This window comes from Gossypium raimondii, chromosome 11, assembly GCF_025698545.1.
Source record: "Gossypium raimondii isolate GPD5lz chromosome 11, ASM2569854v1, whole genome shotgun sequence".
In the NCBI taxonomy this organism is placed as follows: Eukaryota; Viridiplantae; Streptophyta; class Magnoliopsida; order Malvales; family Malvaceae; genus Gossypium; species Gossypium raimondii.
This window is the reverse complement of record NC_068575.1, coordinates 8,002,538-8,074,626: the sequence shown is the minus strand read 5'-3', so window position 1 is coordinate 8,074,626 and position 72,089 is coordinate 8,002,538. Positions and strand designations below refer to the sequence as shown.

The window sequence follows — 72,089 nt, the reverse complement described above, 5'->3', positions numbered from 1 at the left end:
TATATATGAAGGTATACATATTTTAATACGTAATATATAAGTATGTATGTACATATTCGTGAGAAAAACAAGAAGAAAAAAATGTATATAGTTATATATGTATAGATATGTATATAAATAAAAATATATGAGTATGTATGTATCTATTAAATAAGTTACTAGATATATATATATATATGCGTGTATACATATAGATTATAAAATGTATATATATATATATATATATAGGAATCTAAAAGAGTTTATACATATAATGATTTAAAATATATAATATATTAAAAGAATTAAATAAATAGTATGCAAAAACAATTTATAATAAACAATAAATAGGAAACTTAAAACAAATAATAATAAAGGAAACCCTATTTTAAAATGATAAAAAAAAATAAAATAAATGGACTAGGGACGATACTGAAACCAAATCGAATCTGGGGGTTTTAATTGCAAAAACCATAAACAGGTCACTTAGGGATTAAAATGGCGCTCGCACAAAGAAAGAAGGACTAATTGGGCAATATACCCCAGTCCTACAGTGTAATGTTCAGTAGAGAGGACTATATATGGTCAAAGGACACGATTGGGGCGAAATAAAGTTTATGGCCCAAATCGAAAAGAAATAAGAAGTTGGATTGCGCTTCCACGCAAGATGGAGGGACTAAATGCATAAATTACCCATTAAGGCAAAGCATGCGCAGAGTCCCCCCACCAAGGCGCCGTTTCACTTATCCCCATTTAAAACAAAACAAAAAAAACTTTATAACTTCATTTTATTTAAAGAAAAAAAAACTGAACCTATCCTCTCCCTTTCAAGGTTCCCAGACCAAACATGGCCCACGCCGTGGCAGCGGTTCCAAAGGCCAAAGCTCCTTCACGGCGGTGGCGGAGCGCGAAAAGGAGGGCTTTTAACCCCGTTCTCGACCTCCACCTTAAGGCCCGGTCCTCCAGACCAAACAAGCCGAAACAAGGAGAGACCTTTCGTCTCCTTCTCGGTCCGATTCCAACACCGAAGATGGTCTCTGGCGACGGGCTTTCGAGACCGGTAAGTGTTTTGTTTTTTTAGTTTAAAAGAGTAGTAAAAAAAAAGAAACAGAAAATAGAAGAATATATAAAAAAAATTAAGAACAGAGAAAGAAATTTGGAGTCAACCTTTTCAATTTTTCTTTTTTTGATCTGCTTCCTCTCCTCTTTTTACAAGGTTATTTTAGTGGCTTTTATAGCCACGATTACACTGTTAGTCCATGTTACTGCTTGCTATTTTTTCTATGTTTTGCTTTTGCTTCTGTCTTCTCCTTGCCGTTTCTGTGCTGCTTCTTTTGGTCTTTTTTGCAAGTGTCGGGGGTCAACGGAGAGGATTGCTATTTTGGTGCCAATGGAGGCTGGGTAGGCCTCGGGATGAGGCATGGGCGTTGCGCCCGAGGAGGAGCGGCGCAAAGGAGAGGGAACCCTAGGGTTCCCTGGTGCTGTTTCATCCTTTGGGGCCTATTGGGCCGTCGGGCTTTGGGTTTGTTTGGGTTTGATTTGAGCCCGGACAGAAAATGGGCCGTACAACTTGCTTTTACAAGTTTTAGCAATATTATATCAGCATTTTTTTGAAAGCAAATGAGGAAAGCTTATTTTGAATGCTAATTGAACCTGAAAGTAATTACTTGCTTATTTTAATGGCTGACTTTTTCCTTTGTATTATCATGGCCTATGTTCAAAACACATGCTCTTCAAATCCTATACTCGTCCCAATCAAGAACAAATCAAAATTTTCCAGCAGACAAGCTCCAAAAGAACTAAAATAACAAATTCTATTGACTAAAAATCAAGAACAAGGTCCAGAGACTAAAATAACATTTCATCTTCCACAACAGTTTCATCTTCTACTCACTAACAAACTAAAATAACATTTTCCAGCAGACTATCAAAACAATGTCCAGAACAAACCAACAAAATCTTTATCGCCTATAACCTCTTCAAACATGAATTTGTAATGTACAAGTACTTTAACTTACCTACAAGATTGAAATCATAATAAATTTGATATCTATGTAACTGACCATGTGTATCAAAGCTAACCCACCTCAGAGGTTAAAACTGTTCTATCTCGATATTATCTATCTTGTGATATTACTAGCAGAAAATACATAATTATGTTTAATAAATGATCCAAACACAATGTACTTTGATAAGTTCAAAAACCAACAATAGAACTTAATGACTGTAACAAGTTGATAAAAGGTAGTTGTAGGGAATTTTGCAATAATATTATTGCTTTTAAAAAGTTCGATGAAACATTATAAGTTTGACTATAGAATTCAGAACTTTGGACCTACAATTAAACATAAACATATAGATAGCTTGGTTAGAAGGAAAAAAATCATATTACACTGATTGGAAAATCCAACTCATCATTGCTTTTCTGTTTATCAAAGTCTGAAAATATCAAATTTTATTCTTAATTTACAACAAATTAGTTATATACATATAACTCAAATTCATATCTTGCCCAAATTCATAGATTAAAACACAAAAAAATAGAAATTCTTACTCATATCAAACATCCTATTCAATCAATAACAAGAACCTCAAATTCCAAAATGTTTAATATCTTAAAAAATCATATTTACATTCATCCTAATTAACTATTTAGAAAAAATGGAATACATGAAAGACATTGAAGTACCAGTATCAGTATCTTCACACATATATCCAAAGCCAGACTACACAAATTGCATCTAACAGCTTCTAGTTTCTATGATCTGCACTCAGCATGAAATTCAATATTCTTAACATTATAAATTGTTTTGAACATTCGTTATCATCTAACATTTTCATCTTACCTATTTTTGCTACTTTCAGAGGACCAAATTACAACAGAACAAACAAACAAAAGAACTCGAACTGCAGAAATCTTACCTATTTTTGCTACTTTCAGAGGACCAAAAGAACTCAATGATCTTACCTATTTTTGCTACTCAGTTCAGGCACTTAAACAAACAAACATTGGAAGAAATCTCATTCGGTTTTGGAGATCAAAAAAGGACTCGAAAATTACAACAGAACAAACAAAAATCGAAGATTAGCAGAGAAGAGAGAACAACTTCGAACGGCATGCATTTCTTAAGCCTAACCAACAACAGAAAACACATTTCAATCACACATGCAATACAAACAGAATAAAATTGGCTAAAACTAACCTATTAGCAAATCGGGGCACAATGAAGAAGAACCTGAAAAAAGCAAAAGGGGAAACCGATTAGATAAAAACAATAGATCATATTTACCTCGAAAGTATTGGTTTTCATCTACAATAGAAAAGGATATTAATCTATCGGGAAACATAGACTAACCGATGACGCAAATCGGCAGAAACTGTGAGCAAATCGGCCGAAATAGAAAAGAAAATAATCGGGGGAGCAAATCGGCAGAAAAGGCAAGAAAATAATACTGGGAAAAAGCAATGAAACAAGGAAGCAATTCGGATGAAGGTGGGAAACGGAAGAGAAACAGAGGGGATCGATTAGGGGTAAAAGAGGGAGGGTTTAGGGTAGCGTCGTCTAATCTGGGCAGAAGGGGGGGAATAGAAATCGGTGCTTTTCACCGATTAGGGAAGTAAGGGGATACACGCGTATTAGCAATACGCTCAACCAAACGGCGTCTTAGATAGGTATTACATGGGGCCCACCGATTAGGGGTGTATTGGCTTAGCCAGTACACCAAACCAAACAAGCTCTTAATTTTGATTTGGATTTGATGGATTGTTTGGATTTGTTTAAATCCATTCTTTTATTTCATTTTTTTTTCTTATTTATAACTATTTCTTGAGGTTCGCTAATCAATACTAGTTTTAAATTGCTAAAAATCAGGGAAAATATCAATGAATAGTGAATCCATGCGTCTACATGGGAGCTTTTATCAGGACCCACTGTAGCAAAAGCACATCCACGTGGGAGCTTTTTTCAGTACTTCTGCTGAAAAAGCATCCTGCTTAAAGCGTTTTTTACGCTGTTTGCTCAGAAACGTCTACTCGAAATTATTTTATCAGGAGCCACTATAGCCCTAATATGATTTTTAAATTTTTTTTAATTAAATTAGTAACCCTAAACCCTAATTTAATTGATTTTTTCTTAAAAAAATAAATACGAAAACTAATCCAATTCTAAAAAATTTATAATTAATTTAATTGACAAGCCCTAAACCCTAATCTCTTATTTATTTATTTTTTCTCTAAAACCCTAAACTTTAAAACACTAAAACCCTAACCCCTAACCCTAACCCTAAACCAAAAACCCACTACGCAGGAGACGCGGGCAAAAACGCGTCCTTGAGGAAGCGTTTTGCCTACTTAGACATAAAGCGCGTCCTTAAGAGAGTGATTTCTGTCCATGTAGGCAAAACGCTTCCTCAGGGACGCATTTTCCTGCCACGTCCCCTGACATCGCGCTGACGTGGACGCGCTTTCAGTGAAATAGGGTCATTCCGATAAATAAATATTTACCGGGCTCATTTCGGTAAATTTTAAAAAAAAGGCTTTTATATGTAATTTGCCCTGATCTTTAACATTATTATTTTGTTGATACATTTTAAAATTATTTTAATGTTTATATTAGAATAGTATTATATATTTATACAGTTTTATTTTTTAAAATGTATTATAAATTACATAATATATAAAAATAACATAATATAAAGTATAATGAATTTTAAAACGAGTCAGGTCGGATCGGGTTCAAGTCTTTGAATGTTTAAGTCCGAGCTCGATTCATATTTTAAACGGGCCTAATTTTTCTGCTCAAGCTCATTTTTTGAATTTAATATTTTTGTCAAATCTTTTATACAATTCCTAAAATTACTCATAGTCTTTTAAGTTTTTAAATAGGAAGATAACATGTTCCAATGTATTCAAACTCAAGTCTCCTCCTACATTGACAACAATAAAACTCAAATCGATTTTTTATCAAATTTTTAATTGATAATATCGTTTAGGCTTTTTACTTAGATAATACAAAAATAATATTTAAATTTCAAAATAGCATTCCAATACCATTATTTATGAAAATGGTATAGATAGAATAGTGAGGGTTGGAGGAGACAGAGTAACGGCACCACCATTATTTTCCCACCCAATCATACCACCATCATTAACATATGATTTGTGCTAAATATAATATATATATATATATATATATATATATATATATATATATATATATATAAATGGTGGAGGCATATGGATGACGACACAAGTGTCTGGGCTTAAAAAAACCAGGTCAAAATACAAGTCATGTACGGGTGTCTTTTATCAAAATATTACAAAAAAAATAAAAAAAATCAAAATAATATAAACTTTTTTTATTTACCAAAATAATACAAAAAAATAGTTTAAAAAAAAACATACCTGAAGGAGGGCCTGCCACAGGCGGCACCTTTGGTGCCTATGGCAGAGGCATCACCAATTGTTCGTGTTTCAGTCATTTGTTCGTATTTTTTCCGGATTTTATTACTTTTAAAAAAATACTATTTTTAAATTTTTATTTTACATTATTTTAGTACATTATATTTGAAATGTATTAATTTAGTTTGTTTTTAAATAAATTAAAAATCCTTATTTGCCCTTTGTTCATATTTTTCCCAATTTTATTACTTTTAATAAAAATATATTATTTTCGTATTTTATTATTTTACATGATTTTAGTATATCATGTTTGAAATGTATTAATTTACTGTGTTTTTAAATAAATTTTAAAAAACCTAAAAAACCCTTAAAAATACGAACAAAGGGCAAGAATAAGGGTTTTTAATTTTATTTAAAAATACAGTAAATTAATACATTTCAAACATAATGTACTAAAATAATGTAAAATAATAAAATTAGAAAATAGTATATTTTTAAAGTAATAAAATCGAGAAAAAATACAAACAAATGGCAAATAAGGGTTTTTTAAATTTATTTAAAAATATAGTAAATTAATACATTTCAAACTTAATTTACTAAAATAATGTAAAATAATAAAATTAGAAAATAGTATATTTTTTAAAGTAATAAACTCGGGAAAAATACGAACAAAGGGCGAAATAAGGGTTTTTAAATTTATTTAAAAACAGGTAAATTAATACATTTCAAACATAATGTACTAAAATAATATAAAATAATAAAATTATAAAATAGTATAATTTGTTAAAGTAATAAACGTGGGGAAAAATACAAACAAAGGACCGAAATAAGGGTTTTTTAAAATTTATTTAAAAACGCAGTAAATTAATACATTTCAAACATGATGTACTAAAATAATGTAAAATAATAAAATACGAAAATAATATATTTTTATTTAAAGTAATAAAATCCGGAAAAAATACTAACAAATGGCGAAATAAGGATTTTTTAATTTATTTAAAAATACACTAAATTAATACATTTCAAATATAATGTACTAAAATAATTTAAAATAAAAAATATATATTTTAAAAGTAATAAAATCTGAAAAAAATACGAACAAAGGACTAAAACACGAACAATTGGTGCCGCCTCTGCCACAGGCACCAAAGGTGCCGCCTGTGGCAAGCCCTCCTTCAGGTATTTTTTTAACTATTTTTTTTGTATTATTTTGGTAAATAAAAAAATTATATTATTTTAATATTATTTTGTTTTTATTTTTGTAATATTTTGATAAAAGACCCCATGTACGGTCTTTTAAAAAAGATAAATTTATGGGGACTTGGATTGGTGTTAAGTCGCGTCAGGCGGCAGGTAGGGGAGGAGTGGACAATGGCGACACTATTTTTGCACAGTGACCGCCTGTGACAGACATGACCACTCGGTCACGATTGTTTCTCACATGTTTTTTTACCAAAATACTATAAAAACATAAAAAATACTGAAATAGGGTGTCAGAAAAAGAATTTACCAAAATAGGTTACTTTTTTCATTGGAGCCTATTAGATAGGCGCCAATGAATAAAATAATAATATATTTTTTTTGAATAAAATATAATTTTATATTTTTTAAATATTTTTTTAAAAAAATACAGGTCAAAATACGGTCAAAGGGTCGGGTCGGGTCGGGTGGCGCCTATCCAGTAGGCGCCAATGAATGTGCCTCATTGAGAGGCGTCAATGGTGCCTTCTGCCCACCACTGCACCACTGCATGCTACTGCATGTGTTGTCCCTTCATGCATCTTTTTTTTGCCTATAAGTAAATGTAAATGGTCCCAAGATGCCACACGGTAGAGAAAAAAAAAGAGAGAAAGGAGAAGAAGAAGAAGAAAGAAAAAAAAGAGGTAATGTATTTTTTTAATAGATAATTTTGTTTATAATTTAAAAAGTTTATAGTTTGTGAATATTTTAGAATATATTATAGAAGATATTGTGAATTTTTTGTTATTAATTATTAATTATAAATTATCTATATTTAGTGTTTATAGTTTAGATTAGAATTTTGTAGATTATTTTAACTTTTTGTATGAATATTATAATTTTTTATGAATATTGTAATGTTGTATGAATATTGTAATTATTTTATAATTAAATTTGTATTTATAGTTTTGGATTAGTAATTTGTATGAATATTGTAATTTTTGTATGAATATTGTAATTTTTGTATGAATATTGTAATTTTTTGTATGAATATTGTAATATTATAGTTTTGTATGAATATTGCAATTTTTTGTATGAATATTGTAATATTGTAATTTTGTATGAATATTGTAATTTTTTGTATGAATATTGTAATATTATAATTTGTATGAATATTGCAATTTTTTGTATGAATATTGTAATTTTGTAATTTTGTATGAATATTGTAATGTCGGGATATATTGTAATATTGTAATTTTTGTATGAATATTGTAATTATTTTATAATTAATTTGTTAGTAATTTAGGATTATGTTATAAATTTTTGTGTTTGTAATTATTTAAAATTTAATTTATTAGTAATTGTGATTAAGCTATAAGTTGTTGTGTTTAGTTTAGTATTTGGTGAGTTTAACATATAAAGTTTATAAAAAATTAAAAATTATTTCATTAAAAGTTTAATTATAAAAAACTAAAATCATTTCATTAAAAGTTTAATTATAAAAAATTAAAAATCATTTTATTAAAAGTTTAATTATAATGACTTTTTAATCATATAGTTATTGTTAACTCATTTAATTTTTATATAATGTAACTTTTATATAATTAAATTTTATTTGATTTTTATTTATTTAATGATAATTATTGATTTTTGAAACAAATTAACTGAATTCATTTTTTTATTGCGATTTGGAAATGGGTTCTCTAATTAATAATAATAATCACATATCAAGTACTATTAATGAGATGGTAATAAAATTTGTTTTTGATATTCATGTTATTTGTTAAATTAAATTATATTGTATTAACTATTTTGGTAATTTAATAATGTCAGGGTCCGTACCGCGCATTGAGGGGTCATGTTAATAGTGTAGGGTTTCAGCCAGATGAACGCCTAATACCATACTTAGAGTTAGCCGGGTTCGGATCAGCGGCATTGATTCGGACTTTTGATCTGCGATACGACTTGATTTCCGCTTTAGTCGAGCGATGGTGTCCGGAGACCCACACATTTCATTTGTCGTGCGGAGAGTGTACCGTCACTCTAGAGGATGTTGCATTATAGCTCGGGCTTCTCATAGACGGGAATGCGGTCACGGGCGTAAGTTCAATCTCTAGGCCGGCTACCCTTTGTAATGAATTACTTGGACGCTCGCCAAGTCAGGGGAAATTTACCAGTTTGAGATTTTCATGGCTACATGCCAATTTTGAGCATTTGCCAAGTACTGCTAATGAATGGGAGGTGATACAGGTTGTTCGAGCTTACATTATGCACCTTATAGGGGGTGTACTCATGCCGGATGCAAACGGCAGTAAGGTCCACTTGATGTACTTACCCTTATTATCCAATTTGCATAACACTCGTTCATACAGTTGAGGGTCTACAGTTTTAGCCATGCTATATCGTGAACTTTGTCGGACAACAGATCCTTCTGCGGTTGACATAGGCGGATGCCTCATGCTGCTGCAGTCGTGGGCACTTTACCGGATGCCATTCTTGGCATCCATTAGTCATCAATCATATGTATTTCCACTCGTTAATAGGTGATGAATTTTTACTCATTATAATAATTAGTTGACTTTTTTTATAATATATTATTCTAATAATTTGTTTTCGTAGGTGGAGTACTAATTCGGGTATCGGGAGGTCACCGACGGTTCCGATATATCGTCTAATGATTGAGAATCATGCTGGAGAGGGGGTAAGTTTTTCGAATATAAACTTAATTTTATTATTTTATCTCACTCGGTTCCGACGTGTTCCCTCATGGCGGCTATCCATCCCTGTAATTCATTGTACGATGCATCGAAATCTCCGTACAATTGCTTCATTGTCATATGTTTAGCTATCCATGCCTTCCGGTATGATACTCGATACTGGAATCGTGCTTGTATTTCAGCAATCAGTACCGAAACTTTAATGGTCGGCATGTCTTTCACCATTTGCATGATGCATGTACAAATAGTTTTGGAGTCAAGTTTTCGATGATCTTCTGTCATACGTGTTGAAGTACATGTGTGAGGCCCAACAAATTTTCGTATCTCCCACATCTGCGACTTCTGCATAAATGCAGCTCGTATCTGCCAATTGCAGCCTTCTGCCGACTTCCAACACTCTCCAATATATAATGTTGGTTTAGACTCGATGACTTTGTAATCTACTGATATATTCATGCTATACCGCTTAATGGAAAACATGCATTCTTCCTTACTTTCAAATCTCTGGCCCACGCATAACTCATTTGGATCAGAATATACGCCCATTCGGTTAGCATGTGGTATTTCAGGTACTCGAAACTCATTTGCCGTGCGCCGATCGGGTCTATCCGAGACATGTGTGCCCAGGATTATTGTGTATCTGTCTGACGAATCTGTTCCGACTGAATATGCATTAACGTTTCCATCCTCATTCACGCCTTCGTCATCAATATCATCCGGGACCTCGTCTGCGTCGGGATCACTCTCACTATCCACTTCGTAATCAACAGGATCACTACTATAGTATACATCATCACCAACCACATCAGTCTCGGCTGCAGCATTAAGATCAATATTTATCCCATGTATAGTTGATTGACTATCAACATACGATACCGGAACCACCATACACGGCGCTTCAACTCCATCTTCTTCACCTAATAGAGTGGGATCTTCAGTTGCCTCCACACCGGCTAACTCAGCAAATAACTGAATCGGTGCATTTTTGTTACTCTGAGTCCCACAATAAAGAGCGACCATTGTCTCCACGTCTTCATCGTCTACAAGTTCCATTTCGTTAAATTTTATTGGATCTGTTGAAACTGGAAACTTGTAGAAAACTTTTGATATCCTTCTCCCACAACGTCTATAAATTTTTTCACTAATTTTTTCCTTCATATCATCAAATGAGATATTTCTATCAAATCTCATTGCTACTTGTTTGCGACATTCAAATATACATCCCACAGTTGTTGTCAAAATTTCTCCATCGAAATAAACGCATACAAAAAATTGATTCTCCATTTTCAATACTAGATCTGTTAAAAAGAATTTCAAATTTCTTAAAACAGTTTCAAAATGTAAACAAATTACATAAAAATTTTAATGCAAAATTTTTCATTCAGAAGCTAACAAAATTAATAACCTGACAAAATAACTTTCAAATAATAAAATTACTAACAAGACTCTACATTCTATTTAAAAAGAAATAAACCAAAATACCTTATTTTTTCTTCTTTTCCTTCCGTCTTTTCTTCTGCTCCCTTCCTTCTTATTTCTTCCGTTTCTCTAGTAAAATTTATGTCTGTGTTGGGGGTATTTATAGGGAAAAATCAAAGCATTGGCGCCTCCCAGATAGGCACCACCATTGGCGCCTCTGAGATAGGCGCCAATACTATGTATTATACGGGTCTAAATACTGACCCGGGAAAATATAAAATTATATTTTATTCAAAAAAATTATTATTATTTTATTCATTGGCGCCTATCTAATAGGCTCAAATGAAAAAGTAACATATTTTGCTAAATACTTTTTCTGACACTCTATTTCAGTATTTTTTATTTTTTTATAGTATTTTGATAAAAAACCGTTTCTCACCTTTGAAATTTATGTTTCAGCTCCATTTTTTTGTTTCACTTTAAGGCATATATAAGCTTCCCTTCGCACGGATGGATGAGGCTTGTGTTGGAAAAAAAAAAAAAAAGATTTGTAGAAAGGTTGTTGGGAAGAAAGGAAACATGTATTTTCTTAAATATTAAATTTTTTTGATTTTGTAAAAAGGGTGTTTTGAAGAAAGGAAGTAGGTATATTTTTTGTTTTTAGATGCAAATAACAGATGGTTCCATTGTGTTTATTTTTGTTGTGAGAATTTATTTTGTAAAAAGGGTGGTGGGAAGAAAGGATGTTTCTATTTTGTTTTTATATACTAAATGGTATGGCCAAAAATGTGATTTTTAAAAAATTTATTTGTTCGTTTTTAGTTAGTTAATATTAAAAATTCTTTTCTAATTTTGAGGGCTTTTATGTAATCCTAATATGTTTGAGAAAAATTAGTGTTTAATGTTATTTGAATTACTTAGATTGAAATTCAAAAACTAAAAAGTGGTATTGCTATTATGGATGTCGTACTGCATAACAATTGTTGCATTTTTTCCTTAAATCACAATATTCTTAAAACATTATATTTATACTATTCTAATATTAGTATTGAGTTTTATCTTATTTGTAAAATAAAAATTTTAATTTACACTTAATGTATTTATGTATATATTTTCTAAGAAGAAAACTTTAACTTCCTCTAGTAAGTAAAATCGTTGAATAGTCATTCGGTAGAGGGGGTGCTGTCTGCTGAATGGCTATTCTAGCCTCTTTCCCAAATGATATCTTTTTCTTCCTCCTAAAATATACCTTGAAATCAAATAAACATAAAACAAAACCAAATAAAATTGCAAAAATAAAGAGAAAGAAAGTAACGAGAATAATCCTATAATTCCAGCCATTTGAGAACTGTTACAAAGAAAATTGCATGATGGTTGTATTGGTTTTGGGTATTTTTCTTCTTAGTGATCAAAAAGAAAAAGCATGGGTTTTTGGGTTTTGGTACTTGATTTGGGGATTTTAACTTAGGAAAGGAGGAAAGAGAATCACATATTTATTAGAAAATTGTGGCTATTGAAGCGGTGGAAGATGGTGTAATGTGGGTGAAAGCTTCAAAATATTTTCGTAGATCTATAGTATTACGGGTGGATTTAAAGAAAACTAACAAGAGAATCGAAAAGAGGGGTTGATATAGTCCAAATCTGAAATTTTGAGTAAGAAAGGGCGACAGTCGATGGTCGATGCCTGCCCATGATGGTTAGTGCGGTGGTGAACGGTGGTTTCTAGAAAACATGATGAAGGTTCTACAATAAAATGAGGAAGAGTGGGAGAGGTGAGGAGAGGTAAAATAATTTATTAACTTATACAAATTAAATAATTTATAATTTATATATTTTAAAATTTTAAAATTTATAGATATGTTTTTATTTTAAAAAATAATTCATAATAAACGAATAATAAATTAATATCAATAAAATGTTATTTTAATTATTTGTTTGCATATAATATCTTAAATATATTAAAATAATATTTTATTTAATAAATTAAAAAATAATTTAAATTTGTAAATAAATTAATACTTGTAAGAAGGGTAAAATAGACTTTTTCAAATAACCAAACAATGAAATACTAATACAAGGGTATTCTATTCAATCAACCAAATAACGTAATACTCATTGCATCTCTATTTCATTCTTAATCTATTCTATTCCAGCAAACCAAACGTGCCGTTAGTGACTACAATTACTTCCTTAAATCACCAATCTATTTAACTCCTTAACCTTAAAATTTATATAATCTTTTTAAGAAAAGCTTCTTTGGTTTGGAAGACCATTGCTGCATTTTCTCTGGATATATTTCAGTTCATTGTAGAATGCAGCCATGTCTAATAACTCTATCAAAGAAAGCAACGATTTCTTCATTTAACGTTACGCCACTATTGCAATTCAACAATGCCTAGATTGTATAGGAACGAGCGTGCCCATGATGCTGTCTCGACAGAAGTGGATGCTCACCAACACAACAGCAGGCATGATCTTTTGAGGGAGAGACCGGTGTTTAAGGTTTTTGAAAAGTATCGTGAAAAAGTGTTTAGTATTATTACTAAAAAATATTTTTAAAAATAAAATATTTATTTTAGACATGATATTATTAAATGAAAAATATGCATTTAAATAATGTTCAAGTTCATTAATATTATGATATTTTAATAAAAATATAAAAAATTATTTATTATAACTCCTTATTAACAAGTTAATATATAAAATATAAATATTTATAAGTAATTAATATTAATTATTTGTAAATTTTAATTTGAGAAATCCTTAGATTTGAACTTTATTCCAACATTAATGTTACTATTGGTGAAACAATAAAACTTGGTTTACAACCATTAAAAAACAGTATTGTTATAACTACTCGTGGAAGAGAATTAAGACAAGATAGAGTTTACAAAACAGAATCAAAAAGATAAATAAAAAAAATTTTGACATTCTTAACGCAATTTAAATTTCTCAATTTTACATTTGCAAAATCTCACTTAGGGTCTGTTTGATTGCCAGTAAAATATTTTCCGTAAAATGATTTCGGAAAAATGTTTTGCTTTTCTGTAAAATGATTTATTGGAAAATATTTTATGGTGTTTGATTGAATCATGTAAAATATTTTTAGTTGTTTGGTGATTTCCGAAAATATTTTTGAAAAAATTGTTTTTACATATATTGATATGTATTAATAAATTTTATATTTTAAATTATTTTTACATATATTGCAATGATTTATTTATAATAATACTCAATTATTAAGCTACAATATTAATCGTTATAAATTGAAAAAATTAATATCAAATAAATTATTTGTAATTGTGTTAAAAAACAAGTATTGAATAATTAAAAAACAAGTTCTTGGAAAATCGATAATGTAAGTAATTTTCTACGAAAATGAAGGAAGGAATGAAGGAGGCGATAGAGAGGAGAGCACGAGAAAATGTCTTACGGAAATTGAAAGAGTAAGACATTTTCCTAAATGTAACCCATTTTCCTTATTTTGGAGTTCATTTTCAAATGAAAATGTTTTCCGCCAATCAAATATTGGAAAAGTTGGAAATGATTTTTCGAAAAATCAATTCCTTCAATCAAACACACCCTTAGAAAATAATTTTATTTACTAGTTGTTTACGTAACCTATAAACTTAAAGCCAATATATCCTTTACACAAATAAGTACTTATAGCTCTAGCTCAATACCAAGCCTAATTATACAAATCATTCTCTTCAAATACCTCAATGACCATCCAAAATATTTTAATATACTTAAAAACTTAATTTAAAAATTAATTTTATCCATATATTATCTTCAATATTTATCTAATAATAGCTTTCATAGATAAATTATTCAATAAAAACTTTCATACTCATCTAGCCACAATGTTTGATTTAAAATTTAATAACAGAATAATAATTTTATAACAAAATATCATAAATAACTAAAATATAATATTTTAAATATAAATGTCTAAAATATAAACTAAACTAAATAAAAATAACTATTTTCGTAATTTACCCAAAAAAATAGAACATGAAAGATGGGAAACAAGAACATTTCCTTGAATCCTACAATGACATGAAAGGAAAATTAAAAAAAAAAAAAAACTGTCGAATAAATATATTTACATAATCTTTATTATGTCTAAACCTTATTAGAAGATTTAGACTTAGAAGACTGGTCCTTATCAGATGAAGAGGATGCTTTCTTGGGTAACAAAACAGCGTTAATGTTGGGAAGAACTCCGCCACTAGCAATGGTTACTCCTTGAAGAAGCTTTCCCAACTCCTCGTCGTTTCTCACGGCTAACAGCACGTGCCGTGGGTTGATCCTATTCTTTTTGTTATCACGTGCCGCATTCCCCGCCAATTCCAACACCTGCTCAAAAATGTGAAACTATCAGATTTCCGATTACGAAAAAATATACCGAAATGGTAAAATCTCAAAAGCTGACTTTTAGGATCTAAGCATGAATATCTATCACTGAAATATTGATTTTCATTTTTTTTCCAAGAACAGGAAATTGAGATTTCGTTAAAAAAATACGCACAAAATGCACAATTTATCTACATTTTTCCTTTGATTCCGACATTTTCTCATTTATCTAACCAAAATCAAACTGCTGAAAGCAGATCGGGAGGACACGGAAATAAAAGGTTGAGAAAAGAGATCAGACACCTCAGCAGCAAGGTACTCGAGGACGGCGGCTAGATAGACGGGAGCACCGCCGCCATAACGCTGTGCATAACGGCCTTTCTTGAGGTAACGGGCAATCCGACCCACTGGAAACTGGAGTCCTGCCTTTGCCGACTTAGAAACCGCTTTTTTCCTATCTCCCCCTCTCCTACCTCCCGCTGTCGTTGACGTCGACTCCATTACAGCTTAAAAGACGTTAATTTACTTTAAAGAATACAAAAATTGATTCAAATCTGATGAACTTTTTATTTGATCGGCGAAGAGGAGTGTGGAAAACTCTTTCTATTTTCTTTTGGTTGAGATGGTTTTTTTTTTTTTTTTGAATTGTGCGAAGCGAAAGTGATAGTTGATTGCGGGATTTTATAGATGGATGTGGCACGCTGGCAATCCGCGGCGTCTTGGTTTAGGCTAATGAGACGTGGATAGTTGGTTTTGATCCGACGGTTAGGTTCTGTTGAGTTGGAGGCTTTGAGCCTCGTGATGTATTCAGATCTTACGGTCGGGGATTGCCTAGTGTTGTGATTCTTGTGGTTGGCCTTAAATATTAATTTATTAATTAAAATTGACCCTGACATAAAATAAATTTTTAAAATATTTTTATATATGGAAAATATTTAATACATTGTTAATAAAGTTTTTAAACTTCATAAGTAAAGTTAGGGATTGACAAGTTTCTTATAAAAAAGTAAGACACATCAATTTTTAAGGTTACTTATAAAATAAAAAAAGTACACTATTAATGTATTAAATATTAACTCATTTATTTTGAAAATAATGTTAATAACGTATTTTTAAAAATATAATCAATAATCTTTATTTCAACATCATAAATGTCTTACCAAAAAATAAAATTTTAAAAATAATGTTAGATATAAAGTAGAATTTTAAGAACTAATTAGTGTTGCATGTTTTAACTTAAATCATTTTATAATTTTATATATTTTATAATTCAATATTTTTATATAATTTACATAATTTTCATGTATTTTTAATTCAATATCATGTAACAATACTTTTAACCCTGTTTGTAATTTATTTTGCATGAAAAAGCTCATTTTGTAGTTTAACTATCTTATTAAATAACTATAATTGTTTTAATGTTTTTATCATTTTAATTAATTTTGAACATAATTAAGTAAAAATAGATTTTATTTTAAACATTTAATTTTAAATTATTATGAATGTTAAGATAAATAATATTTATTTTTATGATAAACATTAAAAGTATTTTTAATATTAAGATAAATATTGTATTATATTTTTAATGTTTAACTTCAAACTAAAAATTTAAAGGACGAATAAATAATATTATTTAAATCAAATTTTGAATTACAATTTCAAATAAATTAAGTTAAAAATTTCCAGCTTAAAATGAGTAACAAAGAAACAAATGCAAACTTTAAAACATGAAATCCCGAAAATAGTTATTTGAAATTGAACCCGAGCCAAAAAATAATACACAATAATACATGATGGTTTTTACTAAAGTATCCATCCAAGGATATTTGATGAAAATAAATCTTATTATAAACAACGGATCTCAATTGAAAACGATAACCCTTTTGATACAGAGGAAATCAAATTTGTATTAGAGAATTCCAAAAATACTATGACAAAATATCATAATCTCTTAAAGTTGCAAATGATAAAAAAAAACCCTCAAAATTACGTACAAATTTCCTAATGCTGAAATTGATAATAAAGGTATCAAATATCAAACATGTTTTTAATGGTAAAAGATATTACTCAAGACGTCATATTAAGAACCTCATTTTTATATTTACTCAAACCCTATAATGTAATAAATCATTCAATCTCCACCAATATTTTAAATACCAAGATAGAATGTCCTTTTATGGAAAATCTCAAAATAAAAAATCTCAACATGTTAAAATCTTTGTCCATCCATATTGGGCAAATCAACAATTTTATTAGTAATAAATAGAAGCAAATTTCTTTTTAAAAGAATAAATGTATTTTAAAAAATTAATTGAACAATTAGCAAAAAAAGAAGGCCAAAAATAAATAAACCAAATTAAAGAATCAATAATATGTTCTGACATTGCTAACAGGGGCGAAGCCAGAATAAATTTTGGGGGGCGAATGAAATTTTAATTTTTTATAGTCTATATCTTTATAATTTTTAAAGGATTAAATTAAATTTTTATAATTTTAGGGGGAGCTAAAGTACAATTTTACCTTTACTAATTTAAAATTTTTAAAAAAATTCAAGGGCTTAAAAAATTTCTATTTTAGGGGGAGCTAGGGCCTCTGCCAGCTCCCATATATCTGCCTCTGATTGCTAATGCCTTTTGGAATAGAAAAAAACATGAAGTAACATTACCCTATGAAAATGATTTTGACAAAAGAAAAGTTTCAACAAAAGTGGGGCCAATACAGATGAACAAAGAAATGGAAGAATTTTGTAGAAAAGAAATACAAGATCTTCTCAATAAAAAACTAATCAGAAAAAAGCAACTCTACTTGGAGTTGCTTCTCATTAGAGGTGTCCATGGGCCGGGCCGGGCCGGATTCGGGCCGGGCCCAACAAAAACTTTCAGCCCGCTTCCTAGGCCCGGGCCCGGCCCGGCCCGAAATATGGGCCTGAGATTTTGCCCAGGCCCGGCCCGGGAAAAAAATATGGAACCTGAGCCCGGCCCGGCCCGTTTTTTAATTAAAATTAAAATTATATTTTTATTAAAATTAAAACTAATTGTTATTAAAATTAATTGTTATCAAAATTAATTATTATTAAAATTGTATCAAATTATATATTTTTTGTACCAATCAACATTTTGTAAAATCTAACATTTTGTTAGTAAAATTATTAATTGTATTAATTGTTACTAAAATTATCAAATTATATCAAATTATTAATTATTAATTGTTACTAACATTTTGTTAGTAAAATTATTAATTGTTAATTGTATTAATTATTAGTAAAATTATCAAATTACATCAAATTATTAATTGTTAATTGTATTAATTGTTGTAACAAAATCTAAAATTTTGTAACTTAAAATAAAACTAAAACTAGTATATTTTAAAAATAAAAATATATATTTAATATATTTTTGAATTGGCGGGCCCGGCCAAAAAATCTTGCCCGAGGTCTGCCCATTTTCTAAACGGGACTCGTTTTTTGCCCAAGCCCATATTTCGGGCCTATATTTTTACCCAAACCCTCCCATATTTCGGGCGGGCCGTCGGGCCGGGCCGGGCCGCCCGGCCCATGGACAGGTCTACTTCTCATTCTATGTAATAAAAAATGCAGAACTCGGAAGAAGAACGTAAAGATTAGTTATTTATTGCAAAAGCTTTACAATGTCAATATTTTCTTAAATTTTGACATGAAATTAGGATTTTAACAAATCCAAATAAAAGAAGAAGAAATATATAAAACGACATTTACTGTACAATTTGGGCAATACGAATGCAACGTAAATCCCTTTGAATTAAAAAAATGCTCTATCTGAGTTCCAAAAAATTATGAATGACAATTTTTATCCATATTCCTAATTTACAATAGTATACATTGAGGCCTTTTTTGAAATTGACAAAATTTTTTATTAATTACGAAAATAACCCACTTGCAAAATCATGTACGAAAATAACTTGTTTGCTACCGTAAACCTCAGTGCCGCCGTTGCCATTAGGGGCACCACCCCTAATACGTACCCAATCATTGGCCAGTTTAAAATAATAATAATTTCCTTGGGTGTTGTTATTGCCATTGGCGGCACCAATAAAAATACGCATACATGTCATGCTAGAATACATGTATTCTAAGGGGAAAAAAAGAAAAAAAATTTAATAGGTGCTGCCATTGCCATCAGCGGCATCAATGTTTTTATTAAAAAAAAATAAGTCAAATATTTTTTTGGTGCTATTGTTGCCATTGGCAGCACTAGTGTTAATAGGTTAGAAATTTGATTTTTATTTTTTGTTGCCGGCCTTGACAAGGAGGCACCGGTGCCTTTTTGTCAGGAAATTGAATTTTTTTCATTTTTTATCAAAAAATTTTTGGTGTCGTCATTCTTATCGGTAGCATAGGGCATTTTCTAGATTTTTTTTTGGTTCTTGCCTTGTTTTTTCAAAAAAAAATTTTGAATTTTTTGTGTGCCACCAGGCTTTTTGGTGGCACCAGCCCCTACATATATTGGTTTTTGTTGAACATAGTTGTAATTGTTCAATCGTAAAAGAAAAAAAGAGAAAGAGAAAATTTTGGTTTAGTAGAAGAGAACATAAATTGTTTTAAAGATGAATAACCTAATGTTTTTAATGTACGTTCTTTTCAATTAAGCAATTATGGATGGTGACATTGTTTGTGTGTTTCAAGGTCGGAAGAGAGTAGAGATGAGATTCAATAAGACTGAAGCTGGAAAAAATGAGAAGAAAGATAAAAGCAAAAATAGCTCTCCATTGTGGGAGGGCAATGTCAAAATACTCTACAAGTTTTCAATTTTCTCAGATCCATGGAAATGTACGGAGATGGAACTTGGAGTCAGCAAAACTCGATTCGAATCAAAAAAATCGAAAAAAATTTTAAATTTCGCGTTAAATGAATCGAGTTTTTCAAGTCAACTTGAATTTTTTTTCCGAATTTCAAATTTCGAGTTCGAATCGAGTTTGGTTTTTGAATTCAAATAACTCGAATAAACCGAATATCAAACTATAAAAATTTACATTATTACCCCAAACTCCTAAATCTCTTCACTTTCCTCCCAAAACTTTTACTCCCTACCACTTTTCTCCCATAACTTTTGCTTCCTCCCATCCCACTGCCTTCTACCCCAAGCTCATTCCCCTCTCCTTTTTTTTTTTTTTGAATATTTCCCTCCCATTTATCCCCTCCAAATTTTACTTTATCAACCTCCAAAACTTTTTATTTTCCCCCTAAACTTTTACTTTTCACCCTTTACCCCCAAATAAAAAATTAAAATCATCCCAAAAAAATTCATAAACCTAAATAATAATAATTTTATTTATATCTATTATTTATATTATTAAATTAAATTTCACATTTTGTACTATTTATATTATTGAATTGTTTTATCATATCGAGTCTTTTTAAATTTTTGCTAAAATTAAATTATTGATGATGTCATAAAATATTCTGTTAAAATTTTATATTGGTATCAATTTCACACTTTATCTTTAAGATATTTTTATTAAAAATCACATTTTTACATTTAATATATTTTTAATTTCAAAATACATAGTGACAAGAATCGGAAGATAATTGTAGTAACTAAGCGAGCAAAAAGTTAATCCGTATATAAAAGATTAATAAATAAATTATGAGGGAATGAAAGTTGATAACAAATTTGATTACGGTGGGTGACAGTGATTACAAGGACCTAAAATATATATTTTTAATTTAACTCGAACAAATATATTCGATTTGATTCGAATTCCATCTCACTTGACTCGATTTGAGAAAATTTCAAATCGAGTTAGGATGATAAAATATGATTTGTCAACTTAATTAACTCGAAAATTTTTTATTCGATTTGATTCGATTCGATCGAATGCTCACCCCTAGATGGAACTGATAGATGATGATTACCTGGGCACTATGATTGCAATATGGTGTTTGACTGGGAACGAGAACCCCCAACCAATTGAGTTGTTCGCTTAATTTACTAATGTAGAGCCTATTGAAAATGTCACTCCAATAAGTCAACATCGCGAGTTTGACTTTGATCTTAATGTCAAATAGACAAATCAATTAGGCTATGGAGGGACATCGTAACAATCTAAAATCCAAAATATGGTAGCAGTTCGTATAACAAACCTATCTTAGGTTGGTGATGTGCACTAATACAGATGGTGAGGTAGGATTCGATAATGATGGGGATTCTATCACGATGTTAAATAATATAATACCCTCAATATGAATGTAGTCCCGATGATATCGATGATGAAGGCGATGAGGGTGAAGATGCACACCCTCCATCGGTCGGTAACTCGAATCGTGGCGTTGTTATAGAGCATGACCCTGAGACCCACATGTTTAGCATAGATCCAACTGCAGCGCATGCACTCGAGTTCCTCGAGTATGTCGATATAATACTTGCCCACTGTTTGGCGGAGAATTCGGAGTTGGAAGAGTTGTTCATAGGGTAACGGTTCGAGAAAAAGTTGGATTGCAAATTTGCCGTCAAGTGGTACAACATGAAGATATCGGTGGACTACAGAGTTAAAAAGTATACATTGACATTATATGTTGGGGAATGTTGGAGGGCTGACGAAGGGTGCAACTGGTAAGTTTAGGTTGCATTTTTAAAGAGGACTAAACAATGGACAATCTGAAAATTGGGGGGGGCTCATACATGCACTTCTGGACATATAAGGCAAGACCATTACAAACTAGATGCGAAAACAATCTGCAACTACATCATGTTGCCAATGAAAGACATACCTACCATTCATGTGCCAGTCCTGATTGTTGACATGCAAGCTCGATTCCAGTATAGGGGGTCGTACAAAAAGGCATGGTGAGCTAAACAAATGGGCATGGAGTAGTTGTACGGTAATTGTGATGCGTCATACAACGAACTTCATAGATGGATATCCACGATGTAGGAGTACGTGCCAGGTACTATCATCAACTTGCAGATACTACCGTGTTATGGGCATGATGACCAACTACAACCAGGGAGAATAATTTTCCACTGGATGTTTTAGACATTCGATCCATGCGTTCGAGCCTTTCCCTGCTATAAGTTGCTTGTGCAGGTTGATGAAACCTGGTAATACGAGAAATATACGTAGATACCAACGTTAGTACTCAACTCAGGGTGTGAATTCAAACAAATAGGACTGTAACCGAGGCCGCCTCTCGAACCAGGCGTTCCACAGTGCTATATATTGTTGATTTTCCACAACTCAATTATTTCCTTCTTTTCCCCTCTTATTAATCCCGTGGACATAATCAAATCTATGTGGAAAGTTCGGAACATATTGTTTTTACCCAAATTATTACAGAACCCGATCGACATTGTACTACTCCACCATTGAGAAGTTCAGCACCAGCGCCTTGATGCACCACACATTTGCATGTTTCTGAACCCACGGTGGAATGACAACTACAACGTATTGTGTGGAATATAACTTCCACATGAACTGCACAATATTTAACATGATGTTAGTTACACGATTTAAATAACATGATCAAATTAATTAAATAAAATAAATATAACTTAATGAAGAATTTATATTACATTATCGCCGTCGTACGCCTCTATCAGCTGACAATAGACAACAACTGCCCAATACCTGGAGATGTTACCCATTTGAAAACGAAACAAACTTGTTAGCACATATTAAAAAAAAAACAATATTTGTGGTTCAAGTTTACAAAAAAATCTACCTATTTACAGGTGGTTACATATGTGGTTGGTGACTCATTGATGCTAGAAATGACATATTGTATAGAACCCAATGCTGCAGTAATATAAAAAACTGAATATATATTGTGTTTCGTGCCTTGTTGCCTGACAAAGCTCTCGATACAACATCCCCAATACTGCTGAGCTCCAACTGTAAGAACGAGTCTAGTACAAATTAGCCAATAGAGGCAAGTACATAATGTGAACCTTATTATTATTTGTGTCCAAGATAAGTAATCACCTATCAGTTGCAATATAGACACTCGAGCAATGCACGTCAGCTCCTCAGTGGCACTGCTAGATAAGTGCTTGAAATTTTCATTCAACTAGGAAAATTTCAAACTAGTGAATCTGACTTTCCCATCACTAGGGGAGCATCCAAGCAACTGGTAGCATAGGTTTGACGGTTTGACCACTTTGCTTGGATCTGTGACCACGTCACCATTAGCTGAGAGTGCAAGTTGCATTGAGACATTTTCCAGTGTAATGGTGCACTTCCCACATGACAGATGAAAATTGTGGGTTTCCAGGCGCCACCGCTCAACCAAGGTAGATATTAAGTTTGCCCTCAAGTCGAACATTCAAATCAATGCAACTGATCCAAATCCTGATGGCTTCCAAGTACAACATAATCCGTTCGTTTGGACAGTACCTTGGAAAATGGACTCGCAATCTTAATACTCGATACTCATCCTGTCCATATCATCTAACCGATTTTTGTTAAATTAGCTAAGCAAATATAAATTATACCGCAACTCTATAATTATACATATAATCTTCAATAATAAATATGACAATTTTATTGTCTCGTTTATGTAACACCCTAAAAATCTCTTATATATTTATTTTTGTATGATTGTGATACAAATATCTGTCAGCTTTAGTAGTTATGTGTTCTGGGAGTGTTTGGGAGGTCCCAAGTTCAAGCCTTAGCTTGGGCAAAATTTTTATTTTAATTGAATAAATCTCTATCTCTAACCAGTAGGCTTATAAATAAATATTGGTGAAATATGTCAGAATGGGCTGGTCTAGTGGTTAAGTGGAATGCTAATGTTGCAAGAGGTTTGGAGTTCGAGTCCCTGCATGGGTAAAGGGGATAATTTTTGCTCTTTGTTCTGGCAAGAGGTTGTTTTGACTGGGTTTCTAAACAGTAGTGGCATGGTGGGGGAGTGTTGGAGTGATTTTCAGAGGAAAATATGGGATTGGAGTGTAGGAGTGACTTTAGGAGGAGAATATGAGATTGTGGAGTTATCCGGATTTAGCGGAATGATAATTTCGGCTCTCACCTCTCATTCTCCCAATTTCGATCATTTGGCATAGTTTTTTTCATCTTTTCTTTTTGTTTTACCATTTCTCCTCTGTTGCTGCTGACTTTCCATTCATTTTCCCTCCCCTTATTATGCTGAAATCTATCTCTTCCTACTCCATTCTTAGTCGATTTTTTTTTGTTTTGCCTCACGTCTTCTTTCTGCTTCTATATTGAATACCAACTCTGTAGTAACGTCCCTCCTATTTCATTCGTGTATTATCGGAACTAATCAAAGGGTTTTTGATCGTCCATCGACGTTCTGGGCATGTGGAATTCTTGTGATTGTTCGAAGGTTTTGGAGTACTCGTGGTGGAGTTAGCAGTTAAATCGTATCAGGTGTGTAAACACAACTTTAAAAATAGAAATCGGTAAAATACCGAATAATGTGATTACCGACGCGCACGCTCGTGTGGTAGGCCATGTGGTCGAACATGAGCGTGTGATTGTCGAGGCTGGCCATGTGTGATTCATGGGCTGGGCTGAATTGGGCCGTGTAGGCAATACGATCGCGTGGGCCACACACGGATGAACAACACGGGCGCGTAGGAATATTGAGCCAGGCCTTGAGACCCACACGACCAATACCATTTTGGCCCGTGTGGGCCCACTTGGGCATTAAATATGGGTCGTAGGCCCATTTTCACTGTTTGACTACTAAGGTTGCACGGGTCCTTCAAGTTGACTGTGAACCTACTGAAGGGCCGGTAAGTTTACCTTGACCCCCAATTGACTAAAATGATTAAAAAACTGTTACATGCCTATATGAGATAGATATGTATATCTATATGTTGAGCATGTTATATACACAGTACTGTTTATACATAATATCATCACATGTCTGTATGATGCATTGCATTGGGTTGTGGACTGATATTGGCTGGAGGAAATGTACTGAAAGGCTTCTAGCCTAACTCACTAGCAGTACAGGTGCAACTACTGTCTAGTGCAGTATTCAGTACTATTTAGAGTGTAGGGATGGGTGAGTTGATTATATCCCTACATGGAGTGTAGGGTTAGACAAAGATGAAGTGTAGAGGCTAGTTGGGTAGGATTTTATAACTGCATAACTGTCACTATTACTGTACTCTGATGGAATAATGCCCTAATGCTTATTGATACTGATACTGAAAAGGGTTTAGGCCCAAACTGAGATTATCTGTTATTGTTTGTTTGTTTGCATGAAGATTACACACTAAGTTTACGTAAGCTCACCCATTCTGTTTAATCTTTACAGGTAATCCCTAGACATAGACGGATTGGTGCGACGGAGGACTCAGCAGTGGCCACACGACTCCTTTTTGCTATTCGATACTTATTTATGATTTTAAGTTTTATTTTGGGGTATTTTTTTTGTAATAATGCCTCTCTGGACTTTTACCTAAAATTTGGATTTTATATTATTTTCTGTTTATATCTGCTAGAAGTAGGTAAAACTCGGGTTTTCAAAAGAGATGAATGTTTTATCAAAATACCACGTACGCACAAATTATTTTTAAAAAAAGCTTTCGAAAAGTATAGCGTTTTAGAAATAAATCACGATTCGAGAATTAATGAAAGATAATGATAAGTTCTAAACGAAAAATAATTTTAGTAATGATATGATTTTCAAACGCACTTTCATGTGACATCGCCAAATTCAGCCATAACATCCAGGCCGAGTTTGAGGTGTTACATTTAGTGGAATCAGAGCTAGGTTGCAAAACTCGGCTGTAGATTTGGGTTTTAAAACTTGGTTTTTAAAGCACTTATTTTTGAATGATTTGAAACATTTCTATTGAATGTGTGGTATACCGAGTCTCCGGCGCCGACCTTGTAAGTTCTCTAAGGCTTTTATATGTTTTAAATTGAAACTAATTTGATACTGAAACTACTATTGATAGTACGAACCGAGATTACTTTAGATAGACTGTACTGAAAACACTCAAGTTAGTGTATACTGATACTATAGTAAAATCGATAGACACTGCGTTGTACGAAAACAAACGTTACACTTTTGATACTGTTTTCATAAAATATCTGTTCATAAATACTGGAACTCTAAACTGATGCATAAAACTATAAACAAAGATTAACGCGAATAGACAATGAGCACAAAAAGTACTCGCGGACGGGGTACAAGAGGTCGTGGTAGAGGCCGTAGAGGTGCTCGAGCTAGGTCCTCTTCTTCTAGTAACTTGCCTAATTTGGATACAAGTGAGACACCGACTTCACCTGTGACCGAGACTGGGTCTCATGATCGTGCGGCTGGGGACGACGCACTGTCCCAAGCCATGTTAAGGATTCTTGAGAGGGTCGCTGGGCCTGATACATGAGTTAGAGGTCGCGGGTCAGTTACGGAACGACTCTGGTCTAACGGAGCTGAGCTTTTTAGGAGTATTGCTAGAGTTGCCCCTAATGTGGCAGGATACTAGATTGAGGCCACAGAGGATTATGGACGACCTGAACTGCACACCTGAGTAAAATTTAAAGGGTGTTGTATTGCTGCTACGAGATGAGGCTTATCAGTGGTGGCTCACCATTAAGGAGGGCACTTAGCCCGATCGACTGACCTGGGAGCTCTTTAAGACCGTTTTCTAAGGGAAATATGTGGGGGTCAGCTATGTGGATGCCCGTAGGAGAAAGTTTTTGAATCAGTGGCTAAGTATGAGGTCGAGTTTTTACGACTAAACCACTATACGCGTGGTATGGTGGCGACTGAGTACGAGTAATGTGTTCATTTTGAGGATGACTTCAGGGATAATCTGAGGGTTCTGATAGCTCTACAGAGGGAGTGAGATTTTGCTGCACTGGTTGATAAGGCAAAAATCACTGAAGAAGTGAAGCGCACTGAGCGCCAGAATCGTGACAGTGAGAGGTAAGAATAAAAGAGATTATGAGCCTTCGAGTTCCGTTCAGAGGCCTAAAAAAATGGCCAGAGTTGATGAGCCGATCAGGGTTGGGGCTCACAGCTGCTACTGGGTAGCCGTTGTCTACTGACTGTGGTAGGCGCCATCAGGGCGAGTGTTGGAAAAGAACTGGGGCGTGTTTGAGGTGCGATTCTCTAGAGCACCGTATTAGAAAGTTTCCACAGAGGTCCGATTAGATGCAAGCTCTGGGTAATAATACTGCATAACCATCAAGAGTAGTTCATCAGCCACCAAGAGGCCGGGGTTAGGCCAGAAGTGGTAATGGTTTGGGCCGTGATGCTGGACATACTGAGATGAGACAGCCGGCTCTAGTTTATGCTACTTTTTATTGAGAGAATGGAGATACTCCAGACGTCATTACGAGTACGTTCTTTATTTATAATGTACCATATACTGCACTAACAGATATAGGATCCACTCACTCCTCTATAGCTTGTACCGTATCTGAAAACTTGGGTATACTGGTTAAGAGCACTACGAGTGAGGTTACTGTACTAAGTTCGTTGAGGCAGTCAATAGGGGTTAACCAATTATTTAAAGATGTTCCTCTAGAGGTTCAATGAGCTATCTTTTTAGCTAATCTGATGGAACTGCCTTTTAGGGAATTTGATCGATACTGGGAATTCACTAGTTGGTTAAACACTGATTGAGCTTAGATTGTGCCACGAAAAGGGTTGTACTGAGAACTGTGGAAGACAGCGAAGTAGTCGTAATTGGAGAGCGTCGGAACTACTTATCGAATGTGGTTTTTACATTAATTGTCGAAAAGTTAGTTCGTAAGGGATGTGAGGCGTATCTAGCTTACATTAGTGTTTCAGATTCTGGAGACTCTTCGGTTAAGGATATCAGGACGGTTAAAGAGTTTCTGAACGTTTTTCCTGAAAAGCTACCTACGTTACCTCTTAATCATGAAGTAGAGTTTGGGATTGAGCTCCTTCTTGGTACAGTTCCGGTGTCCATCACCCTTAACGAATGGCATCAAAAGAGCTTGTGGATCTTAAGATTCAAGAGCTACTGGCTTGTGGGTTCATCCGCCCTAGTGTGTCTCCGTGGGGATCACTAGTTCTGTTCGTAAAAGAGAAAAATTGATCCATGCGTATGTGTATTGATTGCCGACAACTGAAAAAGTTGACCATAAAGAATAAGTACCCCCTACCGAGGATAGGTGATTTGTTTGATCAGTTCCGAGGTGCTTTAGTTTTCTCCAAGATTGATTTCTGATCGGGGTATCATCAGTTGAGGGTTAAGGAGACTGATGTGCACAAGACAACATTTAGGACTCGGTACGGCCATTACGAGTTCCTAGTGATACCTTTTGGATTGACGAATGCATCAGCAACTTTTATGGATCTAATGAACCAAGTGATCCAACCCTATCTTGATCGGTTTGTGGTGGTATTTATTGACGACATACTTGTGTATTCGAGAACTGAGGATGATCACGATGAACACCTCAGAGTGGTTCTATAGATTGTGCGAGAAAAACAGCAATACGACAAGTTCAGTAAATGTGAGTTCTGGCTACGTAAAGTAACATTTTTGGGACATGTGGTTTCTGCTAAGGGGATTAGAGTCGATCCTCGAAAGATTGAGGCTATCTTGGATTAGAGGCAGCCTAAGACTGTATCTGAGATCTGCAATTTTCTGGGACTGGCAGGGTATTATCGATGACTTGTGGAAGGGTTTTCTCTGACTGCCGCACCATTGACTAAGCTACTACGTAAGGGTGTGTCGTTTAACTAGACTGATGCGCAGCAAAGGAGCTTTGAGAAGCTCAAAACTGTATTGACTGAGGCCCCTGTTCTAATATAATAAGAGTCTAGAAAAGAGTTTACTGTCTACAGCGATGCATCACATGTCGGTTTGGGATGTGTGTTGATGCAAGAGGGTAAGGTGGTAGCGTATACGTCTCGTCAGCTTAATTATCCGACGCATGACTTAGAGTTGGCCGCAGTGGTGTTCGCATTGAAAATCTGGAGGCATTACCTATATGGTAAAAAGTGTATCATCTACACGGATCACAAGATTCTCAAGTATCTATTCACTTAGAATAAGCTAAATGTAACACCCTCTAACGCCAAACCGTCACCGGAATAGGGTTATGAGGCATTACCGGACATCTCGGACAATTTTTAAATAATTCTTAAATAAATACCAAACATATTATAAAATGATTATAAATTCATATAAATATAAATTTTACTAATTGACTACATTTTTTTAGTGTGAATTCAATATAACCCCTTTATAAATATCTAACCTTCCATGCAAATTTTCAACAACCAATCCAAAACCAATTGTACAACCAGAAAAACAATTTAAAACACAAATATACCTAAATCATGGCCAATTCTTTAACATAGTAATTTAAATACTAAATGTTCAAAATATCATTCAAAATTTAACTAATAAATTATTCATTTTCTATTTCATCTTAATGTCAAAGTATATAATATAATTTTTACCATTTTATTTAAACTAATATCAAAATATGGTATACCATTTTCACAACCAACATTACAAGCATATCTATATAACCTATACAACTCCTAGTACATGCCACTCTCAATTAATGGAGGAAACATCACCAAAATTTATCTTTGAGTCGGGATCGATTCGGATCTTTGTCATCGAGACTCTAGACTTCTTTCAACTGCAAGCACGAAATAAAAATGACATTGAGTATTTTATACTCAGTGGTATTACCATAATTCAAATTATAAAAATAATAAAAATATAATGCAAAAATCATATATACAAATTTAAATTCCATATTTCAACAAACACAATTCATCAATTTAATATTATATATCCACAATTTAAAAACTTGGACACGTCATGAACCTTAGGTTCATTTCTCAATCTCATAACACATTTCAATTCACAATTCAACTTTTTCATGTCATTTCAGTCGCTCTATTGATCAACTCATTCAGTTTATCATTTCACTGTTTACCCTATTAACTCGGACTTTGGTGGATACACAAATCTAACCAAACACTCCAGTATGGTACCCAGTGCCTCATCAGATAGTTCGAAGCAATAGTTGACACCCAGTGTCTCATCAGCAAAGCCGAAGAAAGTTGGTACCCAGTACCTCATCGAATCTATCCGAAGAAATATAGTAACACCCAGTGTCTCATCGACTCGAGGTCGAAGTATCCCTGAACTCTTCCAATCCTATGGCATGCCAACTATATCCGACTCAACCCGACTAGTTAATAAGGTATTCAAATTTTTTTTTTATTTCACATTCACTTTCGATTCAATCACAATCACAATTCAATTCAAATTCACTTCCCACTTTCTAATCAATATATAATTCAATACCAATACATATTTCAGATATTCACACATAATCATAATTTAATTCACTTTTATTCAGTTCATATTTTTAATTCATTTTCCAATCAAATTCACATCACTAATTATTTTTCAATCAATATACATTGCAAATACTCACGTATTTTCTTCCTTCAATTCAAATCACTATTATCATTTCAATTGCTTATCTAATTTTACTTACCATGCATTTTAATTAAAATATAACAATTAATAATAAATAGATTTGAATTATAGTAATACAAACCGTAATTCTCCTGTTCTAGTCCTCAATAGCTTTCTCATTTCCTTTCGATGTCGATGCCTCAATTTCTTTGTTAGCTACGAAAATTAAAATAATTTACACTATTAACACAATACTAATTTATATTAAATAATTGAATTCCTATTAAATTTCTACCTTAATTTCAATTTAATCCTAACTAGATTTATCTATTTTCTAATTTAATTCACACTCTATTTCTATTCAAATTTCATCCAAACTCAAATTTAACTACTAAATTTTCAGCGTATTTCATTAATTTTGAATTTTCCTCAATTTAGTCCCTACAACATAAAACTTATAGCTTACTTTACAATCTAATCCCTTTATCAATTCTAATCAACAATTCTATCAAATAAATCCCTAATTCATCTTTTTGTTCAACATGAACTATATTCAAAAACCTTAAAACTTCCAAAACCTCTATGTAATTCCATCAAAACTTTATTCTAAAGTTTTTAAAACATCAAAATTAAGAGAAAAGTACTTGATTGACTTACCTTTTAATGCTTAAAGCTTCAAATTCCTAGTTTTTCCTTTTCTTTTTTCTTTTCTCGTTTTGCTCTTTGTAGCTTTCTTTTTTTCTTCCCCAATTCATTTGCTATTTCATTATGTTTTTTCTTTTCATTTTATGTTTTGTTTATTATTTAATAAATGTAATATTTTAATAATATAATAGAATAGAATAGAATAGAATAATATTTTCTTATATAATAAGTAATTACATAATTTTAATACTAGTGTATTTATATAATCATTATCATGACACGTGTAAATTATTACCATACATTTGTCACCATCTTATTTATTTCACAATATAATAATAATTTAATAATATATTTTTACACATAAAAATCTTAGATTTTATGCTTATGTCGCCTCAAATTTGGCAATTGGCATAATTGCCTATTTAGTCCCTATTATTTTCCTTTAATCTATAATTCAATTTTTATATTTTATTCAACTTAGTCTTTCTTTCCTCTTTATTCTTGATCAGACTAAATTCATCTAATTAAAACCTAATTAAACACACTACTAACCTCATAGGTATTTCTAATAATTATCTACAGGTTAAATTTTCTAATACAGAGGCCCGATAATGTGCTTTTCTGATGCTAGTGAATTTTGGGTCATTACACTAAGTATTAGGCAGCGTAGATGGATTGAGTTGCTTAAGGATTACAACTGTACTATTGAATACCACCCTGGTAAGGCTAATGTGGTGGCCGACGCACTGAGCCGTAGAGCTATGACTGACCTGAGGGCGATGTTTGCTCGCCTCAGTTTATTTGATGATGGTAGTCTGTTGGCCAAACTTCAAGTTAAACTGATGTGGATAGAGAAAATTAAAAGTAAACAAATAGATGATGAGTTGTTGGGTTTTCGTTTCTGACAGGTTGAGAGTGGGAATACCGAGGATTTTGGACTGAATAGCAAAAGGGTGCTCTGTTTCCGTGGAAGAATCTGTGTACTAAAACATACTGAATTGAGGTAGTTTATATTGCGAGAGGCGCATAGTAACTCTTATGCTATGCATCCTGGCGAAAATAAGATGTACTGCGACCTTCGTGAGTTATATTGGTGGCTAGGTCTTAAGTGAGAGGTTACCGAATTTGTGGCTAAGTGTTTGACTTGCCAGCAAGTTAAGGTTGAGCATCAGTTTCCTTCGGGGTTGTTGCAGCCAATTAAGATTTCACTTTGGAAGTGGGAGCAGGTGACTATAGACTTCATTAGTGGGTTACCCCTCACACCTACTAAGAAGGATTCTGTATGGGTCATCTGGATCGATTGACCAAGTCCGCCTACTTCATACCGGTTTGTACCGACTACACTCTGTAGAAAATGGCTAAACTGTATGTGTCTGAGATAGTAAGACTGCATGGGGTACCGGTTTCAATTATATCTAATAGGGATCCTCGCTTCACGTCTCAGTTCTGGAAGAAGCTACATGAAGCTCTGGGTACAAGATTGGACTTCAATACTACGTTCTATTTTTAGACTGACGGTCTGACAGAGAGGGTGATTTAGATACTGGAAGATATATTGAGAGGTTACGTAATTGATTTTCGAGGCAGTTGGGAGGATTACTTATCACTAGCAGAATTTACTTATAACAAAATCTATCAATCTAGCATTCAGATGGCACCTTACGAGGCATTATATGGTTGTAGGTGTCACACACCTTCATGTTAGACTGAGTTGGGCAAATGACATGTTTTTGGCCCAGAACTAGTTTTTGATGCTGAGGATAAAGTTAGGTTGATTCGAGACCGACTGAAAGCGGCATCTGATAGGCAGAAGTCCTACGCCGACATGAAGTGTCGAGAGATTGAGTATTCAATGGGGGACTTTGTTTTTCTCAAAGTCTCACAGTGGAAGAAGGTACTGAGATTTGGTTGCAATGGCAAGTTGAGCCCTAGATTTATTGGACCTTATCGTGTGCTCAAGCGAGTGGGACCAGTTGCTTACCAGTTGGAGTTACCTCCTAAATTGGATCAGATTCACGACATGTTTCACGTCTCTATGTTAAGGTGCTACCGCTCTGATCGCACGTATATTGTTCCTATTGAGGAGATCGAGGTTAGGCCAGATCTGACCTTTGAAGAGGAACCAGTTTAGATATTAGAGCAAGATGTAAAGGTTATAAGAAGAAAATCCATCCCACTAGTTAAAGTTCTCTGGTGTAATCATAGCACCAAGGAGGCCACGTGGGAGCCTGAGGATGCGATGCGTCAATAGTATCTCCATCTGTTCTAATGAGGTAAAATTTCGAGGCCAAAATTTTCTTTTAGGGGGTAGAGTTGTAACGCCCTAAAAATCTCTTATATATTTATTTTTGTATGATTACGATACAAATATTTGTCAGCTTTAGTGTCTGTGTTCTGGGAGTGTTTGGGAGGTCCCAAGTTCAAGCCTTAGCTTGGGCAAAATTTTTGTTTTAATTGAATAAACCTTTATCTCTAACCAGTAGGCTTATAAATAAATATTGGTGAAATATGTCAGAATGGGCCTGCTGGTTTAGTGGTTAAGTGGAGTGCTAATGTTGCAAGAGGTTTGGAGTTCGAGTCCCCGCATAGGTAAAGGAGATAATTTTTACTCTTTGTTTTGGCAAGAGGTTGTTTTGAGTGGGTTTCTGCGTAGTAGTGGCATGGTGGGGGAGTGTTGGAGTGATTTTAGGAGGAAAATATGAGATTGAAGTGTTAGAGTGACTTGAGGAGGAAAATATGGGATTGTGGAGTCATCCCGATTTGGTGAATTGATAATTTCGGCTCTCACCTCTCTTTCTCCCAATTTCGATCATTTGGCATAATTTTTTTCCTCTTTTCTTTTTGCTCTACCATTTCTCCTCTGTTGCTGTCGACTTTTCATTCATTTTCCCTCTCCTTATTGTGCCGAAATCTATCTCTTCCTACTCCATTCTCTGTCGATTTCTTTTGTTTTGCCTTCCGTCTTCTTCTTTTTACTTTTATCTTGAATACCAACTTCGTAGCTTCGTCCCTTCTATAGCGTTAGTGTGTTATCAGAGCTTATTAAGGGGTTGTTGATCGTCCATCGATGTTATAGACGTATGGAATTCATGTGCTTGTTCGAAGGTTCTAGAGTACTCGTGGTAGAGTTAACAGTGAAATTGTATTAGGTGTGTAAACAAAACTTTGAAAATAGAAATCGGTGAAATACCGAATAATGTGATTACCGACGCCACACAAGCGGTCGTAGGCCGTATGGTCGAACATGGGTGTGTGATCAACAAGGCTGGCCATGTGTAATTCATGGGCCGGGTTAAATTGGGCCGTGTAGGCCACACGAGTGCATAGGCCTCACATGGGTAAACCACACGGACGTGTAGAAATATTGGGCTAGACCACACGGCCAAGGCCATTTTGGGCTTATGTGGACCACACCTACGTGTGGGCCCACAAGGGCATGCAACATGAGTAGGGCTGTGCATAATTCGGTTAACCCGATTTTTTTGATTAACAACCGAAGTTCGATTAATTGGTGGTTAATCAAAAAATTGATCGGGTCGGTTAATTTTTTAATTTTTTTGGTTAGCGGTTAAATCAGTTTGAAACCGGTCGGTTAACTGAAAAAAATCGGGTAAACCGAATTTTACAGGGTAGGGCCTAAAATAGGTCAAATTAAACCCGACCCAATTTTTTCTCAAGCTCAACACCGAACTTTTTGGGTAATTTTCGGGAAATTCAGGTAATTTTCGGGTAATTCGGTTAATTCGGTTAATCGGGTAATTCGGGTAATTTTTAACCAAAAATAAAAAAACACATAATTTTCGGTTAATTCGGTTAACCGACCTTATTAACCAAAAAAATTCGGTTCGGTTAATTTTTTTTTTAAAAATTCAGTTCGGTTAACGGTTAAAAATTTTGGAAGGTCGGTTAATTCGGTTATAGCAATTTCGGGTCGATTAACCGAATGAACACCCCTAAACATAAGTCGTGGGCCTATTTTCACTATTTGACTGCTAAGGTTGCACGGGTCGCCCAAGTCGACTGTGAGCCTACTAAAGGGTCGGTAAGTTTACCTAGACCCCCAATTGACTAAAATGATTGAAAGACTGTTATATGCCTATATGAGATAGATATGTATATCTGTATGTTGAGCATACTATATACATTGTACTGTTTATACATGATACCATGAAATGTCTGTATGATGCATTGCATTGGGTTGTGGACTAATATTGGCTGGAGGAAGTGTATTGAAAGGCTTCAAGCCTAACTCACTAGCAGCACAGCTGCAACTACTGTCTAGTGCCGCACTCGGTACTATTTGGAGTGTAAGGATAGGTGGGTTGATTATATCCCCACATGGAGTGTAGAGTTGGACGGAGATAGAGTGTAGAGGCTAGTTGGGTAGGATTTTATAACTGCATAACTGTCATTGTTACTATACTCTGATGGGCTAAGGCCCTAATGCTTATTGATACTGATACTGAAAATGGCTTAGGCACAAACTGAGATTATCTTTTATTGTCTGTTTGTTTGCATGGGGATTACACACTGAGTTTACGTAAACTCACCCCTTCTATTTAATCTGTACAGGTAATCCCTAGACATAGGCGAATCGGTGTGGCAGAAGATTCAGCGGTGGCCACACGACTCCTTTTTGCTATTCGATACTTATTTACGATTTTAAGTTTTATTTTGGGGTATTTTTCTGTAATAATGGCCTCTAAATTTTTACCTAAAATTTAGATTTTATACTATTTTCTGTTTATATCTGCTAAAAGTATGTAAAACTTGGGTTTTCAAAAGAGGTGAATGTTTTATCAAAATATCACGTACACGTAAATTATTTTTAAAAAAAGCTTCTACAAAGTATAACGTTTTAGAAATGAGTCACGATTCGAGAATTAATGAAAGATAATTATAAGTTCTAAACGGAAAATGGTTTTAGCAATGATATGATTTTCAAACGCACTTCCATGTGACATAGCCAGATTCAGTCATAACATCCAGCCCGGGTTTGGGGTGTTACAGTTTATCATCAAAGTAGTGTGACCAATAGCTTCGAGTAGATAACTCATACTGATATTTACATAATTTTTTAAAAAAACTAACAAATACTTAAAAAACTAAATACAGTTAAACATTATATTATAATAATTACTTTAATATAACATACGCAAATTACAATAAAAAAATTAACAAAACTTAAACCTATTAACTTAAGATAAAACCAACTCAACAAACTCAACACTTCAGATATTTATCAAATAAAAACCGTTCAAAATTTGTTTTTGACCTCTAATTCTAGGGTAGCATGTGTGCTGGGTGGGGGACCAACTAAAAGAATGGAGGGCAATTTATAGGGGGAAGTCGTGAGAGGGGAAAAAAGAAGAAAAAAAGTTGGCACGTGTGAGAAAAACCGTGATCGTATGCTTTTTCATGCACGCATTAGCTTTTTTTTCCTTCTTTCCATCCTCTTTTTTTTTTCTTTACTTCCCCTCTCATGACCTTCCCTTTATAAATTGCCCCCCATTTTTTTAGTTGGTCCCTCACCTAGCATACATGTTACCCAAAATTAAAGGTCAAAAACAAATTTTGAACAGATTATTTTTGGCAAATATCTGAAGTGTTGAGTTTGTTGTGTTGGTTTTATATTAAGTTAATAGGTTTAAAGTATGTTAATTTTTTTTATTGTAATTTTTGTATGTTATATTAAAGTAATTATGATAATATAATATTTAACTATATTTAATTTTTTAAGTGTCTATTAATTTTGAAATTTTTTTGCAAACATCAATATGAGTTCTCTACTCCGAGCTGTCGATCACACTACTTTGATGATAAACGAGATAGTAAAATTTTGTCATATTTATTATTGAAGATTATATGTATAATTATAGAGTTGCAGCATAATTTATATTTACTCAGCTAATTTAACAAAAATCGGTTATATGATATGGACAGGATGAATATCGGGTACTGAGATCACGAGTCCATTTTCCAAGGTACTGTCCGAACGAACAGATTATGTATACTTGGAGGCTGGCGAATTTGGATCAAGTGTATTGGTCCGGATGTTTGACTTGAGGGAAAACTTAACATCCGCCTTGGTTGAGCAGCGGCGCCCAAATACTCACACTTTTCATTTACTATGTGGAGAGTGTACCATCACCTTAGAAGATGTCTCGATGCAACTTGTGCTCCCAGCTAATAGTGAAGTGGTCATGGGTTAAAGAAAAGTATTCGAACCTTTGGCCCTATACTACCAGTTACTTGGAGACTCCCCAGGTAACGGGGAAGTCAGATTCACCAATTTGAAATTTTCTTGGTTGAATGAAAATTTCCAACACTTATCGAACAGTGCCACTGAGTTCAAGCTAACGTGCACTGCTCGAGCATATATATTGAAGTTGATAGGGGTACTTATGTCGTACGTAAATAATAATAAGGTCCATATTATGTACTTGCCTCTATTGCCAATTTGTACCAGACTCGTTCTTACAATTAGGGCTCGATAGTATTGACGATGTTGTATCGAGAGCTTTATCAGGCAACAAGACACGAAACACAAGATATATTCGATTGTTTGATCTTGCTGCAGTCTTGGGCTCTGTACAAAATGTCATTTCTAGCATCAGTGGATCACCAACCACATATGTGGCCACTTGTAAATAGGTAAAATAAATTTGTAAACTTAAACCACAAATATTTGTTAATTTTTTTGGAATATGTGCTAACAAGCTGGCTTCGTTTTTAGATGGGTAACGTCTCCTAACCTACAGGACATAATTCTTTTTCTCGATTAACGTGAAACATGACAGTCTCAATTTTCAATTAAGCAATATTTTAACAAAGGATCGTATTTTTAAAAGCTCTTCAAATTTTCCATTCTTGACACTAAGACGTTAATTAATCAACTAGGTACTAGTTTTGGGCGTTACGAGGGTGCTAATCCTTCCTCGTACGTAACCGACTCCCGAACCTGTTTTTCTGAATTTAGCAGACCAAAAACGTTGTTTTAATAAATCTAAACCGTTTATTAAAAACAACCGCTTTACGAGGTGACCCGATCACATCTCATTAAAAAAAGATGGGTGGCAACTCCCATATTCGTTTTTGTTTTCAAAATTAAAGTCAAATCTTTTACAAAAAAATGGTTTCGACACGTATTCTTAGTGACAAACTGATACCAGGAAAAGCATCTGGTAAAGGGCTCAATACTGCAACAATATGAGGCAGCTGCCTATGTCCACAGCAGAAGGCTTTGTCGTCCAATAAAGCTTGCGATACAATATAGCTAGTACTACCCAACCCCAACTATACGAACGGACGTTTTGCAAGTTAGTTAACAGTGGCTAGTACAGCAAGTACACCTTGTTGTTGTTTGTGTCCGGTATGGGTACACCTACAATAATGTGCATAATGTATGTTCGAGTGGCGCACATCACCTCTCGCTCGGTGGAAGTACTCGGTAAATGCTCAAAATTGGCTTTCAGCCATGAAAATCTCAAACCCGTAAATTTCAACTTAACGTCACCGAATGAGACTCCCAATAAGTTATAGCAAAGGGCGACGAGTTCAGAGATCGTACTTACGTCCGTAACCGCACTCCAGTCGATTGGTAACCCAAGTTGCAGTGCAACATTCTCTAAAGTGATGTTGCACTCTCCACATGGCAAATGAAATGTGCAACTCTCAAGTCGTCATCGCTAGACTAAAGCGGATATTAAGTCGTATCGCAAATCAAACATCCGTATCAATGTCGTTGATCTGAATCCGGCTGACTTCAAGTATGGCATAAGGCGATCATCCGATAGATAGTCTACATTATTCACATGACCCCTCAAAGCGTAGTACGAGCTCTGACATTATTAAATTACCAAAATAGTTAATATAACCTTGTTATTTACGTAAATGACATGAAACTTTTTATAAGATAACAAATAACAATTTTATTACCCTTACATTAACCATTCTTGATATGTGATTATCATTATTAATCAAAGAACCTATTTTAATATCTGCAACTTAAAAAAATTGAGTTCAATTAGTTTGTTGAAAAACACATTTCAGTAGGTAAATAATTTCTATTTGGGCTTTTTTATCTCAATAATAGGAGAAGCAATATTAAAATACAAAAATGGGATATCCTAACAATTTGTTCAGGATAACACATTTCAATAATTAATTTATAATATTGTTATGGTGTCCCATTTTTGTATTTAGGGTAGAAGGGAGGTGGGATGGGAGGCGAGCAAAAGTTATGGGGGAAAGAATGAAGGAGTAAAAGTTTTGAGAAGAAAGTGAAGAGGTTTAGGAGTTTGGGGTAATAATATAAATTATTATAGTTTGATATTCTGTTTATTTGATTATTCGAGTTATTTGAATTTAAAAACCAAATCTGATTCGAACTCGAAATTTAAAAAAAAATTCAAGTGGACTCAAATAACTCGATTCGTTTAACCTTGAAATTTGAAATTCTTTTCAATTTTTTCGAGTTGAATCGAGTTTTGTTCACCCCTATATGAGATAGGCACCAGTGGTGTCGCCTATGTGATGAGCATAACCAAACGTAGCCCAAAATCGTACACCACCTATATGACCCTAAACCCATATTTAACATGTACAAATAACCCATTTTGATGCCGCCTACCAATTACCCTCCTTCAATAATATTTTATAATAGACAAGACAACTGACACATGTTAAAAAAGGGTGGTGGTGCCGCCTCTCCATCACCTTGGGTATACTATTTGCATAAATAATTTAGGAGGTATCATATTTTAGATATTTTTATTTTTTTATATTAAATAGGTAAAAAAGTCACATTAATGCCTTTTAAAAAAAAGCATTGATTTAATAATAATGTAAATATATATATTTCATTGATCGAAAAATAAATTGACAAAATTAAACTAATAATAATTAATAAGGTTTTAACAAAAATTGTTTCGGGGGTCAAATAAAATTACTTTTTAAAAATGTATGTTATTTAAATAAATTTAAAAAATTGGGGGGGCAAACACAAAAATATTCTCCCTTTTTTTAATAGGACGCTAAAAGTTGAGGAAAAGTTTATGAAAATTTTAGGGGCCAAACACAGAAATATTCTTTTTTTAATAGGATTCAAAAAGCTAAAGAAAAAAGTGAAAGTTTTGGGGCTATGGTGCATCACTGTGGAAGGAGATTCTCGTAGGATGATCAACAAATTCAAACAGCGGACTGAAGTCAGATCAAGTATGCACTTCCGATGGTAGATCCCTTGCTCAACAATTTATACATTGTAATTTTCATGCAATTAGGAAGTGTAACAAAGCAGTTAATAAATTAGCAAAAGATGGGCTTAGCATGGGAAAAGATCATTTTTTGGTAGAGAAAGTACCTGGATCGATAGCAACAGAGGTTGAAGATGATCGTTGGTGGATTGGCGGGTCTGATTAGCCTCATCTCTTGATGTTCGCACAGCAACCACACATTTTTCTTCTTTGTTCTTTGCTGTTTTTCTGATAGGAGTTAACCTTTTGATTTTTGGATAAGTATGAGTGATTTTCTCCCTTCTCTTGCTGGTTTTATTCTCCTTTTTAATGTTCTGATGTAGATGTGATTTGTCCATGGTGAAGCCAAGCTCTCAGGCGGCCCTGACGGCTGACACGGAAGTAATCATTCGGTCATAAATTCGTATTTTTAATATTGAAAAAAAATTAAAACACAAGTTTTTTTTCAATTAAATTTTTTTTAAACTAATGCAGCTAACTGTCAGATGGCATTAGCTCAATAAAAGGGACCATTCGGTCACGAGTTCATGTTTTTAATACAAGAATAAAAATTTAAACATGAGATTTTATTTTCAGTTAAAAAATTCTTTTTAAAATGTCTTTAGATGTTGCTTGACACATCGAAAGTACCAAATAAAAAATATTTTTTATTTTTTCCTGCATACTAAAACTCGTATTTACCATACAAAATAAAAATATAAATCGATTAATTGGCTACACTCAAAAAATAATTTTTTATTAGAAATTGTTCAGGCGGTACATATATCTTACTGTGTATTTTATCTATTCTCGTAAATATCATTTCTGTTATCTTATTTTGTACATATTAATTTATTTTACATTATTCATGTAAAAACCCAAAAAGTTCAGTCAACCTAAGACATTTTTAAGAAATTAGTTTCAATATACCAGATAAAAATATTATTATATAAAACAACTTAAAATTTTATAGAGAATTGAAAAAGGTAAAACGAAAATTACTTTAATTCTCTTAATAAGTAGTTCTCAATTGTCATCTATCCAACATGAAAAGCATCAACTTCAGTTAAGGACCTCAAAATCTGCAATTGCATTTTCCTCAGCCCAACAGCGAACTCCAAAGCCTCGTTCATGGCAGCTCGAGCACCGGCCAAGGCGTCCTCAAGGTCTTGATTAACCATGTAATACGAACATATTTGGCCAAGTATACGATCATGCCTTTCTTGAAACCTCACAACTCTTTCTTCAGCATGTTCCAATGCCTGGCTAATGATCCTTAGCTTCTCTATCGAAACTTGCTGCCTGTGCCATTTCTTCAAACTCGGTAGGACGAAAATGAACGAAGTGGAAAAGCCGATAACCGCGAAAATTATCCTAACATAGTCCATCAATAAGCTTCTGTTTATTTGGAGAATGGGAAATGAAAGTCCTGTTTATGTAAAGGGTGGAGATTCCTTGCTTCTTTCCATTAACAAGTTCTTGGTTGCTTTTGTGTTACTCTTCCTCCATGGTTTGCTTCATGAAATGGATTAAATCTCTAAACTTTAACCATCCTATACTGGGAAAATGAAAGGAATAAATATGCTAGCTCACTTCTTTTGCGAGATTTTTGCAGATATTCTACCCCGAGAAGTACTAGTATCCGAGAAATGTTTTCTTGATTTCCTTATTCTTGGCTTTCGTGGTTTCCTGTTTGAAGACCGAATTTTGTCTAAACGCTGACGACGGATCTCAGGATTAGCCCAGCCCTTTCCCCAATCGGAGAAACTGGAATAAGCTCTCGGTTTTCTCAGTGAGTAAAGCATATCTGCTTCTGGGTAAACATGGAAACCTTCATCACTCTCAGACTGAAGAAATTCCAGTCCCCTTTTTGTTGGTTCCGGAAATTTTATCTGAACATGGATCTGCACAAGACAGTGCAGTAAAACAATAAACCGGAGTGGTCAGGCGAAATATTCATATCTAAAAGTCCAGTTGAATGTACGGGTCACATCATGTATTTGAAATGCATGTTTTAATACTTCTTGTTCATGGACTAAAATCGGAGAAGCTAAAGTGGCTAAGTTGTCCTAGTATTTTGAAGGGATAAAACCTTAGGTTAATATTTTTCATTCATGGACTAAAATCGGAGAAGCTGGTTGTTAAGTGCATACCTTATCATCCCCCTCTCTGATATATCCTTTAGCTTCCATGATTCGAGCAAGACCTTTCCACCATAGCAGATCAGTGGTTATGAATTTTTGAGACTGCATATGGCCATCATATGACCATCATCAAATAGCATTCGAGAACTCCAGTAGCATGTATACATATGTTAAACCAGTTAGATTCATGAAAGAGAGATCAATCACCTGCTCCCTTATTTTATTAACAAAAGCTCTAAGGTTTGGCTTCACTAGGAATTTTTGCCGTTCAGTATCACTACACAGAGAATCATCATATGAGTAGTCCATGAAACCGCTCTCTGCCTGCAATTCAATACGAGATCATGAACAGAAGATTTCAGAACATAAATATGTTTCACCCTAAAGTGTATAATTTGTTCATTTGTTTCATGAGGTCTTCCAAGAATTTAATAAAATGTAAAACATTAAATAAAAATGAAAACAATCACGCTTACGTAACGAGCAGCAATCATTTGCATCAAAATGTTTGCCTCCTCTTTCAAATCCAGCATCTTAGGAGGTCCATCAACACAAATGTCGCACCTGAGTAAAAAGAATTCCACTTAATGAGTTGGAATAAAGGGGGGAAAGAAAAGAACAAATAAATTCCTAAATCTCAATGAGATCTTATTCTTCTCAAGGGTAGAAAAGCAAGATTATAGAAAGAGACTCAAAAACATCATTTGATTAAACAACCTTATCATTTGGCACAAAAGACGGTTCTCCTTGATCAAACTTAAAGGATTACACACATATTTATAAGCTTATGTTTTATAGGTCTGCCTAGATTGATTGATTTTCCTTTCAAACATATAGTAAGTATTCATACTACAAGAATTATAATACAAAATTCCCAAAAAAACATTACATATACTACCATACAAAACCTTAAAGTAAGCTACATACAAGAGGCACTTCTTATCACCGAAATCCTCCCCAAAGTACTCAACAAGGATTTTGGCTCGACAGCAAGAAGTATTCATTCCATATCTGCAAGTGAATAAGAAGTTGTGATAGAACATCGAGGAAGAGAGGGAGCAAAACAATAACATTTTTTCCACGTAAACCTGAAGAAATCTGATAACATTTTATAAGCTCGTTTTGCCTGATCTTCGCTTCTTTTACTAGGCAGAAGTGTTGGCATTCTTGATAAGTTCACATATAAAACTGCTAGCAGAAAGAGGATAGGTCAAGTTCACATTATAAATGCATCCAAAATAAAGTGTAAAACAGCTGATCAAATGCAAACTTCAGGTAAATGTATTACTTCTCAATTAGAAAATACAGTAGGCCTGTTTTAGCTTTAACAATGACCATGACTTATATTCTAAAATAGCAAATAGGCTTACTGCAATCTGCTAATTTTCCATCCCTTCCGGCTCGACCAGCTTCTTGATAATATGCTTCCAAACTCTGCAATACGGATCAAGCTTTAAGAAGCTCAAGTGACCAAGAAACAGATAACTATATCCCGCCAATTATGAGACTTAAACCTGAAAAATTAATAGGCATACAAGTTGCAAGGGGAAAAAAAAACAGAACCGGTAATGTGCCCACACAGCAAGATCTATCATCTAATGATGCAAGTCAAAAACTGCACAAATACACATAAGCCAGACCTGTGGCCAACCATAATGTATGATTCTTCGGACATTTAATTTGTCAATCCCCATTCCAAAAGCCATTGTGGCAACAACAACCTGCATAAATAACTCTCCTGTTAGATGGCAGGATTAGATCATAAACAGTAGTTCATCTATACAATATCATTTTATCCCATAAACAAAAAAAAATGAAAAAGGATACTTAGGGTCTAAACAGAGAAGAAGATTGCAGAGCAAACAAAAGCAGATTCAGCATTAGCCATGTAAGTAGGAGTCTATATGGAGAGAAGGAAGCTAATCATTGGATAATCAATTATATCTAGGCTATGATCTAAAGGCAATAAATGGTTCTGGCTTTTCAGAACCAGAAAAGTAACCGACTGAATTTTTTAAAGAAATCTAATCTTGGGGGAAAAAACAAAGTAATTTCTGAAAGACCTTACATACAGAATACTATAAAAATACAGACTTTTACAGAACCAATTCATCAACTAGGTGAATCATGACAAATCATACCTGCAGGGAGTCTTCATGAAATTCCTTGTGAACCTGCCTTAAATGTGATTTTGGCAACTGAGAAGAAAAGGGGGGAATTCATAAATAGCTGCTTATCAGGCACATAAAAACTCTTTATCATCAGCATGTAGAACCTAGCATGCAAGCTTTTACCATTGAGAACACTAGACAAATAACCAGAACAATATGCCAGGATGGAGGTCTAATGGAAAGAACATCAGGACGGTTCCTTGGCAAGAACAGTGAGAATAAAAAGAAAGAAAAAACAGTATTTATAATAGAGAAGCATTGACAGACTAACAAGTACCAAGCTGGCAACCACTGTTCAAAAGTGCATAAACAATTAGAGCTTAACGATTGCAAGAAAACAATGTGTGATTTGCTAAGAATGCAGACGAACAAAAGACATCATCAAACCACAGCTCAAAAGATCAAAGAATAGGTGCTTAATAATTAAAAGGAGATGATATGCATCAATGTAGAGCCAGAGTAAATTTTCCTTAAATAGTTACCGCTGCATTATAAGCGGCAGCCTTTACTCCAAATTTGCAGAGATACTTCGCAATGCTCAGTGTTTCCTTTCTTGTGGGAACATATATGATGGTCGGTCCTTGTTCCAATGGCTCTTGCAGAAGCCTCAGTCTTTCTTCTGGTTTATTTGGTGGATCTATTTTCTCTATTGACCCATGTGAATTCCATTCTTCGCAATGAACTTGTCCAGAAAATTCACCATAGGCAACTGAAAAATAAAAGCAATCAAAATATAGTAGAAATACAGTGATGCTGGAATCTTTTCATGTCTATAGCATAAGGCAAATAATAGCATGCATAGAAGCTCAAATTAAAGTATCAGTAGATGATACCATCCCAATCTTCCGCACTCTGAAAGACATCAACCTCATTTTCTAAATACTCAACTGACATTTGCCTTCCCCTTGAAGGAATTGAACCATTTTCCTTTTCTGAACTCTCATCATCACTTTCTTCGATGTCACTGTTTTGAATGTCATTAAACCCACTTCCAGAAAATTTATCTGAATCAGATGGACAATGAGATTCATGAGAAACTAGAGGTTGTTTCATTCCATCATCCTTTTTCTTTCTGGCATAAACATCTATAAGTTGACAGAAATCTGTGCCATATGAAGACACTGATTTTCTACTGTGTTTCACCTGTAGAGAGCAGAAACCAAATTCTGAGGTTCCACTAAAACACAGGATTTCATTATAAGGGATACATAAGAGAAGTTCAATATGTAGATTAAAAAGAAAAATAAAACAAAATAAGAACAACTCAAGACCATTTAATTTTCTTGATAGTTGATACATGAAAAAGAAAACACTCCAAGTGAAGTGTAAATTGAAAGAAGGAAGCCAAAGAAGAAATACCAAATATGATTGAAACCAGCCAAAACAAGTAAAAACTCACTGAGAATCGCAAATTTGGACGGAAGAATGAAGTGACCACAGTCTTTGTCTCCTTTGACATGCACAAAGAATCAAGAATGTCTTGCCGAACCTGAACTGTTGCAGTAGCAGTCAATGCCATAATTGGAATGTCATACTTCAAGAATTTTAAATTTCTGGCACTGAAATTCTCTCGCAAAACAGACAACCGCCTGACAGTGGAAAATATACATACAACTTACAAAGACATAATAAAATGAAATTACAAATTATAAAAAGATGTGCGGCATTAAAAATGAGATATTGCCAAATAAATACAAAGGTAATGAAGAAAAGTAAAATCAAACATCAACATGTTACAAAAACTTAAAACATCTCTCTCTGTGTAAAACACAGCTACTTTAGCCATGATTAGTCATTTGGCTGTCCTTTAAATGCGTTTAAGATATGGCTTAGTAAAACCTATGTTTTACCCTAAGTCACATAATCTCCAAATAAATTACTGATTGAGTCAAGAAGAAACCAAAACAGGCATCCAATACATAAGGAACACATACCGATAGTCAGGCCGAAAATCATGGCCCCACTTAGATATACAATGGGCTTCATCAATTGCAAACAATGTGATTCCACGACTTTCTGCTAGCCTCTGAAGAGGTTTTATCAGTCTGCGCGGAAGTACTTGTACTTTCTCAATAACAAGAAAAAGAAAAGAGAGAATAAACATGTTCTTTGAGAAAAAAACAAGAGGCACTATATGCTCCTACCTCAGAATTGTTTCTGGACAAACATATATAATACTATACATTCCTCTCATTGCTTTCTGCTCCACACTGCTGTCTGGTTGTCCAGATCCAAGAAAACAAGCAGAGACCCCATGTTCTGATAATTTTAAGCATTGATCGTGCATCAAGCTTATCAAAGGAGAAACCACAACTACAACCTTTCCTGTTAATAATGCCGGAATCTGGAAACAGAGAGACTTTCCTGCAGAAGGTAAACAATTAGTACTCCAAGTTATGAGATAGCAAAATGAACAGCGTAAAAACAAGACAAGCAAAAGATTATAAGATTAACCAGATCCTGTTGCAGCAAGAACAAGACAGTCTTCATGAGCAAGCAAAGCAGCCAAGGCTTCCTTCTGGAAACTCTTCAAGGATGAATAACCAAAATGCTTTCTTAATAAACCATTAACCTTCAACTCCCAATTTGTTCCAATATTCAGCTCCTCAGAACAGCAAACTTGGGAAGGTTCTGCCACGTTTTCAAACTGATTATCTATAAGCAGATTTGGTTCCTTGTGTTCTTCCACAGGACTAGGCAACACCTTGGATCCAGACATGACCCCATCAGATACATCATTACCTCTGCTTCGCTTAGGTTTACTTGTGGGTTGAAAATGTTCCCATATCCTAGACTGCCGGATTTCACCGTTAGATTGCGAAGATGTCATAACCCTCTTACCAAGATTCTTTACATCCCTTGAAGAACATTGAAAACTAGTTGTTCCACTGAGAGGATTCCTACCACAACCATTCAAAACATACTCAACCGCATCATCAACTGACGGTCCTACAGCTTTTACAGCTTCTATGGCATTAGAATGCTCAAATCCCATTTCAATAAGTTTTTTAATAACTTGATCAGACGACACGTCGTTTCCTCCCATTTCATAAGAACTGTCAACCAAGGATTAAACACAAGTCATCCTTCGGTCAAACATATTTCAAACAAATACATATAAAGCAAAAGCTAGTTGACTCAGCTGAGTTTGCATCCTTTCTCTTTCCTTTTGTAAAGTTTCTAATAAACTTAATATTATCTGTAATCCATTCAAAAATGAAATGTCACTAGAAACCCATGCCTTTCCCCTGAGCAGGCAGAAGTGATTCAAAGAGACAAACACTATAACTTTTTGAAAAGGAAACAAATGAGAATGCATCCGATATGATTACGCGAGCTTCATCTCAGTACACAAAATCAAACATGAAAGCTTTGGGATTCAAAAGTTAAAGAAAACGGAATTCAATGAAAAATTTAAAATCATAGGCAGAAAAGTGCAGAATTCTGACCTAACTCAGCGGCGCTTAAGATCCGATAAATTTTGGGTTTCAAAAAGAGACGTTCTTTTCCTTTTTTTTTTTTCAATTGAATGGCTGAATTGAAATTTTTATTTGCCCGCAAAGATATATACTTCTAAATTCTATAAAGAAAATCAACAAAATCAACGCGCCAAAATTGAATCTTAGGGCTCCAATGAAAAGTACGAAGTTATAAGACTAAAACGTCGTCGTTGAGTAGAATCTGGTTTAGGCCTATTTCTAGCGTCGATTTGCAAATCCTATCAAACTTGCATATGCGTGGGAAGCATATATTCAAAATATAAATGTATGTTTAAAAATAATATATAATAAATAATTAAATCTATGATTAAAAATTAATTAATTATAACAATATATGAAATATGTAATTAAATCTAAGATTAAAAATTAATTAATTATAACAATATATGAAATATGTATGATATTAAAATAAAATAATTAAAATAAATTAGGAGTAAAAGCGAAATTTAAATATATAAATACATCATATCAACAATATTAAATACACTATATAGTTATTTATTATGGTTTTATCTTCAATTATGAGTTAGTATAAAGTTAACTTGTAACACCAACTCAATGAAAACCATTATTAATATATATATACACTTGATGGAGATAATAAATTGTGTATATTAAAATAAAAATATATAAAATATATTAAAATGAAACTTTAGTTGAGTGATAAATTTAAAATTTTGAAAATCTAATTGGTGTGGGTTCAAATCCTACAATATGATAATTTAATTAATTTTTGTTAAAATAAAAAGACTAAATACCCTTGAATAATAACACCAACTCAGTCAAAGGCTTAATAAATAGTATAGATTTTTTGAACAAATAATAAATAGTATAAATATATACAACTAATGGGGATAATAAACTATGCATATTAAAATAGAAATGTATAAAATACATTAAAATAAAGCTTTGGTTGAGTAATAAATTTAAAATTTTATTAATCTAATTAGCGTAGATTCAAATCTCACCATATGCATATTTTTATTGATTTTGTTAAAATAAAAGATTAAAATACCCTTAAATGGTTTAACTTATTTTAATTATGAAAAGTTATTTCTATAATTTCTCTAATTGAGTGTGATACCAACTCGGTAAAATATACAATAAATAGTATAAAATTTGACAAAAATTACTATGATTAGATTACTTTCGAGGTACTTTATTTTCAACTCACTTCCTTGAACCATGCAACTCGTATAGCTCATTTACAATTGGTTAAATTGGTTGAAACTAAGTGTCTTCTGCTTAAAAGTATCTACCACAAGGATCATAAACCAATGGGTACAGGACTACTTCCAAAGCCATCGATAGGTCTTTCCAAGTCTCATACCATATCAGATCCATCGAAACGACCGGGTCGTTATTTGACCCAGGGTGAAGCCCAACATAGACGTGAGCAAGTTTTATGCTTTGAAAAGGGCATAAGTGTACTCGTCCTCAAATGTTTCTTCTTGACGATGATTGCCCAAACAGTGCGGAAGAACCACCACCGTCTACTACGTCATCACCGATTTCCGATCAGATTCTAGCAAAAATGGTTGATTCGGGGGAACATTTGACTACTGGAGCTACAATAGATAAAGTTTATACTCTGGGTTTGCCAACCGACCAAACAATCATCTCCTATGATGCACCATCGAGATACCCTTCGTCGACAACATTGCGTTTTCACGGGGACAATTACGGGTCCTTCAGTTCAAGTATTGCTTGATGGCGAAAGTACTCATAATTTTATTCAAAGTCGGGTTGCTCATCACTTGGGTTTGACAATTGATCAATCCACTAGTTTTCCGGTTTTGGTGGGAAGTGGCGACCATATTCAAAGTGAAGGTATGGTGCACAATGTGTCTTTAATAATCCAAGGCGCTACATTTGCCACTGATTTTTATGTTCTTCCTCTATATGGGCCTGAAATGGTTTTGGGAGTTGCTTGGCTAGCTAAGTTGGGGCTAGTAATAACAAATTATGCAGCTTCGACTTTCCAATTTGTTCAGGGACCCGCTACAATTTGTTGGGCAAGACTTAGTGCTGACAGTCCCCAACAAATTCAACTCAATTCTCTTAGGTGATGTTGTGCAATTAAGACAATGGCTGAATTTTTTAATTTGGCCGTGCATTTTGAATCATCCACAAACAATGCCAAAATGCTGCTTTGTTTTCGCCATTACTCCATGAATTCTGTGGTGTGTTTACAAAGGTTACGAGTTTACCATCACCTAGATCAACAGATCATGTCATTCATTTGCCTTTTGACGCCACACCAATCAATGTCCGTCCTTATCGATACTTGCATTATCAAAAGCAAGAAATTGAACAAGTTGCAACAATGCTTAATGACGGAATCGTACATCCTAGCACTAGTCCGTGTTCTTCACTAATGTTATTAGTGAAAAAGAAAGACAGTGCTTGGAGGTTTTGTGTGGATTATTGGGCGTTACATTCCATCACTATTCGGGACCGATTTCTCATTCTATTAAAGAAGAACGAAACATATCAAACATGGCAAAGTCAATTCTATTGGAAATGGAGTTTGTAAAGAAATTAATAAGCTTGTTTGAAGCTTTGTATGGAGATCTTGGAATGGTGTTAGGAAGCTAGCACTTGTGAATTGAAACTTGAAAGAAATATTGTCAACCAATGGATCATGGAAGCTTAGGGCTGAGGAGACTCCATGAGCATAATAAGTCCTTTCTACTTAAATCGAGTTCAATCTAGCTGAGTTAAATTTTGCTATTTTCAAAATCTAATGCGGCAAACATATTATCATATATGTAATATTATATCTACTTGTTATTTCCACATGTTATTCACCAAAAATCTAGTTAATGCATTAATGACTATTGTTTGTGTCAAGATTAAAATTTTAAAATTGAAGTATATGGAGTTAGACTAATCCAATTGGAACATATTGACCAAATTTACAATAGTGTGCATAATACAATATTAGTAATTGAATTTAACCAAGCTGGTTTAACTATTGTTTGGGTCAAAACTAAAATTTCAAATTTGAAAAGTATAAGGACTAATAGCATAATTTAACCTATATAGAATGCTCTGCCACTGTTATATCTCCCTATGTTAAATTAGGGATAAATATCAAATTTATAAATGAACTTTGCTCCAATGTGTAATTTGATACATGAACTTTGATTTGACGTAATTATACACGAAATTTGAATTGTGATTCACATGTATATGTGAAACTTTGATTTTAATTCAACTGTGCACATTTAAAAAGTGAATACATACATTTATTTTTATACGGGATTAATATAATCATTTATGTATGCAATATATCAATGTAAAATAGTGCTAATTTGATAATGTTATCAATAAATTGTGAAAATTGAATCAAGATAAAATTTAATGGACAAAATCATACAAAATCAAAAATCATTCATAACATTGCACATTAGGTCAAAGTTCATATATAATTTTGATATTTATCATTTTAAATTATAATTAATATTAATATGGCCACATTTCTATCTTTTCATACTTTTATAATATCTTTAAATAAAATAATTATAAATTATAAATCCAAGGGTTGAACATATGTTTAATAGTATTAAAATACAGCCTCATTATCACTCAACTCATATTAATTGTTGAATGAGTTGGTTTCAACATCATAAAAACAAAATGTCTTTATTTCGTATTCTTAACTTAGCGTATTTATGTATAAAATTCGTTTTACTTACAATTTAGTTTGTTTTATATTTTAATATTGTACACATTTTATGTGTTATTATTAATTGATTTCAAACCATACGTTTTATTATTTATTATATGTTATTTTAAACACGCTTTTATGCTTTAAATTCATGACTTTCACGTACATACATGATAAAATTTTAGTTTTATTTAAATCATAGGGGAAAAGATAACATTTTCTCCTAATGGATGGCATCAAAATATAGTAAATTTGAAAATTTCTGCCATGTTTCAATTTCATTTAGATAAAAATGGTTTAATCAATAATACAATTAGCTACAAAGACAAACAGACCAGATAAAGCCTGAAGGGCGAAAAAGTAAAATTGGTCCAATTTTAAAAAGAAATTCCGTTGCCGGGACTTGAACCCGGGTCTCTCGGGTGAGAGTAGAGTATCCTAACCACCTAGACTACAATGGATTTTGAGATAGGTATAGCAGGTATAGCAACTTCTTATTGATCTTCTTGCTTCTTCTAAGCAAATCCTTTAATTGCCCCATGCTTGAAAGCCTCCATGTTGAACATTCACGACTGCTTACACATCCTAAAGTTTCAGGTTCATCATTCAGTGCACCAAATCTTGTTTCCTTTGAATATGATGAAGAAAAAAAGTGCCATTGAATGCTACTACCTTAAACACTTCAGAGTTGTTCATGGATTGTGTCAGGTTCGAGTCGGATCCTAACAAAATTCTAAATCCGGGTTTAATCTAAAAATGGACTTAAAATTTTACCCAAGTTAGACCTGAATAAAATTGTTAAAATTCGAGCCTGGCTTGGCCCGTCTATATTAATTTTTTTATTTTATTCTTTTTTTATATAAAAAAAATTAAAATATAATTCATCAAAAACACTAAAAGTATTAAATAAACGTTTCCCAACAAATTAAAAATAAATTATAAAAAATCTTTATACTTAAATAACATTAAGATAAGTGTAATTTAATAAAAAATGACTTTACAATAGTAGCAAAATTAATAATAAAATAAGAGTTATATAATATCCAAATAATAATAACATAATAGTGACATGACAGCAAAATAATAGAAATTTTTCTTTTTTCTTTTTGCAAATTCGAGCTGAGCAAAAAAAATAAATTTACTCAAGGTCCGACTCATTTTTTAAATGAATCTTATTTTTTTGCCCAAACCTATTTTTTTGAACCTATATTTTTATTTAAATCCTCCCAATTTTGAAACAAGTGACTTAGCTCAACAATCTAATTATCTTATTTGATGACTTTGAGGTTTCATATGGCCCTTTTTCCAAAGGTAAAACATAATTGATATTATTCATTTCCTGATTTCGAGGTGCTTAAAGTTTTTTTTTTGTTAATTCGATTACTCTTTAATCACTCAAATTAATCCCTGGATGTTTCCTATGTGTACCAGTCTTCGACACTTGATCTAGTTCGTTGAGAAAATTAAATGAATGGTACAAAACTTGGCTTATCAGGTCATAGAAAATCGGCCTGGAGCAAAATTAGTTCTACTCTAATTCTTCTTTGCCATTAACTGTATATGCCAATTATTATAAGGACGATAGAGTCATGCTTTTAGACCCGTCCAGGGCGGCCTCATCTGGCTTAGCTCGAAGGCTCGTTCAAAAAGTAGGAGAATTTGAATAAAAATATAGGTATAAAAATTGACTTGGACAAAAAAAAATCCGTTTAGAAAATGGATCGAGTTTTGGGTAAGTTTTTTTTTAGCTGGATTTGGCCCAAATTTACAAAAAAATTATTGTTTTCTCATTGTTTTGTTGCTATTTCATTATTATATTGCTACTATTTTATTATTATTGTTTGGATATTGTATAATTCTTATTTTGTTGTTAATTTTGCTACTATTTTAGGGACATCTGCTAGTTAAGTTGCATCTATGTTAGTTTTATTTAAGTATAAAGATTTTTTTAAAATTTATTTTCAATTTGTTGGTAAACATTTATTTTAATATTTTTAGTGTTTATGATGTATTATATTTTTAAAAAAATTATATAAAAATAATATAAAAATGTTAATAGGGCCAAGCCAGACTCGAGGCTATCAAATGAGCCTAAAATTTTATCAAGACTTAACCCGAATCCAGCCCGGCTCATTAACAAGTCTAATACTTTTATATGTCTAAAATTTATAATTAGAAAGGCTGAAAAAATTATTATTTCACAGCATACATATTTTTTAAAAGTATTTATATTTATTTCCTACATTAATATAATTGATTTTTATTAATTAAAATATTCAAATGTGTAATTTAAACCATTAAAAACTCTATATAGTTTTATTTATTAATGTATTTTATTTGTTATTTTTTATAAAAGATTTTATTCATTATTCTTAACTGCTGTATAATTTAAATGAATAAAAACTTATTATTTTTATAAATTTCTCTTTCTTTTAAGGCTTAAAATTTCTTAAAACGCCAGCGATAAACCTTCATCCTTAGAACCTAATTTCGCTTTGGCTTTATTGCTTAAAAGGAGATCATGGAGCTTCCCAACTCAAAGATGGTCAGTTATCATGTTATAAGAAACTCATCTTTTATTTTTATTTTTTTCTATTTTTTAGGATGATAAATTAATAATATGAACTGTGTTTTGGTTTTCGTCGAAGATGAAAGATTATAATTCTTTGGTTTATTTGCATGAATGTCTTTTTGCTTAACTTTGTGTTTGTTTGATTTGAAAAAAAAAAAAGGTGAAACATGATGGGAATAATGGGAGGGATCGAATAAGTGAATTACCTGATGATGCTCTTATGGGCATCTTGTCGTTTCTCCCACCCGAAGAAGCCGTACTGAAAACCAGTTTTCTTTCTCATCGATGGAAACAGCTTTGGGAATCATTGCCTGTTTCCGGTTTTAACTTCCATGTTCCATTGCCAGTATGTTGTCGTGGCGGCCATGTCAAAAATTTGAAGGATCTTCGTGATGGGAAGTATATGACGGTTGAGGATATGAAAAGAGAATGCTCTAAGTTTGTAGAATGGGTCAATAATGTTATGATTTCACACCAAGGTTCAACCATTGATGAGCTGAGAGTTCGTTTTTACTTGGACAAAGATTCACAGCGTTATATTGATAAATGGATTGAGATTGCCATGAGAAAGCAGGTGAAAAAGCTGGAATTGGATTTCCCATCATTACTGCATCGTCCTTCGAATGCTTATTACCCTTTTCCAAAAGAATGTTTTCCGGGAATTGAATTCCTTACTAGTCTTTGTTTGGTGAATGTGGGTGTAAGTGATGAGGCTATGGAGTTTGTTCTTTCAAATTGTCCCATGCTTGAAACCCTCCATCTTAAAAACTCGCCACTGCTTATACATCCTAAAGTTTCATGTTCATCACTGAGGTTGAAACACTTAAACATATCTCACTCTGAATCTATTCAAACCATAGAGATTTCTGCACCAAATCTTGTTTCCTTTGAATATCACAAACTACGGAAAGTACCATTTCATATATGGTATGCGCCCAAACTCACTGAGTTAGATTACTCTAATTGGCTCGACTTCAACATTGCATACCTCGTTTCTCAGCTATATAATTATCTTCCTCAGTTAGTGACTCTAAGGTTAAGTTTATTTCTGGTAAGCCAAATTGATATATTTTCTCAATTTATAAAATGGACCTAAAGTTGTTTGCTAATTCGATTACTCATTGATCTCTCTTAGATGGATTTACCAAGGTTTCCCAAATTTACCAGTCTTCGTAACTTGACCTGTATTACAGCCAGTATTGACAATCGTCTCCTTCTTTTAAAATCTCTGATAGAGGCATCACCTTTATTGCACAAGTTTAAACTACTGGTTAGTTCTTTCTGCTTTTTTGCTATTGTTCTGCATTTTGCAGATAACATGCTATAGATGTTATTTGGATTTAGAGAATTCTTGAAGGGTTATATTATCGTACTCATGTGCAGATATTGGATGTTATGCTAATATAAGGGGATTTTTTATATGAACAAATATATACGCGAGTGTTTCTAGGTAGACCCCATGCAGGTCGTATCTTAACACATGTTTCTTGAGTAGGGGTTTGTCTACATGTGATACGAACCCATGCAGGTAAACTATATATCAGCGAGCTATACATGCTGGTCGGATTGTGGATTGGTATGAGAACCGGCAGGTTGGTCTGAATCAGACCTACCACGACCACTGCCACCACTATGGCCACTTCCCCTTGTTCTGACCATAACGACTTACTAAACCTAGACTAACTAGAATGCTAATTTGGGGAATTTTAGAATTTTTACCTTTGAATCTTAATTTCTCTTCTCGATGACACCTCTTTCACAAAGAATTTGAAATTCAAATGGTTGAATGGTTTTAGGGCTACATAGGGGTCAGTTTAAAGGAACCTAAAACCTAACGGTTCATTTCCTAGGCAATCTAATTATTATAGTTATACCCTTCTATTGTGTGGCAAGGCATAATTGGCAAATTTTATACAAGAAGTGTGCCTAACAAGCTTCATTCCGAAGTCCCCATGTCACGCACATATCAGGTCTCAGAAGAGTCACTTTGTAACTCTTCTTCGACCAGATGAGTGATAAATTGTTTTGGTATTCACCTCTACCCGATTCTCAGGCCGATCTGATTCCCATACCAACCCAAAACCATGTATAGCTCGTTGATATATAGTTCGTCTGCATGGGTTCACATCACCATGCACGCGAACCCCTACTCAGGATTCACGTGTTGACCCTATAGTAAGATACGTGTTGCCCTACATGGGGATGGGGGTTTACCTAATAAGAATAGCTTCTATGAGGAGGACACACAGAAACACGCAACAAACTTTGTATGTTTTTAATCACTTTGTAAAATGATTGCTGTACACATGGTTGAATGCTGAAACTTTTGAATCAGATTAAAGACCATAAAGAATTCAAGAGTGGAATAGAGGAGGTGGGGAAGGAGGAGGCGCAGCCGAATAAGTACCTAAAGGAGGTGGAAATAGTTGGATTCTTGGGGCAACCAGTGGAAGTTGAATTTGTTACTTACTTGCTTAAAATCGCCATCAAGCTTGAGAAGATAGTAATTCATGGAAAACTGGAAAGAATGACACAAAACTTGGCCCATCAGCTCATGAAAAACCGCCCTGGAGCTGAATTAGTTCTACTCTAATTCTTTTTTGTCAGTATCTATATTTGTAAGGTTCAATTAAATCTTATCTCAGTTAACATGGGCATTGTAGTCAATAAAGGAGGGCGTGGGTTCAAGTGCGCTGAAGCGCATTATTCTCCTATTTATAGGTTGAGGAGGGACTATGGTTAGTTCTAGACATTGTGCAAAAAATAAAAACATATATGATTAGAACTTATAATAATAATCATTCTTTTATATGTTTTTTAAGTTTTTATTTTCAAGTGTTGAAAAAGTTATCATTGATTATGTGCTTGTTTGTTGTTTGTTGTTTGCTGAAACCCAGAACTGTTGTTTCTTCTAGTTTTTCTTATAGGATAGTGCCAAACAAGTCTGCAAGACGAAAGCTTCATTGATTAATACTTTGGAATTATAAATGTTTTACTAACACACCCAATTGGCTTCTACTTGATTAATTATACTTTCAAAAAATAATATTTGTTAATTATTTTTAGGTAAATTACATCCATGATCACTATTGTTTACCTCAAGTTATATTTTATTCACTTATGTTTGAAATGTTGCGTTTTAGCCACTTACATTATCGTGTTGTAATATTTCAGTCACTGAGCCGTTAATTGTCGCTAACGGTATAACGGTAAGTTGATGTAGTACGTTGAATTATCATTTCAAATAAAAATTTTAGGTTAAATTATACAATTGGTCTTCATATTTTTTCGTTTTAAGCTATTTAATTTTTTCTTTTATGTTCATTTAACTTTTTTTTCATTATTTTCCATTCTCTTCGCTTTTCCGTTTATTTTTCTAATTCTTTATTTCTTCTAACATATCAGAAAGTTGAATTGGCAATGAAGAAAGAAGTATGGTATGAGTTTATAGATTTTTCAATTAAAATGCCATAGAACATGTTTTAAAGAAGTAAGAAATTATAAACTGTTTTTGCTAAATGGTTAAATGCTGTATGGTAATACCTGAGATTTGGATCCGACAAATCGGATCAAAGGGTGTTACAATAACATTGATTATTTGCTTATTGTATGCTTGTTTGCTATTTGTTCAAAACCCATGATTGTTCTTCTGGTTTTCCTTATAGGATGCCCTTAAAATATGGATTTGGATAGTGCCATAGAAATTTGTAACACGAAAGCCTCACTGATCAATGTTTGGGATTACAAAAATTTTATTAACACACAAGTAAACACATTCTACTCTATCGAAATGGAGCCAGAGGGCTAGGACTACTTGGGACTTTCAAGTTCCTAAGCTCTTTACAAACATGATCCAACATTCCCAGAAAGTCTCTTACGATCACGAATATCCTTAGCGGATTTGCTTCATCTACTTTGCTCACATCTCCATGGAAATATTCTGTAATTTCTCTAACATGTAAAAGGACTTTATGTTCATCTTCTTCCAGCTCCTTTAGATTCTTCTCTGCATAATCCAGGAAGGAGTTCATCGAACGAACGAAATTCCCGCTTTTTTCGTCTGTTGATAGCTCTTCTCGAACTAGATGTTGCAGTTTGGCCTTGCCATCCGATAGGTTTGAGACAGAACTTGCAAGAACATCGAGGTCAAGTGTTGCTGTCTTCTTGACATGGTAAAGTTCGGTACTTAAACCCGAAACAAGGTCTAGTCCCATTCTTCTGTAATCTTCTTCTTTTTCTTCAGCTGTTCTGGTTTTGTTTCGCTGGTTGATCTTCCCCATAATGCTATCTGAGACTCTTATTCCTTCCGAACGAACAATCTCTTGGACAACAAAATGGAGCAAAGTAGTCTTCCCATCAGTTCCTTTCACATCAGCAAGCTTAAGGAGGGCATCAAGCTTGAACGCTCTAGCGCCTCCTCGGATTGTCCCAACGTTCATTCGATTGCCAGTTTTGAGTACAGCTTCAAGTAACTTTAAGAAGAGTCTGCTTGATCTGAGTTCCTTGCAGGCTTCCTAGTAGAACAAGGACAAATTTACTAATGCTTTTTTTGCCACAATGTATATTATATGAATTACAGCTTGATGCTTACCTCCAGCATTGAAAAAGAGCTTTTAAGATGAATAACCTCGTCATCGAAAGTTTCTCGGTAAAGCATAGCTTCGGCACGTAAAAAGGCAAACGGAACACTTAAAAGCACTTTAACAAACTTCTCAGCAGACCCCAACTCATTGACATCTCCTTTGTAGCCATAAAGCTTAGTCTCTTCTTCCTTGGTGGGTACCATTTTCACTAATGCTTCTAATTGTTGTAAAAACAATCCATTTCCTGCTTTTTCACCAGAAAATAATAATCATGGGAATTTTGTTCTTAATGATAAGCATTTCAGGCAAATAAAAAAGTAACGGAATTTCAGAGGTATACCTTTCATCAATGCATTGCAAGCTTGCTCAGCTGTTACATTCAGTGCTTTTAAGAGAATGGTAATGTTCTGCAATCTCTTGGGCTCAAGTACATGCTTACTTGGAGAAGGGGTTTTGCTTTTTGTTTCATCATTCTTCATTGGATTTTGAATGTTGTATCCGAAAAGTGACTCCATCATTTCCTCATCCAATCTGTTTGACGTTATATTGGTATATCAGAAACGTATAAATTTTGTATACAAAGAAAAGAATAAGAAATAACTTACTCGAATGAGCTTGACCTCAGCTTGTCCCATACCATAGACCTGTCTGGTGCAGCTCTCACTTTGTCCCAATGAAGTGGCTTCAATTTTGGCAATGGAACACCATCTTTGCCTATTGGTGAGTACTGTGGAAGTTGGGGTGGTGGAGGAGGTGGACTTTTCAGAAAGGGAGGTGGACACGGTGGTGGAGGAATGGCACTAGGTGGACTTGGTGAAACAGTAGAAGGTATTCTAGGTGAAAACGAGGTGTCAGCCAAGTTAGCTTCGTTTTGGTTTAGTCCTAATGAAGAATCTGAATTCCTAGAAGGTGTTTCATTGAGCAATGTTGAAGAACTTGAACTTGAAGTTCTCATTGTTGCTCTAGTTGTTGCTGATGAGGCAAAACTTAAAGGAGCAACACGCGCAACCGGAGGGAGAGGAGGCGGTGGCGGTGGTCGTGGCGGTGGGGGCGTGGAATGCTGCGGCGATGGAGATTTCTTTGATACATCCATGGGAATGTCTGATGTATCATTAAGACTACCAGCTGAAGCATTGGAAAGCCTAGCATTTGGTGAATGGGAATCAACAAAGGAATGAAAAGATTCATCATCAGATGAATGACATTCCATGGGAATTATTTTGTCAGAAACTGAGCTTTTCCCACGATCAGAATCATATCTTCCTGATTCTACATCTTCATGGACTGATGTAATTTCCCTTGTTGAACAGTTTTTGCTATGATTTGGTGATGTTTTCAAACAAGCTTGTTGCTGCTCTAAGCTCACTCCCAAGGAATTAAGATAAAAAAGATCAATGCTCGGATCTAAACTCACCTTGTTTGATGAATTTTGTGAACTCAAACACTTAGATTTCCCTCTGATTCTTCCTGTTTTCATTGATTTCCTTTTGTACTTCCTGATTTTGCCACAAAAACAGATTACCCCAAGAACACAAGCTAAAGAAACAGCACCTGCAGACACAAGGACTGGTACCAGAATCCTTTTAACTCTTCCTTCATCTCCATTTTGTTCATGAACTTTGTAAGGTTGAGGCTTGGAACTTGACCAAGGCGGTGGAGAATGGAAATGGGAAACCTTTGGCACTGCTGGCGCTGGTGCTGGAACTGGAACTGAAACCTCAGCTTCAATGTTTGGTAATGGAGAAGGAGATGGTGAGTAACAACATCCATTAACACCCTTTAATGGAGTTCTTGTTTTGGTACTGCTTTTCAGTCCAAGTAAAGCTCTAAACTTTAGCACAATTGAAGCTATTTTTACTTCATTATCATCCTGTCCTGAAACTTTCTCAATCTTGTTCTCATTGCCCCCACTTCCCTCCATGAAATACAATTGTTGTACCCCATCAACTCTGAACCCCTCTGCTGTATACTCCATTAAAGCATCAGCAATCAAAATGTAAGAGCTTTGCAATATGAGTATGATGAAAATCATGTGAAGAATCTGAAAACCAAAACCCATGATTTTTTTCCCCAACTACACCAATCAAAGCTTTTTTTTTTTCAGCTTATAAATGATAAATCTACTTTCTTTTTGTTTCTTCTTCCCCACTAGAAAAAGAAGAAAATTTATTTTGGTACTGTATAAGTCTTTAATGCTACTCCAAGGAACCCCTGATCCTGGCAGTTGCTGGTGTACTGAACCCCTTCTTTATCTTTATTTCTCACCTTCATAAAATCTCCCATTGTCCTGCAAATCACCTTTTAATGTGTAGAGGTCAATTTAACCCTAAACTTCTATTTTATTACTTTTATTCTGATATGTTTTCTATTAGCAGAAAGCTAGCACATAATTTCTGGCTTTTTGCTCTTTATTGCTCATTCATCTCATCATTTTCTTCAAGGTTTTAACTTTTTAAGACCCTTTAATACCTGAATCCATGGTCTTTGCATTTAAACACTGTTGTTCTCCTTTTATAATACTAAAGTCCACTATAAAAAGGTCCTAAACATGAAACCTTAAAAAATATATATATGTAGGGTCCTATTCTGTTGGACTTGGCTAACCCTTGAAAGCATAAGTTTTCCCCCAACCCCCATTATTAAAAGATGAGAGAGAGAGAGAGAGAAAATGGTCCATTCCTTTCTCATGTGGTAATGTTTTAAATTCTTGAATTATGAAATTAAAAGCCATGCAAGTCCAAAGCTAGCTAGGCTTTTCAATGCTGCATTATGAGGGAGCTAAATCTAATAGACTTGTTTTTCCTTTTTATTTATTAGTCCCTTTCTCAAGCTTTTTTTCAGGGTTTGCCTTTGTAACTATCAAGGTTTAATAATAATAATAAAAGAACCCCATCGTATCAATGGTTTGGTGGTGTTGATGTTGATTTCCAGTAATTGTTTTAGACCTTGTATTGTCACTTCACCCAAGTAAAAGATTTAAAGATAAGTATATGATATTTTCAAATCAGACCTGTTATTGACCAAAAAAAAAATCATACTTGTTAAAGTACTAGACTGCAGTACTGCACATTGATGCCAAATCTTGGATTTTTTACTGAAATAATACGAAAAAGTTAAAAAAAATATCAAAATAGTATCACGTTTTTATTATGTACCGAAATGGTACAAATAATAAAAAAAACACAACAATTTAAAAAAGGGACGAGACAGGACCCTGGTGGAGGGTCTGCCACAGGCGGCACCACTTTACCATTATATTGGTCCCCAATTCATTTCAGCTGAAGGAGAAGAAAGAAAAGAAGAAAAGAAGAAAAAGAAGGAGAGGACGGTGCCGGAAAAGGAGAAGAAAAAGAGAGAAAGAATAGAGAAAGGAGAAAGAAAGAGAAGAAAAAAATAGAAAAAAATAAGGTATTTTTTTAAAAATAATGGATTATCTTGTTATTTTGTATATTTTTTATTGTTTTTTTGTTGTTAGTTTAGTTATTATTGTTAGTTATTAGGAGTAATAAAACCCTAATTATTATTTTAGTTAGTATTATTATTGTTAATTTTAGGGTTTAGTTATTAATAATTATTGTTACTTAGTATTATTGTTAGTAAAAACTAATATTATTATTATGGTTAGTTATTAGGATTAGTAAAACCTTAATTATTATTTTAATTGTTAATTTTACATTATATTATTGTTAGTTATTATTTTAGTAAAACCCTAATTATTATTGTTAGTTAGTATTATTTTAGTAAAAACTATTATTATTATTATTATTATTGTGTTAGTTATTAGGATTAGTGGTTAAATGTTGTTCATGTACAAAATGATAAGCTGAAATAGTATGAGCTTATGAATGAAAAAATTGCATATTGAAACATTAAATTTTTATTTAAGTAATTTATTTACTGTTCGAAATTGTTTTTTGAATTTTTTTTATTTTTTAACAGATTGAATATTGAAGATGGATGATAAGTTTTTTCGTATGCGTTTATTTCGATGGAATCATCTTGACAACAACTGTTGGATGTATATTTGAATGTCGGTAACAAATAGCAATGAGATTTAATAAAAATGTCTCGTTGGATGATATGAAAGGAATGATTAATACAAAAATTGTTAGACGTTGTGGGAGAAGGATATCAAAAATTTTCTACAAGTTTTCAATTTCGACAAATCTGATCAAATTCACCGAAATGGAACTTGTAGACGACGAATACGTGGAGACAATGATCGCTCTTTACTGTGGGAATAGAAGTGACAAAAATGCACCGATTCACTTATTTGCTGAGTTAGCCAGCATGGAGCAAAATGAAGATGTCAATGTATATGGTGAAGAACACGGAGCTCAAGACCCGTGCATGGTGGCTCCAATATCGTACGTTGATATTGAATCAACTATAGGTAGGATCGGTATCGATCTCAATATTACACCCGATATTGATGTGGTTGGTGATGATGGATACGATGGTAGCGATCATTGTGATCAAGAGGTCGATAGTGACAGTGATCACGATGTGGACGATGTACCTGATGATATTGACGATGAAGATATGAATAACGATGAAAATATTAACGTGTCTTCGGTCGGGAACCAGATGCGACGTAATTTGATACACAATAATCCTGGGCCACACATGTCGCTCATAGGCCCCGACACAGCGCATGTAGCTGAGTTCCCGGAGTACCCTAAAATAGTTCCTGCTCACCGTCTGGCCGTAAATTCTGATCATGAGGTGTTATTCGTAGGCCAAAGATTCGAAAGTAAAGAAGAGTGCGTATTTGCTATTAAACGGTATAGCATAAACATATCAGTGAATTATAAAGTCGCAGTGTCTAAATCGAAAATATATATTGGGAAGTGTGAAAAGGCAGTGGTAGGCTGCAATTCTCGGGTACGAGCTGCATTCATTCAAAATTCGCAGATGTAGGAGATACGAAAATTTGTTGGGCCTCATACATGTACATCAACATATATGATAGAAGATCATCGAAAACTTGATTCCAAAACTATTTGTACGTGTATCATGCCAATGGTGAAGGACATACTGACTATTAACGTTTTAGTACTGATTACCGAAATGTAAGTACGATTCCAGTATCGAGTATCATATCGAAAGGCGTTGATAGCTAAACAGAAGGCAATGGAGTAATTATATGAGGATTATGATTCATCGTATAACGAGCTACAATGATGGATAGCTACTATGAGGGAGTACGTACCAAAGACTATGATTGAGTTACAGACAAGACCTTATTACGGCCCGGACGACCAATTACAGCAGGGGAAAAGAATTTTCCATCGGATGTTCTAGACGTTTGATCCATGTGTACAGGCATTTCCCTACTGCAAGCCATTTGTGCAGGTGGATGGGACCTGGCTATATGAAAAATATACACAGATCATATTTTTTACGGTTGCTCAAGACGGTAATAGAAACGTGCTCCCGATAGCATTTGCCATCGTAGATAATGAGAACTTGGAATCTGGGGAATTCTTCCTTACCAACCTGCGGAGATATGTTATTAGCCATGATAATATTTGTATCATTTCCGATAGATGGAAAGGTTTAATTGCAGCAATTAGGCGTTCCGGTGTGCCATGGAGATCCGTTTATTGCATTCGTCGCATTGCAGCTAACTTTCATCGATATTATAATAATGCAGACTGAAAGAGACAAGTAGTGGCAATGGGTAAATGATAACCTTATCTTTTCAATATAAGTTGTAATGTTTTATATTATCGAGTTACTGGAACTTATCTTTTCTTAATACGTATATAGCGTACGAGTTAGAGCCATATATTTTCAGCCAAAGAATGATTCGACTTAAGAGTGACATGGAGGGTCAAACAAACACATCTTTCCGACAGTGGTTGGGTACAATGGAGCCGTGGCAATGGGCTCAAAGTTTTGACAAGGGCTTTCGTTATGGTCAAATGACCACAAACTTAGTGGAGGGGGTCAACATTGTGTTGTTAAAAACACGACATCTTCCGATTGCATTTGTCTTCTCGGCTACATTCTACAGGTTGGCTACCTTGATGCCAAGAATAGGTCAGCAACAAGTCGACTAGATGGAGGCGGGACATGTATTTGTCAAAGATGTCAGGGATGCAATGGTTGCAAACCGTCAGATGGTGAGGTCGATGAATGTAAAAATATATTCACGACATTTGGAAATGTTTTGAGTTATTGAGACCATCGGTCATCAACCCGGTATACCACCTAAGTCCTATGGAGTTGATATTCGGAATAAACGATGAGACTGTAGGAGGTTCGAAACACTTCATTATCTATGTGCGCATGTCGTGGCAGCGTATGCTAAAGTGAACCTTAATATTAAATAATTTGTCGATGATGTGTACACGCTCGAGCGTACATTGCGTGTCTAGGAAAATGAGTTCCCTGTCCTGCTTGACTTGTCTACGTGGGAGGTGCCTCCGATAACTTTCGAGCTTGTCCCAGACAGAGGGCTATGCAGGGATCTAAGAGGTCGTCCGTAATTATCCAGAATACATAATAAAATGGATATTAGGGAGAAATCTGACGGTAAGCGTTGTGGATTATGCAGGTTAGTTGGTCATAATCGGAATAAAAGCTCGTAGCGAAACTATCATGTTGGACAATCGTCACGATCGGGTCGAAATTGAGCTTATGCTGTAAAGTTGTTATGTGTAATGTTGTAATGTTGTTGTAACACCCCTTAACTTAAATTCATCTTATGCTTATGCTTATGCTTAAATTCAGCTTTAATATAATGCAAAAAAGTATAATTATTTATATGGTTTCCAAATTAAGTAATAAAAAGTATAATTGATTTGAAATAATTAAAATTATATCCAAAATGGAGCCATTTAACCTTAAATTCAGCTTTAATATAATGCAAAAAGGGGAGAAAAGTTTCGTACTAAGCATTCCTAAAATTAGAATAATTAAATTTATACCAAAAGTACAAACTTTTTAATATACAAAAAAGTGCAAGAAACCCCTAAAATTGATGGTTCGATGGTGTGGTCCTAGGGGTATACCTCTGCGGAGGTCGACGTTCACGTTGTGGGTGATCGCGACGACCAACATCCTCATTAGGCGCAGGTGGAGGTGTGCTAAACATGGAAGAAAAATCATGTGGCTCCAACGGCATCGATGAATTTGAACCGGAAGGAGTGCCATGATGCTGTGGATACAGGCCAGTAGTGCTGTACTGCGGTGGGTACGATCCAAAGATATCAAACTCGTAATGGTATTCGCCCCCTGACAAGCTCGGGAAATAGTCATTGCTCGCCAAATCTAAATGATAAGAATGTGAATCCCCATGTTAATGTGATTGCTCGGGATCTAGCTCGGGCTCGGAATCTAGCTCGGGCTCGGGCTCTAGTTCAGGATCAGACTCGGGATCAGGATCTGCCGCTGGCTTCACCTCCATGTCAGCCACTGGCTCATATGCCCCAGGTTGCTGCATGTGCGGGGGTACTACAGTCGACTGCCCTCCAAGTAGATATGGCTTTCTCAAACTAGAGTACCATTGTATGTACATTACTGATGGTTACAAATCGGAAGCCATAACCATCTGAGGTATTCGAGCCATCCAATTATTCCACAGCGCAACAAATCTCTGTTGCTTAACCCCTAATTCAACTATGATTTCCCTCTCTTGTTGATGCCGTGAACCACCCCCACATCGCATGGCGAATCCGGGATATATTGAACACAACCAAACTGTCATAGCACTCGATCCCCATGGTACCACTCGACTACATTGAAATTTATAATTGGTGCGTTAGTGCACCACATATGAGAATGAACGTAGGCAGACGAGGGTATAATAGCTGCAATTTTCGGTCTATGATATGGCATCCATATAAACTGCATGATTAATAACATGATTATAATTTAACACGGTGTGAGTAAGATATAGAAAGTAACATGTCACGAATTGTAACAACCCAGTTTTGAACCTAATCGGAATAGTGGTTTCGAGACCACAAATTCGAGTCAGAAAAATATTTTAATATTATTTTTTTAGTCTACAGTATGTTAATTTATATGTGTGAAAATTTCGTGTGAAAATTTTATTGTTGGTGTGCTCGATTTAATTAAAAGGATTTAATCGTGTAAAATGCAAAATTAGCATGCTATATGCAAAGGTACCTATTTGCTATGATTTTTATTATATGGAGTCCTTATGTTGTAATTTAATCATTAGAATTATGCATGGACAAAAATAGACAACCATTAAATAGTTTTCTAATTAAATCATTAAGGTTAAAATTGTAAAATGTATATTAATATGTATTAAATAAATAAATAATGGCCATGCATGTGTTAATCTTTCTTGGCCGATTCTAAGAAGAAAAAAAATAAAGCTTTGGAAGCTTTAAACATTCGGCACCTTTGGGAGCTTAATTCGGGTATGTGTTTTGTTCGGTTTTCGATAATTTTTACGTTTTTGAGATCGTTGCTTTGTGTTCTTCAAAACCCATGTTTTAATTTTGTGAATTGTTGATGATTTTGAAATGTGTCATTGATGAATGCTTGGACTTTGTGATAGTTGATGATGAAAAATGAAAGATATGTGATAGATTAATATGTTTTGTATTGGAATTTTTAGTGAAATTGAGTAAATAGGGCTAAATTGTGAAATTAAATTTTTGGGGACTAAAATGTGAAATAAATGCAATGTGTGGACTTGTATAAGAACCATGAATATTCGCCCTTGTGTGGTATGGGCAAATTTTGTATAAATTGTGTTTTATGCAATAGGGAGTAAATTGCAAAAGGTGTAAATATTAGGGCAAAATAGTAATTTGCCAAATTATGTGTTTTGGATTAAATTGAATGTGTTAATAAATAAATTATCTTATTTTGAATATATTGAGATCGAGAACCAAAGAAATCGGAGTTAGATCGGGAAAAGCCAAATTAGTTGAATAATCGTCGATTTTGATTTTCCATCGTCAGAGGTAAGTCTATTAGCTATTTAATTTTATTAAATCAGCATATGAGTATGTATATCAATGGTATGTGTGTTGAGTTGATTTTAAAAGTATAAAATTGGAATTGAAAGTATGAAATTATATATATATATATGCTAGATTCGAATGACTATGAATATGCAAATATGCATATGAATGACCTTGAAATAAATTTAGGTATGAACATATATGTACAAATTATATTCGAATATACATGTATATACATGTAAAATTTGTTGTATTGAAATTAGGTATGAAATTACAAAGGTATGAGATATATTCGAACATATGTATGTGTGTGTGAATAAGGTGTGAATTTAGTATAAAATAGTTGTATAAGTTGGAGTGAATAAGTATGTATACTTATGAATAAATATTTATATTGAGTATAAGTATGAAATTATATTTATATATATATATATATGTTAAATTCGAATATGTATGAGTATATAGGTATATGTTCTTGTTTGAATATAAGTATAGAGTAATATCATTTGTTAGATTCGAATATGCATATATGTACATGTATAAGGTCCTGTATTGAGATGGTATATGAAATTGTATGGGTATATATGGAATTCAAATGTTAAAGGTACCTAGTATATTATAAGTTAAATTTTATGATATTAGAAGTGGAATCTAAAGTATGAGGTTATATATACATAAATGTGTTTTGGTTGAATTATTGAGTTATTTAAGTTAGATTTGATGATTGGAATTTATATTTATCCATGTGTTTTTAAAGATATAAGTTATGAATATTGAGCTGAATTTTGTGTGGATTTTATATACAAATAAGAGATACAACTTCTGTGAATTGAGATTCTTTTGTTAAAGCTCAGTATCAATCAGATTTATTGCCAGTGAAATTATTCAGACTATATGTCTAGCAGGCTAAGTGCCGGTGAATTGAATCAGGCTATAAGCCTAGCAAGCTAAGTGTCGGTGAACTGAATCAGGCTATAAGCCTAGCAGGCTAAGTGCCGGTGAACTGAATCAGGCTGTAAGCCTAGCAGGCTAAGTGCCGGTGAACTGAATTAGACTTTAAACCTAGTAGATGAATTGCTAGTGAATCTGTTTAAATTAAGTGATTATATGCATTGGGTATAAATATATATATATATATATATGCTTTTGATTATATGTAATGGACAAATATATGAACATTTGTTTCAATGTGTTTGATGAGTGTATAAACGTTTGAATCTTTGTGATTATTGAGTATGTACATATATTGGTTGTCATGAAATTGTTGGATATATATATATATATATGAACGCATTCGGCATATGTGGATTATAATTGTATAAGTGTATTCGCACTTGTAATTGATAAGTATAAAATATGTTATTGGTATATGTATTTGGAAATTTATATATAAATGGATCCGATGAAGTGCCAACGAAAAATACACTAGAAATCAGTATATGCAGTTAATGATTATGTTGGCAACTTGATTATATGCATATAATGTCTATACATATGTCTGTTTATGTGTATTAGTTAAATATACATTCTTTTATATGTATTTTAGATATGCTATAGACTTATTAAGCTATGAAAGCTTACTTTGATTGTTTTTGTCCATTTGATTTATAGATTTTGGAGACGCGTTACGAGCTCGGGGATCATCAGCATAGTCTATCACACTATCGACTTTTTTTGGTATTTTGTTAAAATTTTAAACTCGACCTTATGGCATGTATAGGTTTGAATATGATTTTGGTTAGATTTGGATTGTAAAATATAAATAGCCATGAGAAAATGGTTTAATTTCCATGTTTGTGATCAGTTTGGTTTTTTTTTTAAAAAGAAATGGTTAGTCGACGGATACGGGTTAGGGGTGTTACATTTTATTGGTATCAGAGCTACGTTTAGTCGATTCTAGGACTAACGTAGCGTGTATGAGTCTAGCTATACATGTCATATTTTATATTGAGATAGTGTGAAGACTTCTGATATCTAAAAATGTGTTTTCGTATAGTAATGGATCCCGATCGAGCCGTAGCCGATGATGTTGAGAGTATAGCGTCTGCTCCCGCACAAGGGACAGAGCCGGTAGATTCTCGACCGACCTCGAGTAACCAGGAGGGAGAGGCTAAACAAGCCTTCTACCAAATGATGAATGACTGGTTTACTCAATATGTCCGAACTAATCCAGTTGCACAACAACCTCCACCCCCGACTAATCCATCTTCGGTTCCTGTTATACCTCAAGTAAGTGATCCGATGAGATTACTTAAACCTCTTGTTGATAAAATTCGAAAACACGGGGCTGAAGAGTTCAGAGCTACTGATGATGATGATGCTGAGCGAGCTGAATTCTGGCTTGATAATACTATTCGAGTATTTGATGAGTTATCTTGCACCCCTGACGAGTGCTTGAAATGTGCCATATCCTTGCTACGGGACACTGCATATCACTGGTGGAATACACTAGTATCGGTGGTTCCGAAAGAGCGAGTGACCTGGGAATTCTTTCAGACTGAGTTCCGTAAGAAATATATTAGCCAGTGATTCATTGATCAGAAACGTAAGGAATTTCTTGAATTGAAACAGGGTCGGATGACAGTGACAGAATATGAGCGAAAATTTGTGAGACTCAGTAGATATGCTCGAGAGTGTGTTTCGACTGAAGATATTATGTGTAAAAGATTTGAAGATGGGCTGAATGAAGATATTAAACTGTTAGTGGGCATACTTGAGATAAAGGAGTTCGTAGTACTTGTTGAACGAGCTTGTAAAGCCGATGAGCTCGGGAAAGAGAAGAGAAAAGCTGACTATGAAGCTCGAGATTCCCGTAAAAGATCATTTAGTAAATCATTCCAGTCGGCCTCAAGGAAATCCAGAGAGGATCATAGCCGATCTAAAGCTACTGCAGGGTTTCCTAAACATGATCGAGATCGACCCCCTGTGAGTTTACGAGCTACTTCAGTTGCTAGTGTTGGTAGTGTTCGACAAGATAGATCAAAATGCAAGCATTGTGGGAAATGGAATCCTGGAGATTGCAGATTACATGATCGGTCTTGCTTTAAGTGTGGTTCAAAGGATCATTTCATTTGAGAGTGTCCGATGGTAGCTGATCAAAACACTGTGCAGAATACCAGACCGAGTAATGTGTCAGTACGGGGTAGACCGCCAAGGCATTTGAGTAATGTAAGTGGTAGTCAGAGAGGGACAAAGGACACAGCAATTCGATCTGAGGCTCGTGCACCTGCCAGAGCATATGCCATCCGAGCTCGAGAGGAGGCTTCTTCTCCAGATGTTATTACTGGTACTTTCACTCTTTATGATACTAATGTTATTACGTTAATTGATCCTGGTTTGACTCATTCTTATGTGTGTGAGACCTTAGTCTTCAGTAAGACTCTACCTGTTGAGTCTACTGAGTTTGTAATTAAAGTATCAAACCCCTTGGCCGGTGTGTATTGGTTGACAAAGTATGTAAGAATTGTCCGTTGATGATTCGAGATTTGTGTTTTATGGCTGATTTGATGTTGTTTCCATTTGACGAGTTCGATATAATTTTGGGTATGGACTGGTTGACTTTACACGATGCTGTGGTTAACTGCAAAAGGAAGACTATTGATTTAAGATGCCTGAATGACGAGATTATTCGGATTGAATCTAATGATCTGAATGAGTTATCGGCAGTGATATCCTCTATGTTGGCTCAGAAGTATGTGAGAAAAGGTTGTGAAGCTTATCTTGCATATGTTCTTGATAGTAAGGTGATAGAAAAGAAGATTGAATCAGTACCTGTTGTATGTGAGTATCCAGATGTGTTCCCTGAAGAATTACCGGGTTTACCACCTATTCGAGAAGTAGAGTTTGGTATTGAGTTAGTACGGGACGACTCAATTTCGATAGCTCTGCATCCGCATGGCACCAATCGAATTAAAAGAATTGAAAGCACAGTTGCAAGAGTTGACTGATAAAGGTTTTGCACGATCGAGTTTCTCTCCTTGGGGGGCACCAGTTCTATTTGTGAGAAAGAAAGATGGAACGATGAGAATGTGCATTGATTATCGACAACTCAATAAGGTGACTATAAAGAATAAGTATCCGCTACCACGTATTGATGATTTGTTTGATCAGCTAAAAGGGGCTTCAGTGTTTTCGAAGATAGATTTGAGATCAGGTTATTATCAGTTGCGAGTTAAAGACTCTGATGTGC

The 72,089-nt window shown here is 33.9% G+C and overlaps 4 protein-coding genes across 6 annotated transcripts; 1 reads left to right on the top strand and 3 right to left on the bottom strand.

Annotated features, from left to right (window-relative positions):
• Positions 1-14,668: 14,668 nt before the first annotated feature.
• Positions 14,669-15,688, bottom strand: LOC105801621 (probable histone H2A.5). The gene is made up of 2 exons (XM_012632842.2): positions 15,355-15,688; positions 14,669-15,054 (listed from the first exon to the last, which is right to left on the bottom strand). The coding sequence occupies exons 1-2, from the start codon at positions 15,550-15,552 to the stop codon at positions 14,821-14,823; spliced, it is 432 nt and encodes a 143-aa protein (XP_012488296.1). The 5' UTR covers positions 15,553-15,688; the 3' UTR covers positions 14,669-14,820.
• A 22,444-nt stretch (positions 15,689-38,132) lies between these two features.
• Positions 38,133-48,152, bottom strand: LOC105761041 (ATP-dependent DNA helicase Q-like SIM). Of its 3 annotated transcripts, XR_008191061.1 has the most exons (18): positions 48,071-48,152; positions 47,076-47,677; positions 46,766-46,985; positions 46,556-46,666; positions 46,021-46,210; positions 45,455-45,764; positions 45,104-45,330; positions 44,592-44,648; positions 44,091-44,171; positions 43,821-43,884; positions 43,539-43,641; positions 43,378-43,461; positions 42,927-43,014; positions 42,658-42,774; positions 42,460-42,552; positions 41,309-42,210; positions 40,435-40,697; positions 38,133-38,914 (listed from the first exon to the last, which is right to left on the bottom strand). XR_008191061.1 is itself a non-coding variant. In XM_052624071.1 (15 exons), exons 1-15 carry the CDS (start codon positions 47,665-47,667, stop codon positions 41,896-41,898), a joined length of 2,652 nt encoding a protein of 883 aa, XP_052480031.1. In that variant the 5' UTR covers positions 47,668-48,064; the 3' UTR covers positions 41,284-41,895. The 3 variants fall into 3 exon arrangements, 1 of the variants encoding a protein (XP_052480031.1); XR_008191062.1 differs by lacking the exon at positions 48,071-48,152 and having other exon boundaries at positions 43,539-43,638; positions 47,076-48,064; XM_052624071.1 differs by lacking the exons at positions 38,133-38,914; positions 40,435-40,697; positions 48,071-48,152 and having other exon boundaries at positions 41,284-42,210; positions 47,076-48,064.
• A 6,104-nt stretch (positions 48,153-54,256) lies between these two features.
• Positions 54,257-57,146, top strand: LOC105801622 (F-box/FBD/LRR-repeat protein At5g56420). Its single transcript, XM_012632843.2, has 4 exons — positions 54,257-54,339; positions 54,527-55,417; positions 55,502-55,636; positions 56,702-57,146. Exons 1-4 carry the CDS (start codon positions 54,316-54,318, stop codon positions 56,957-56,959), a joined length of 1,308 nt encoding a protein of 435 aa, XP_012488297.1. The 5' UTR covers positions 54,257-54,315; the 3' UTR covers positions 56,960-57,146.
• A 924-nt stretch (positions 57,147-58,070) lies between these two features.
• On the bottom strand, positions 58,071-61,279 carry LOC105761042 (formin-like protein 11). The gene is made up of 4 exons (XM_012578703.2): positions 59,555-61,279; positions 59,290-59,480; positions 58,958-59,193; positions 58,071-58,880 (listed from the first exon to the last, which is right to left on the bottom strand). The coding sequence occupies exons 1-4, from the start codon at positions 61,006-61,008 to the stop codon at positions 58,149-58,151; spliced, it is 2,613 nt and encodes an 870-aa protein (XP_012434157.1). The 5' UTR covers positions 61,009-61,279; the 3' UTR covers positions 58,071-58,148.
• Between the last annotated feature and the right edge of the window lie 10,810 nt (positions 61,280-72,089).

Excerpts from the sequence above, each read along its gene's own strand:
- LOC105761042 (XM_012578703.2), bottom strand. The coding sequence starts at position 61,008 with ATGGGTTTTGGTTTTCAGATTCTTCACATGATTTTCATCATACTCATA. Across the intron at positions 59,481-59,554 it reads CTGAGGTCAAGCTCATTCGA|ATTGGATGAGGAAATGATGG; the intron begins GTAAGTTATTTC and ends AACGTCAAACAG. Across the intron at positions 58,881-58,957 it reads GCTCTTTTTCAATGCTGGAG|GAAGCCTGCAAGGAACTCAG; the intron begins GTAAGCATCAAG and ends TTGTTCTACTAG.
- LOC105801622 (XM_012632843.2), top strand. The coding sequence starts at position 54,316 with ATGGAGCTTCCCAACTCAAAGATG. Across the intron at positions 55,418-55,501 it reads TAAGGTTAAGTTTATTTCTG|ATGGATTTACCAAGGTTTCC; the intron begins GTAAGCCAAATT and ends GATCTCTCTTAG. Across the intron at positions 55,637-56,701 it reads TGCACAAGTTTAAACTACTG|ATTAAAGACCATAAAGAATT; the intron begins GTTAGTTCTTTC and ends CTTTTGAATCAG.
- LOC105761041 (XM_052624071.1), bottom strand. The coding sequence starts at position 47,667 with ATGGGAGGAAACGACGTGTCGTCTGATCAAGTTATTAAAAAACTTATT. Across the intron at positions 46,667-46,765 it reads TGTCCAGAAACAATTCTGAG|ACTGATAAAACCTCTTCAGA; the intron begins GTAGGAGCATAT and ends ACTTCCGCGCAG. Across the intron at positions 43,642-43,820 it reads TGGAAAATTAGCAGATTGCA|CAGTTTTATATGTGAACTTA; the intron begins GTAAGCCTATTT and ends TCTTTCTGCTAG.
- LOC105801621 (XM_012632842.2), bottom strand. The coding sequence starts at position 15,552 with ATGGAGTCGACGTCAACGACAGCGGGAGGTAGGAGAGGGGGAGATAGG. Across the intron at positions 15,055-15,354 it reads TCGAGTACCTTGCTGCTGAG|GTGTTGGAATTGGCGGGGAA; the intron begins GTGTCTGATCTC and ends ATTTTTGAGCAG.